General features: G+C 39.0%; 1 protein-coding gene across 1 annotated transcript; it reads right to left on the reverse strand.

Moving 5' to 3' along the window:
* Nucleotides 1-24,804: 24,804 nt before the first annotated feature.
* On the reverse strand, nt 24,805-41,972 carry LBR (lamin B receptor). The gene is made up of 14 exons (XM_082757935.1): nt 41,825-41,972; nt 37,565-37,739; nt 36,280-36,468; nt 35,125-35,208; nt 34,575-34,752; nt 33,768-33,964; nt 32,923-32,977; nt 31,827-32,021; nt 30,390-30,493; nt 29,887-30,012; nt 29,615-29,783; nt 28,589-28,669; nt 28,362-28,484; nt 24,805-27,217 (listed from the first exon to the last, which is right to left on the reverse strand). The coding sequence occupies exons 2-14, from the start codon at nt 37,727-37,729 to the stop codon at nt 27,057-27,059; spliced, it is 1,827 nt and encodes a 608-aa protein (XP_082614061.1). The 5' UTR covers nt 37,730-37,739; nt 41,825-41,972; the 3' UTR covers nt 24,805-27,056.
* Between the last annotated feature and the right edge of the window lie 30,117 nt (nt 41,973-72,089).

A 72,089-nucleotide genomic window follows, 5' to 3' on the forward strand; every position in this document is an offset into this window, starting at 1 on the left:
ACTTGCAATCATGAAAAATAAATTATACATCTACATATAAATATTTTCTTCTTTTCACAGAGACCTTTGTTGCTAAAAGATAGCGGGGAATATATATATGGTCTTCAAAGAAACAAGAACAATCTTAAAGTTCCCTACAACCCATATGATTTACAGGCTGTCTCTACAAATACAGCTATGCACAGTGAAGAATATTGGACTATTACAGCTTCATTTGTGTCTAAGGTAGTATACTGTACAAAACACAGACAACATGAACTTGGAGATTTCCATAGAAAGAACAATTTGCTCTTCACTTATTATCATGTCCCATTCCCATTGCAGTTATGTTACCTTCTTCACTAAAGAGTTTACCGGTCCCTTCTAAAGATGAGTCCTCTGCTGGCTTTGACCATAACAACTCAGCCTTTTGCTCAGGCATTTGTTTGGATCTTGAACCGTAGTGTACTATGTGTATCAGAAGACTTAAAGCTTATCTTTAAGTTTAACTTAAAGTTTAGCATCTTTGTAATCCACTAAATATCTGCATTTCCAGGCTTAACAATGCATATCAGGGAACAAACACACAGCCTGTATTTCACAGAAGGGCAGAACAAACACACAGCCTGTACTTCACAGAAGGGCATACTCTCTGCTGATGGTTGTATATGGAAATCTCTAATGTTCATGCCTTATCTTTGATTTTTGTGCTCTTTTATTCTTTGTGTTGCAAATAGGTAAGATATCAGCGACTTACTGGTTATCCTTTCTTCCATCTTACCAATATTTCCTTTTAAAAAAAAATAATCCTAAAAACAACAAACAAGCAATCAAAAAGCAAACCTGGAACTTTGTTCTCTACCTTGGAATGAGCATTCATGGTTGGTTTAAACCTGTGTAAGGCTGCTGAGAGCCTGTCTCTAAGCCACCCTCTACATTGTTGGTTTCATGGTCAGTATGTTGATCATTTCACTCAGCTGAAAATGAAGTAAAATACTTTATATGTGTATTTATTTTATTGCCAGATTAATTTCCAGTCATATTGGAGAGCTAATTATATCACCAGTAGCACATACTACTGATATACCTAATAGAAGTACTAAAAACAATACCTTTTAGGAATATGAGCACCACATTGCATTATCATCAGTTCATCAGTTCTTTAATGTTTTTGCAAAGACTGGATTTTTTCCTCAATTTTTGAATTCCTTGTTCTCCTCAGTATCAGTAAAGTTTAGCACTAGTATGACTTTTGCATGGAAGAAGTGATAATTGCAAAATTTGCATAATGTACATAATTGAATTGTTGCTGGATGCTAAACTTTTTGTTGATACATGATTTGAATGTCAGACAGTTATAGGTATAGCTTAGAAACTGGTGTAATTACTTAGGTTAAAATGGAGGAGATGTGTTTGCTACCAGTGGAGGTACTAAGCTTTTATAAAACCAGTTAGGAAGAAGAGTATAAATGTTGGAACCTAACTGGGAAAAATGGCTGCAACCTTGTTCCTTTGCCTTCAAGATGCCTGAACTAGTACATAAATTTGAAATATGTTCTTGATTTAAATCCAAATTGACTTGTTCCAAAAAGTCTATAATAAAAGATCTATTGCTTGCTTTGTATAAACCACAGAATAATTCATTCAAAAAAAATTGTTAGCGCTTAGCAGCTAATTTCTATCTCTTATACTCCTATAATGAAGTTATGTGCTCTGTAATGAAGATAATAAGGATTCATATTTAACTGGCATCTGTCCATTGCCAGTTTGCTGTATTCTTGACAGTCAGATTCTAATTGACATTTTGAAAATAAATTATGCTAATTTTCAATTTGGAATGTTTATATCCTTCCACACAGGAAAGATCATTCTCTTTGAACAATTAGAATCTATTTGCTTAAGATGTTATTAATTTGGGTATAAGATGTGGCTATTTGCTTAACATGTTATTAATTTGAATATAAGGTGTGGCTTTCCTACCTGAAAGATATGGCAGAGGTTAAAGTAAAGGTATTTTGGAATTTGTTGCCAAAAAGTGGTATGATGAGCACCCACCAGGTGGACGTGGCTTTCCACAGTGTATTGGAAATCTTTCCACAAGGCTAATTCTATTTTACTCTTATTCAGTAATGAGTATTTTACCACCACTGAGGTATCAGTATGTACATTTTTCGTCTTTGATAGTAAGGATTCAGAAGACATCTGAAGGATTCAGAAAACATCTGAAGGATTCAGAAAACATTGAATTCTTTTAACAGAGAGTTGTAAAATGTATCTGTTTTTTTTTTTGTTTGTTTGTTTGTTTTGTTTGTTTTTTTTTTTTTTTTTTTTTTTTCCCCTAGTTTCCTGCAAATCAGAAATTAGGAGAAATGGAAGCAACATCAGTACCACAATGGCTGCGTGAAAGACATCTGTATTACAGGTTACTTGACTTGAATTTGTTTTCCAATTTCAGGTAAGGGAATAAGAAAAAAATAACTGAAGTCTACCAATTACAGTAATAATTTTCCCTGTCTTTGTATGATAAAATGCCACCTTAATATTGTGTTAATTCCTGCATTAGTATTTTCAAGAATTACAATATTTGAAGATTACTCAAAATCTTTTTGTTTTCCTATCTAAATCATTAAGAGAATCAGAAGTCTTCTCTTCTCTTCTCTTCTCTTCTCTTCTCTTCTCTTCTCTTCTCTTCTCTTCTCTTCTCTTCTCTTCTCTTCTCTTCTCTTCTCTTCTCTTCTCTTCTCTTCTCTTCTCTTCTCTTCTCTTCTCTTCTCTTCTCTTCTCTTCTCTTCTCTTCTCTTCTCTTCTCTTCTCTTCTCTTCTCTTCTCTTCTCTTCTCTTCTCTTCTCTCCCTCCTTCTTTGTTTGCTTCTTCTTGATTATTTAACCTTAGAAAAAAGTATGAATATCTCTAGTAACATCTTCATACGCACTGTATTTTAAGAGGTGAACTAATTCTGTCACTCTTCTCTCTCACATTATATAGAATGTATGAAAAACCAAGTACTGTTCACCTCATATAGAATGCATTAAAGCAAATTATATAGTGTGAAGTAGAATAAAATATTTAGTGGTAAAGTAGTCAAATTCTTCTGGTTGGCTGTTATGGAAACTTATAAAAAAAATGGCAACTTAAGTTTAACTTCTTGCAAAACTAATATTAAATATCCACTTCTTACATGTTTGTCTCAATATTTTACCTTTATTTTATTTATATGGGATATATTGTTTCTGATTTAATTTTGGCTTTCATCTAGACAATTCAGTGATTCAGTTTTGTTTGTTTTGTTTGACTCCGCATCTTATATAGGATTTGTGTGAAGTTTTTTTGTGTATGCAACAATCACTGCAATGACAGCATCACAAATTTCACACCTGTTTTGAAACTGCCTTTTATGTTTGTGTCACATTTGACATTTAAAAATTAATGAAAGTAGTCATGGCAGTCATCGTTTCGTTACATATGTATCAACTGGCAAATTAAGGATTGCTACAATAGGAATATTTAGAAGACTGATAAGAAGATTTAAAACCTGTCCACCAAGGGAAGCTGAAACTATAGTGAATATGTCCTGCCTCTTCGCCTACCATAAGCCAAATGGGGATCCTGCCCATTTACTAAATGTTCTGTGTGTCTGGACACTTGCCCTCTCCTTCTGGGCTAGGTGCTGCAAGATTTTAATGTGTGCTTTCCCCACTAAAATCCCACAGGCTGCAGCAGGTTCATTGTCCTGTAGCTTGTCTCCCAACAACATAAGTACTGTTAACGAGCTGTAGTGACAGCAGGTGTGACAGTCAATTTCACATACATAAATAATTATTTTTCTTGCTTCTAGAATGAAGAAATTCTTTCTGCTCTGGAAAATCAATGCTAGAAGAAGTAAGACAAAAAAGAGCAAGTCAGTTTGAATGTGAAAATAATTAAAGAATCTTCTGGTGTGCACTTGTGGAGAATAGTCAGACTTAGTGTCACTGATAAACACCACCCTTGTGCAAAGGGGGGAGCTGAGCAGCTTGATTTCACTTCTCTTGTACAAACTTTGTGGATGGAGGTCCACAAGCTGTGTGTGAGAGGTTGCCAAAGAAGGGAGTCATTTAGTGTTAGCATTAGTTAGACAAAGTGACAGAAAAGTTAGGAAAAGAAGAGTGAAGAGAGAAAAAAGAAATTGGAAAGCTAGAAGAGGCGTTTGATGGGCTGTGCTCTTTCTCCTCCACCAAGACAGGGATGCCTTCATGATAAAATTCACCTACACTTTTTGGTGAGGAATACCCAGAATAGGCTTTTGCTAGCACTATTATCATTTATTAACTCCCTTTAACGTAACAACACTTCATCAATATATCTTATTTTCCTTAAATATTTTATGAGGCAACAAAGAATATTATAAAATGCTAGATTACCTGTTAACAGCATCACAGACTTACTCTAATAAATTTTTAATGCGACTTTTATCTTGCTGTGAAGGAGCCTAGGATTTTAATATGGAAAAACCTGAGCTTCAATGTAATATTTGTACAAGTACAGTAGGGTCCTCATCCATGATAGGGATTTTCAACTATAGATAGGATTAAAATAATTATTTTTTTTCTATTGTGAAATGAGAGTTGCTACACTGAATCCAGGCTGAATATGGAGTGAATAATGGAATTCAGTCTGTATATTAAAGTGAATGAACAAAATCCTGTCACATTTCACCTTTTCCCATTAAAGCGTTCCTTACTGAAAAACTGCTTTACTGTGAGGGTGACAGAGCACTGGAACAGGTTACCCAGAAAGTCTATGGAGTTTCCTTCTCTGGAGATATTCAAAACCTGCCTGGATGTGATCCTGTGCAACATGCTCTAGGTGACCCTACATAAATGATCTCCAGAGGTCCCTTCCAAAATCAACTATTCTGTGATTTTTCTAATTTGGTGATACTGTGACACTGGTGTGTAAATAATATTTGTATTATATAGGTTAGATGATGAAAAAGACCTTATTAACTTTTCACAATAAATTTGTTTTCCCGTTTTTATGAAAATGTATCCTATATTCAGGATTATTCCTGCAGATCTTTAATTAGCCCTTGTGTTAGAAAGAGACTTCTAAGTGATTAGCATTGTGCTAAGAGAATATGGATTAGGACCTGTGAAAAGATTATGTCCATTCTATTCCGTTTGAGCAGACAAACAGAAAAGGTATAGATTGTCAAGTAATTCTGTGTCAAATTTTAAAGTTACTGAAACAAGAAAGGTATTAGAGTAAATACGGGGGCTAAAAGCATAAAATCTGAAAGCTGTCATTTATGAAATTAATCATTAAAACAATATATGATGAGTCAACTTCTGAAAAAGAAAAATCATTTATGCTTTGCATTAGTCAGAGATAAGTTTGTTAATTCATACATTAATGCTGGCATGTAGCACTTTCCCTAAAAGAAGAATTTTTGTAGGTGGCAAGTTCATCAACATTCAGTTGGTGCACTTTAAATGATCTAACAATGGAATATTCTTAGATTTTTTTTTTTCAAAATCAGATTTGTACAATTCAAATGAGATGTCTTTAGAAACGTTTTTATATCCTGAAATCATACATCCTTAAGCAGTAACCTGTTTATTACCTAGAAAGTGGCCAACACTCTCCAAACTTAAGCATTTGAGTGAATTTGTGAGTGAGCTAGTCCTATAAACAAAGATTTGATGTGTTGAGTTTTTGATTTTGTTTTGTTCCTCTGTATATTGCTGCTTACATAAAGGTATTGGTCCTTCATATAGGTAGCCTAGAGGAGGCGACTTTTGCAAAAGGAAATCAGAAAAGGACTTCTAAAACTATGTTGGCTATTCAGCCTGTTTATGTAATGGGTTGTTCCTGTTCAAGGTTTCTGTTGATTTAGATCCTTACATGTTAAGAAAGGCAATTTAGAAGGGTTTGTTCTAATCCTTTATATTTCTTCAATGCAATGTTGAAGCAAAGCTCTTTGAAGATTATTCATGCAATAAATAACTTTGGTTATGCTGTTCAGTAAGGTAAAGCTCCAAATGTAGATAGTTAAACAAAAAGACAGAATCATTAAGGTTGGAAGAGACCTTCAAGATCATCTGGTCCAACCATCACCCATATCACCCACTAAACCTTCCTTTCAGGCAGTTGTAGAGAGCAATGAGCCTTGAGCCTCTTTTTCTCCAGACCAAACAACCCCAGCTCCCTCAGCTGCTCCTCACAGGACTTGTGTTCCAGGCCCTTCACCAGCTTCGTAGCCCTTCTCTGGACATAAGTTGCGTATTGGCTGTCCTTTCTGTTTTCTGCACAAAAGTGCTCACATTGCTTCATGCAGCTCAAACAACAAAACAAACCAAAAACAAAACAACAAAAAACACCAAAGAGTGGATATGTTTTGATGTAGAAACCATTAGGTTTCAGTACATGCATAATCATTTTGATTTAATATTTTTTCTTATAGTCGGTTTTAAGAAAAGAATGTGACAGTAGGTTCATAGTACGTTTATAATAAACTATTAGGGACTTCTGGAAAAGCAGACATTATTCATTTATTTTGTTTGTGTCAATATATATTTAAATGCATACATTTTCTTTAGAATTTTTAGTAATTCTTCTTCAGGTCAGATTAAACCATTTTCACAATATTGTCATCGATCAATCTTTACTCACCCTGCAGTTATCTCATAGTGACGTTTTCTGGAAGAGACAATGAAGAAGGGTGAAAACATTACTTAAAATCATGATCTGTTTGGGTAATACTTCTTGTACTAGACCTATGATACCAAAACGATATATGAATCACAAGACTAAGAAATGTGACTTAAGTGGCAACTGTAGAAGAATAATTTCAGAAAGTCTATATTTAAGCCTCAGAAGTGTGTGCACTGTTATATGAAACAAAGCAATGTCTGTCTGGAAAAGTTACCAGTATAATAACAAAACATTGGGGGGCACCATTGAGAGTTAAGTAATACTGAATATTTTTAGGCAGGATTTGAGATAGTTTAAAATGATTGTTCAGCATAACAAGTTGAATGTATGTAAGAAAATACGATTTTGTGCTCTTTGCAGTGGTATGTCTTTTTTCACAGCTGCAGTAATTTAGAGTGTTTAAGTAATTGCTTGAAATTGGCCTGCTTATTCCCTCTTATCTTACATATGACTGTGCCTGCTTTGAGAACACTGCAATTCCAAGTATGTTAAAGTAATTCTTTCCTCACCAAAATCCTAACGATTCTCAGTAAACAAGTGGTGTCAGTTAAGAGTTAGGCACTTTTATTGTACAGAATAAAACTCACAGTTTTTGTTCTTCCAATGTTAAATCTGCATGTGTTGAGTCCTCTGTTTCTTAGTAGCTCAATGTCATAAATATAATCCTACAGCACACAATTTATATCATTAATTTTAACATGGTTGCTAATGGTAAAATTGCAAATATCAAAATCAACAATACAAAAGGAAACATCTTCAGAAGATTTCAAGACCATTCTAGATAGGTATGGAAATGAAAAGGAAGAAGTTGTAGGAACAGTTACGGAGAAATACACCATATGAAAAAAAAAAAAAAGTCAAATGCTTTAACTACAAGGAAGACTGCTTTCTTTCTTTTTTTTTTTTTTTTAAGAGTCAGTTAATTTGACACATTTGTCTATGAATAATAAAATTGAAGAAGTTAATGCACATATCTTTGAATTGAGTAGGCTTATAGCTGGTAAGACCTAAACACTGATGGAGATAAATAAGAATATCTTTCATGATCATAGAATCATAGAATATCCTGAGTTGGAAGGGATCCACAAGGATCATTGAGTCCAACTCCTGGCTCCACACAGGACCATCTGAAAAACAAACCACATTTCTGAGAGTGCTATCCAAGTGCTTCTTGAACTCCAGCAGGCTTAGTGCTTCCCTCAGTCTCCCCTTATTCTCTTCTTCTCTAGGCTAAACAAGCCAAGTGAATTTAGCCATTCCTCGTACGTCTTGCATTCTAGACCCTTCTCCGTCTTTGTAGCCCACCTTTGGATGCTCTAATAGTTTTGTGTCCTTTTTATATAGTTTGTGAAACCCCAAACTGTACAGAGTACTCAATGTGAGGCCACACAAAGCATGACAATTGTGTCCCTTGACAGGCTATCAATGCTGTGCCTGATGCACCCCCAGATACTGTAGGACTTTCTGTCTGCCAGGGCACACTGTTGACTCGTATTCAACTTGCTGTCAACCAGAGTCCTTTCTGTGGGTCTCCTCCCCAGCCCCTTGTTCCCCAGTCTGTAAATGTATCCAGGGATGTCTCCTCCCCATTGCTCTTGTAAAACTTCTTGTGGGTAGTGATTGCCTGGCCCTCTAATTTGTCAAGATCACTCTCTGCTGAAACTGATTGTATTACATATTTAAAATTCAGTGGTACTTTGAAATCAAGATCTTCTTCTTGACAATGATGTCACTAGATGTTTAAAATCAAATGCCTGTTTGGCATTCTGAGCTGCATTTTATATAAATCAGTTGTGTCTTGAAGGGATATGTGCCATAGCCTGTATGCACGTTCATGAAGTGGTTATGCATGTGTCTTTTCTGTCAAGACCTTTTATCAGGATACTCTGTGGTGGGCACACTGATGTTTCACTTCCCTTTTTCCTGAATACAAACTTTTTTAGTTCTCAAGTAGTGACAGACCATTTCATGTCTACATTCTTCTAATGATTCAGCCATCGTGGTTCCACCCATGTCTTCTTTAAATATTACCTCATTTATGAGCTGTCCAGCACAGATACAGTACTCAACAAAGTGGTCCCAACATAATTTCTGTGAAAGATTTCAGAATCATCTGCCTTGTAGAACTGTTTAGGGGCTTATTTTTGGAATCATCCATCATCCACTTTTGCTTAAAGATAATATGCCCAGTAACTTTAATGTTTGAAGTCCATAGTCTACATTTCCTGCTCTTCTTCAAAGGTCCCTTTGAATGGCATCCATTCCTTCTTTGGTATCAACTGCACCACTCAGCTTGGTGTCATCTGCAAACTTGCTGAGGGTGCAGTCAACCCCATTATCGATGTCTTTGATGAAGATATTGAAAAGCAGTGGTCCCAAGGCAGACTCCAGAGGGACACCATTCATTACCAAACTCTACCTGGACAAGAACCAGTAACCGCTACTCTCTGGGTGTGGACATCAGGCCAATTCCTTATCCACCAGATGGTCCACTCATCATATCCATCTCTCTCCAATTTGGAGATCAGGATGTCATGTGGGACTGTGTCAAAGGCCTTACAGAAGTCCAGATGACATCTGTAAATCTTCCCTTGTCAACTGTTGCAGTCACTCCATCGCAGAAGGCCATTGGATTGGTCAGGCACGATTTGCTCTTGGGGAAGTCATGCTGGCTGTCCTGGATCACCTCCTTGTCGTGCATGTGCCTTAGCATAAATCATTAAGTGATTTTACTGAGTGCTCTTATGAAATTATTTTCCTGCCTTTAGGACTTGAGCAGGCTTGAAGCATGTGTGGTATCCAATGACTTCAGCTACACTGAAATACAAATCTCTGTAGGCTCAAAATCTTATACAATATAAAGAAAACAATCAGACAACTGAGTAGTAAATTAGCTGTTATGCTTCTCATTGCAAACCTCAAATTTACAATAAATTGCTTCAAGGGAATAATATAATAGCCTTACTGCATTTTAGAAAGAACTGTTTTTTCAAAAATATTAATGCTCCTTTTCAAATATAATCTTCTGTTTGAAATGGCTGTGTTTTTTATGAAGACTTTTTATGAAATGTGAGTAAAACACAATGTGCAACTTGACAGTTTTAGGTATTTTTGAAATATTCTTATGGTATTAACCACGTACATTTTGTTTACATACAGGACAGCAAGCAGAGTGATTATTGCTGCCGGTAATTGGACAACTCATGTAGAGAAGTTTAGATAGTTTCACAATCAAATTTTGTGTCCATATCAGATCAATAACTCATTATATTCTTAGCTGAGATTCCTTGAAAGTACATGCTTGGGTTAATGAACAGCTATTGACAATTTCAAATTTTAGTAGCTTTTCAGTAGAATTTAATGCATGTTAACAACAAAATTGGGTTTAACTTTGCTTTATTCATTTGCATAAAAACTGCTTGCTTCTGGTGTCATGTTCTCCTTAAATTTCTGCCAATGTTTTATGAAAGCCAATTAAAGGAGCGGGCAGCTGTATTTTTGGGCACTAGAGACACCTTTTTGAGCTATTACTATAATCTACAATCCTTTTTCAGGCATATTAGAAACCTTACACACAAAGAATACTTTTGAGACACTGAGATTTTTTCAAAATTATAGGTAGATATGCTTCTACCTGTAGAATGGACTCCAAGAGTTCTTGAACTCTTGGTAGAACTTGCCTGTTCTACCTTTTACAGGTTTTGAGAATGGTTACTTCCTTTCTGTCAGTGAAGACAGTGTTAAAACTGCTCATTTTGAAATCTCAGATATACTTGATTTAGTATCTTTATTATAGTGGACAGCTCCACTTTTGTCCTTTTTTCAGCTTCATTGAGATGCTGTGCCCAAAGTTAAGAAAATATGTCATAAAATATGTTATCAAACTTATATTTTTACTACTAGTAAAAATAATAAGTTTAGAAGAAAGTGTCTATTTTATATATTTTGTCTGAATCCAGTAAGAAGCTTTTATAGACAAGAGGAAGAAAGTTGCTGGAAAAGCAACTGAATTTAAAACTTGGGTTCTCTTGCCAAGTAGGAAATCCGGCAGAAGGGTATGATTTTTAATTTTTAATTTTTAAAGCTTTTTCTGACAGTTATATTTTTTAAAATTAAAAATCCTTAAACTGTTATAATGCAGGCTTTTGCTTTTATTGGAGACAAATACAGCATCTGTATTTTATGGTGTATTTCTCAGGACATGACATTCAGTTAAAAATAGTTTTAGAAAAACATGTTTTTCTGTGCAAGAAGCATTACAAAGGCATGTTTTTCTTTACAAGCAGTATTATAAAAGGATGTTTTTTGTACCTATTTTGAGCTATCAAATAGGTGATTGGTGTAACAGAAATTTTTAGTAACAGGGAATGATGTATCATACTTGCAATACCCAAAAGAATGCTGCCACACAGATTCTGCACTAAGCAATACAGTCATTCAAGGACATCTTTCTATGTTGCAGGTCCTGTCCAGCTTTTTTTTTTACTGTGTTATGATGCTGCAATTTGACTTTTTTTCTCTCTATAAAGAACAATCTACTGTGCCCTAAGGAACAACTAGAAGGTGTAGAAAAGAGGTAGCATGATTAAAGCTAGGTCTCTGCCAATCTCTTCTTCCAATTATTCATTGAAAATGAGGAGTAAATATTCATGCAGTGGCTTTAAGTAACTAGTGCCTAAGTGGTTACTTGTGTTTGTTCAGTGTCCTTTTGGAATCTTTAACACAAAGCATTTACTCCAAAAAATGCAGCCTTTTCTGTGTGTCAGAACGATGTTGTAAAGAACCTGCAGAAACCTGGAGTTGCTGGACAGAGTAAAGCACAGACTAAATAACAAATTCCTTCCAACTAAGGTGATCAGGAGTTGCCTTGCATTTTTAAGACTGGGCTACCATGACATTATATTTTAGGGAAGTTCCTGCTGTTGCAGTGTACTCTTATCACTGAAGGATGAATATAAGCCATGTGTTAATTAACATTAAATTAGTGGCATTAAAATAAGTGAAGCTTAGTTACTTCATTTGAATTTCTTAATGATATGTTCCATGGTGTATATGGTCTCAGCACTCTTCAGTGTAACTCTAGCCTGTCATTTTTTTACACTGTTTTATGAAGTCCTTTTCCTGTCTTTTGAGAGTACCTTCTGTTTTTCTACCATTTTGTTCCAAACTTCTTTAAATACAAAAAAGTTACATAACTGTTTTTTATAAAGTATCTGACCTCCAGTATTTGATTAATAGTGGAGTAAAAACTGTACTTTTAAAAATAGTTTTATCTATGGTATCTGGTAATTTCAGTTGTGTCAGTTTAGTTTTCATTCAAGACTCACCTTCTTGATACTCTCAGTTTTCAAGGACTGCAAAGCGTGCTGGAAGATTGCAAAGGTGAAGACCAGAAGTAGCTGAATGATATTCTGTAGACACTATATCCCCATACATCTTAATTCCAGGCATATACCAGGCACTCTAGAACTCCTGGAGCTCTGGTTGTATTTTCCCATGAATTACAAGGTCATAGAAGTTTCAAGATTGGATGTTTCATCTGGGAAAGTAATCCTTTTTAAGCTGAACACTACTTTAATATTGTAACCCATGGGATGTATGTATCATACATACAGAACAAATACTTTCAAGATGAAGGCAAAGTAATTGACCAGAAATTTGTTCAAGATGGCGACATCTTTGCACATTCTACCTTCTGTCCCACACAGCCTATTTTCAATCTGATTTTCAATGAGAGTTGATAAAACCTGGGATTCTGAGGTTAGGAAAAAAAAAAAAAAAAACAGCAACAACAACAAAAAACAAACACACACACACAAAACAAAACAAAACAAAACACCACAGATGTTACCACTGGGACCAACACCAAAAGGCAACCAACAAGAAAACAACAAAAACAACAACCTCAAACTGGTGAAGACCATGTAAAAAGCTGTAATGTATATCAGTTCATGGCAGGCAAATATTTGAAAATGATAATAAACTGTTGAAATTATTGATTTTTCTCTGTTTCATTCATTTCAGGGGAAAAAAAAAAGAATTTCTGGAAAAGCATTCTGACAAGTTGCAGTCACTATTAGGAAAACTTTGTGTATTTGCATTTACTAGGGCACCTAGAGGTGTTTTGAGAGGAGAGGATGATTATAAAGAAGATTCACTGATCAGCATAAAGAGGCTATGTGAGAGTGGTAAAAATAATCTGAATAACATTTAGTTTCAAAAGTCTTGTGCAAGACTCATTTGAAGGAGCACCACCCCTTTGTAATCCTTATATATGAAATATATGTCATGTCATTCATTAATATTATCATGTTTCTGCTATATCATTTCGTTTTTCAATACTGAAATGTAATTAATATGCACGACTGTTTTTGAAAGCCTTCTATTAGAATATGACATTGTATATTTAAGAAGAAAATCCAATGAGTAATTCTCTATTTTCAAATTTAGTGACAGATCATCTTCTAGAAGCCACGACTGTCATTATGAGGATTAGATGCAGTCATATTCACATTAATAGTAAGACTGAGAAAGGGTAGAGCATCAGGATAGATCAGCCATGGTTGCTACTTTGGATGATATTTATAGCGACTTGATGAACGTCCTTCATAAAGCAGAATATTAAATTCTAGAGCATTTAGTGACTTTAACATGTAGTCATTCTTACCTCCCCTTCTTTGGATCAGTTTGCTGGGGCATTTTTAACCATGCATAAAGAGACTGTGCAATCAGGATATAAACAAGTTATGGGTAGAAAGCAGTAATTTGTTGGTTGGCACGCACACATAAAATGTTCAGGGTTTTAATGAGATACAGACCTCTCTGTCTACATGGAGATCAGATCAAACATCAGGATCTGTTTTCTCCTTCTGGCATAGACAGCTCCAGGGCTTAGTACAGAGCTGCCACAATCCTGCTAGAAACATACTACTGTAATAAGGAAACTGTCAAGAAGAGCTTATTGTATGGAAGTGGCTAAGTGTTTTTTACAACCAGGTTGTGTTACTGTTTCATGGCATCAACCCCAAACTCTCTTGGAAGTGGAAGCATCTCCTACCACATCTCTATTAGGTTATTCAAAGTTCATTTTGCTGATTTTTTACTCTTATATCTCCAGACTGGAGACTTTTCTGTTTCTCTCATGGTAGATTTCTGACGAGTGTCTGAGGAGTCTTTTCTAATTCAGTCCACCAATGGCACTTCAATCTCATGGCAAATCCTATTTACTTCTTAGTAGGAAAGCTGCTTAAACCCCTGGCAAAATTTTCCCATCTTCATTTGTTTTTCTGATATCAATTATACTTGCCAGAGAAGGAAAAAATCAAAGCTCTGATAGCTGATTTTCTTTACACTGTTGTTTATTTTTAAGGATGAAGTAACTCTCAGGACACTTTCAAGCATCTTACATGTCTTTATTCTAAGTAAGTCAAAAAACTTATTTGCCTGTGATTTCTTCCAAACCCATATTAATCTGGTGCAGGAGCTTTCTCTCATATGCTGAGTATTAGTTGTGTTTTATCTTTTTATACCAACAGAACAAAATCCTTTAATGGCTTTCCTTATCTTTTAGTGTCAGATGCTTAGAAGTCCTAGGATTTACATATTTCCTTAAAGAGAATTTCTCCATAAAGAGAATTTCTCCTTAAAGAGAATTTTGCATAAATGACTCGTACAAATATGTTATGAGATTGTTGAAATGAAATCCTCTGCACCAGTTAGGGCTCATTCAGTAAGAGCTCAGGCCAAAAAAAAATGGGGTTTTACACGGAGCATGCTTCCAGTTGAAAACTGTGAATCAGATGTTTGAAACTCCACTTAAAATCTTAAAATGCACTTTTTGACAATCTGAACCCAAGCCCACAGGAAACAGGACTGCAGTTTTATCCACTGCTTTGGAGCCTGCCTCACTGCCTCTGGATGTTGGGTTATTCAGCTACTCTGGCTGAAATACTATTTAACACAAGGAAAAAATCCCAGAAATATGGTGAAATTAACCTTGAGTTTTTATGTGCTGCTCAGGAAGGTTCTGTCCCTTTTTAAGAGCTCTCCTAGCAACAGTATCAAATTTGGGGATGCTGTTCTTCAGTCCTCCTAAGGTACATTTCACAGACATTTCTGATTATCACCTGCCTAAAAGCAAAATGTGATACTTTCCTGTTTGCCCACAGTAAGATTTCCTGAGGCTTGCTACACACACTAGCTAAGGACTTGATACAACAGAAATTTGCATTCACATCTTTCAGCCCATATGGGGAAATTTTTCACTTCTTTTTTTTTTTTTTTTTTTTTTGTTTTTCACTTGTTAGTGTCCTTCCTTAACATTGCCTCTTCCAAAGCAGTAAGAAGTCAAGGCTGCTGTAGCTGATCTTCACTTTTGGGATAAGATTATTCCTAGGACACATCCTACATTTCTCCGTGAAGTGGACCTTGAATTTTGCCAAAATTATTTTGCTGTCAGTCTTTTCTGGAACTTGTAGCATGACAGCTGCAGCAACATTTAGTTTTTTGGACGCCAGACATGCCCATTTATTCTGCTTATGAAGTAAGAAGCCTTTCAGCAGAACACCTTGTTGCTTTGTTGACACAGAAGAGATGTTTGGACACATGTCTATGTGAACAACGTATCTCCGTGGGCTTCCAAATACTGATGATAGTAATTGTTCTAGTTTTTATGTCCATTTCCTGTTAAAAACAAACAGACAAATGAAAAAGTAATTTCTGTCATCCACTGTGTCTTTTTGTCTCCAAAATACTTTTTTGTCATCCATTGTTTCTTTTAGATTACAAAATCTTCTTGGCTTTGATACATTCGTTATATGCATATTCTCCCAGCATGATGACACCTCTGATTATCACAGCAATGCAAACTTAGTGGTAAATACAGGTAGCTGGACTGATTCAATTTAGTTTTAGTTTAGTTTAGTTAATTCAATTTATTTTTCATGAGCATAAATCACATTCCTGGCCTATGACGATATTTGCCTGTAGTGGGAGAAACCCTGAAGAGCACTTCCTGACAGAGCAGTTCAGAATAAGCCAGTTGAACAAATTAGGTGTGAAGGAGAAAACATTTAGGAAGAGAGACAGATTGGGAGAACCCAGCAGATATAATACTTCAGCATCTATTTCACATGTTCTCTGACAGTTGCTATTTTAAACAATTATTACTTAAAAGCTGTTTTGTTGATGAGATTTTTATTCTAATTTATTATTTTCTCACTGAACAGTTCACTTAGAAGAAGCTGTGAAAATTATGTATTTTGGTAATAGCGCACACAGGCACAACAGGACTAATTTGATAAAAGGAATTTTAGGAAACAATTATGGAGCAACTTGTGTATCACTAATCTTATATTCTTTAACATCTCAAAATAGAGGTGTATGATGGAGAGACCTGGTGAAGTCTTGAACATACATGTAGAATTGAAAATGTTGCATTACTGTAATTCAGTCAGGCAGAATAGCTGTACTACCATTACTATTCCAATGGTGACTGATCATGAATAAATACTTTTATTTCTTTTAGTTCCATTTTATAAATGGCATAAAATAGTACCAGGTAGACTTGATAAAACAATGATTATAATGGAACAGACTGCATTTTTATATTGTTTTTTTTTTTTTTTTTTTTTACAACTACATCTCTGCTTAAAGATATGTGGTGTGGTATTGAGGTAAAGGCTGAAGTAACTGGGAGTGATGCCCAACTAGCCATGATAAGTCCGGTTGCGTTTAGGGTACTGAACAATCACAAATAGGCATTCACAAACTGTGTAATACACCTTTGTAGTGGGTTTACATGGCAAAGTTTTGGTAGCAGAGGGCCATAAGGGCGGCTTCTGTGAGAAGAATCTAGAACCTGCCCCGTGGTAGGTATGGGCTGTCCCCCTGCAGCCCATGGGTCCCACATGGAGCAAATCTCTACACTGCAGCCCCCCAGTGGGTGGAGGAGCCCCCGGTGGAGCAGGTGGATGTGGCCTGGAAGAGGCTGCAGCCCACGGAGAGCCCCCGCAGGAGCAGGCCCCGGGCCGGAGCTGCAGCCCGTGGAGAGGAGCCCACGCAGGAGCAGGGGGTCTGGGGGGAGCTGCCCCCACCTGTGGGGGACCCGTGCTGGAGCAGTTTGCTCCTGGGGGATGGACCGCCATGGTACGGAGCCATGTGGGAGCAGCACTTGAAGAGCTGCTGCCTGTGGGCAGCTCATGCCAGATCAGTTCAGGAAGGACGGCATCCCATAGTAGGGACCCCACATGAGCAGGGGCAGAGAGTGACCAAGAAGGAGTGGCGGAGACAAAGTGCCATAGACTGACCACAACCCCATTCCCCCGTTCCCCTGAGCCCCTCAGGGGGAAGAGGTGGAAGAGGATGGGTGGGGAGAAGGCGTTTTTGGTTTCTTTCCTTTGTTTCTCACTTCTCTAGCTCGTTAGTAATAGGCAATAAATCTTGCTATCTCCCTATGCTGAGTCTGTTTTGCCTGTTACAGTAATTGTTGAGCAATCTCCCTGCCCTTTTCTCAAACCTTGAGCCCTTTGTGTTGAATTTTCTCCCCCTTTCTCTTTGAGGAGGGGGAGTGAGAGAGCAGCCGTGGTGGAACTCTGCTGCCCACCTGAGTAAAACCACTACAACTCTCAATCTAGTTGAGCTCCATGAACTACCATGGCCACACTTAAACAGTTTGGTTGCGTTCAGTGAGAACTACCATGGCTAGATTTAATGAGAAGTGCAATTTATTAAAGCAACAGGTACACAGGTTCTTCGGAGTGCCAGTGATACTGTCTGCAAAGCACATACAAATACCAAAATTATGAGTAATGCAGCCTGGCTATAAATGCATTACAAGGTATAAAGTGACCCTACGGAGATTACTAAGTTTCCTGCAGAGGCATTTGTTATATATATTTATATATTACATATATATATGTGTATATATATGATGTTCAAATCATACCCAAAGGCATCCCAAGTTGGGGTAGAGGCTCAGTGCACTGACTGATCCCAGAAGTCAGAAGGTATTTTTTGCAATGGCATCTTACCTTTCATCCTTTCTCTTGTAAGCCAATTTATATTATTTTCTATCTTTTAGGTGGAGCTTGAGTGACTAGTTGTGCATATCTTGGTTACGATTGGTTCAAAAGTGTCTTGTTTTTGTTTAAAGGTATAGATTCAGAGAAATTCAGAGCGCATGTTCAGCGAGGGGTGATCACATCTTGGAAGCAGGTAGCCTTTGGGATCATTATATCATTATATAATGATTATATGTATATTATATATATTATAATGATTATATAATTATAATCATAATATATAATATATAACTATATATTATGTTATAACTATTTATTATTGATTTATTTTCATTTATTATTATAATTATATAATTATATATCACAATATGCAATATATAATATATATATTGTAGTTATAGTAATAAATGAGATAATGGCTCATTGTATGGACAAGCTGATGTAAATTGTATGGGGCATATTATCAGCTGGGGGAACACTACAGCCAAAACTTGTAGGCCTTTATAAGGTACAGCTGGTGCAGCTCAAATGATAGGCTCTTACTTCAAAAGTTCCTGAAGCTTGTAGCAAACTACAGTTTAGACTTATGATAAAAATTAAGCAATTAATTTTTTAATTAAGCATTTTCTTTCATTTTGCTAGTATTTTATAAAAATATAAACTGTATTAAAGGAACAGAACCCCAGATCTTCACAGACATTAAAGAAGCCACATGTCCTCCAGGTGAAACCTGTTACCACTCATCACACTGCAAAAGAAAGCATCAGCTGAAGAAATCAACCAAAAAAAAAAGACTGAAGTAAAAGTTTCCATAGAAAGCAATCTCCATCCCTGTGTCAGTCCTGCCACAAAGGTGCCAGGGATTCCAGCTGGCTTAGGCTAAAGCTCAGACTGTGGACATTATTTGAGTGTTTATGGCATGCTTTTGTACTGTGCCCTAGTGTGGTATTGACTTTTCCAAGCTGCCACAAAAGCCTGACATATTGGAGCCCTCTGCTGCTCATTTTTAGCAAATGGGAAATACTAGCACAATGTAACCGCTTACACAGGCGAGCACAGGAATTCTTGCTACATAAGATGAATAAAGAAAATGTATGAATTTTTCTGATGCTCTTACAGATTCTGTCCTAACACAATTCATGCATCTATGCAACATTTCTTTTCTGATTTAAAAGTTTTGATCTAATGCTGCCTTCAAGAGCATTGCCCTCTCTTTGATTTGATTATGCCCAAACATCAGGAAGCAGTTCTTCACTGCACAGCTGACTTGAGCACTGACACCTGAGATTGCCCAGAGGTTTTGGGATCTCCCTCCTTGGACATCTTCAAAAGCTGCGGGGGGGGGGGGGGGGGGGGGGGGGGGGGAGGAGGGAACTCTTTTCAACCACTCGTGCAGCATCCCCTCCATGGGTTGCCGTCCTTCCTGTGTGGGCTTCCCACATACAACAGTTCAAGAATAGGTACATACCACAGCGCGCATCCTTCTAGAAGCTGCCCTACAGGCAGCAGCTCCAGCCTGGGGCCTGCTCCTGCGGGGGCTCTCCATGGGCCGCAGCCTCCTCCAGGCCACATCCACCTGCTCCACCGGGGGCTCCTCCACCCACTGGGGGGCTGCAGCGTGGAGATCTGCTCCGTGTGTGGTGGTTTTACCGTGCTGGGCAGCTAAACCCCACAACCGCTCTCTCACTCCCCCTCCTTTAGATGAGGAGGGGGAGAAGTAAAGCAAAGAACAACTCACGGGTTGAGATAAGGATAATTTAATTAAAGGGAAACAATTATAATAATTAAATAAAGACTACCATGAACTAAACAATTTAACTAAGGGGAAATAAAAAGGAAAGGGGAAAAAGGGAGGGGAAAAAGGGAAAAATAAAAAGAAGGGAGGCAAACAAACAAACAAAATAAATGAAAGCTATATGGAAGTGCAGAGGAAAGAAATTACTCTCTACTTCCCACAAATGAGCGATGATTGACCACGTCCTTGAAGCAAGGCCTCAACGCACGCAGCCAGTGTTCGAGAGGAGGACCGACGTCTTCTCAACGAGAGCCCACCCCTCCCCTCTTCTTCCTGTTTCCACCTTTTATTGCTGAGTGTGACACCACATGGTATGGAATATCCCTTTGATTGGTTTAGGTCAGCTGCCCTAGTGATGTTTCTCTCCTCACTTTTTGCCCACCCCCTAGGAGGGTTAGAGAAAGGCCCAATGCTGTGCCACTGCTGCTCAGCAGTAGACACAACACTGGTGTGATAACACTGCTGTTCCAGCTACAAGTACAGAGTATGGCACTGTATGGGCTGCTGCCGGGAAAGTTAACATTCCAGCCAGACCCAGTAAAATGTGGGACCCATGGGCTGCAGGGGCACAGACCTTACCTACCAGGGGCCCCTCCCTGCACAGGCTGCAGGGGAACTGCTGCTGCCTGCCTGGAGCACCTCCTGCCCTCCTGCTGCACTCACCTGGGGGGGCTGCAGGGCTGGTGCTCACTCCTCTCTTTCTCCCTGTGAAGCAGCCTTTTTTTGTTGTTATTTTTGTCCCCCTTTCTTAAATATACTCTCACAGAGGCACAAACGACATAGTTTCTTGGCTTGGCTCTGGCCAGCAGTGGAGCCCTTATATAACATGGGGCAGCTTCTAGATTTTTCTCACAGAAGCCACCCCTATGGCCCCCTGCTACCAACACCTTGCCATGTAAACCCACCAGAGCAACTCTTTCCGTGAAGAAATTTTTCATAATAACCAACCTAAGCCTCCCCTGGTACAGCTTGAGGGTTTTTGTTCTTGTCTTGTGACTTGGGGCTTGGGAGAAGAGAGCGATCCCCACCTCTCTGGAGCCTCCTTTAAGCTTACTGTAGAGCACAGGAAGGTCTCCCCCGAGCCTCCTTTTCTCCAGGCTGAACAGCCCCAGCTCCCTCAGCCGCTCCTCACAAGACTTGTTCTCTAAACCCTTAACAAGCTTCAGAGCCCTTCTCCGGACACGCTCCAGCACCTCGAGGTCTTCGCTGAACACAGTGCTCGAGGTGCGGCCTCACCAGAGCCGAGCACAGAGGGACAACGGCTTCCCTAGTCCGGATGGCCACTCTATTTCTGATACAAGCCAGCTGTATATATATGTATAGACATATATATACACAGCACTAGTACATGTTCCTTGGAAAACCGGTCAAAGTCTCTTCAAACCGCGTAAATTGATGGTTTCCTCTAACTGGCACTGATGCTTCAGCTGGATCCTCTAAATCCCATTTTACTGCTTCTGCTTCCTAAGCAGGTGACAGAAACTCCTAACCGGAGAGCAGAGGAGCTGTAGTTCTGTATACAGGAAATATTTGGAAGTTTTGAAGATGCTTCCCTTGCTCAGCTGCCATCCCTATGTTAATCAATCACCCCATCTTTTGCCTTCCAGCAAGTCTTGATGCAGTTCTTAAGGCAAGTTATTTCTGAAAATCCTCAGCCACCTCTGTGCACGCCAAACCTTTCATGGCCCTGTGCAATGCGCGGATGGCAGCGATAAATCAGCTTGTGGAATGAATGGCAACGTGTGGGGAAGGAATTTGCAGGTGGCTTCGTGCTGTTTCGCAGGTCCCTGAATTAGAGGTAATGAGGAAACAAGCGGTAGAAACCAAAACTTGAGCTAGGCTGAGATCAAGAATTGGCTACAGTGTTGAAGAGGACCTTTGCGCAAGGGGCGATTGCTGGCTGGCTCCAGGTGCGTGCCTGAGGGTCTCTGACCAACTGTATGATGGATTTGGGCGCGTGGACAGCACGTGGGGCTACGGGGAGAGTACATGTAGTAGTGAAAAAGGGCAATAAACGCCTCCTGTTCAAGAGCCATCAGGAGTCTGTGTCTTGCATCCCTTCAGCAACACAAATATTTGGCTCCAGATCCAAAATGTCATGTATTTGGCAATTTTATTTATGGTAGCACTCCCCACCCCTCCCATCCCCTCTTTTCCCTTCCCTCCACCCCCCTCCCCTACGCTCCCTGTCCCTACACTCTGCTACACTCCCCTCCCCTATCCTACCCTACACTGCCCTAAACTCCACTCCCCTACACCATCCTATACTCTCCTATGCTACGCTACGCTACCCTACCCTATCCTATCCTCCCTTACACTATCTTCCTCTGCCCTCCCCTGCCCTGCCTGTCCCTCCCTGTCCCTCCCTTCCCCTCTTTTCCCTTCCCTCCCCTCCCCTACGCTCCCTGTCCCTACACTCTGCTACACTCCCCTCCCCTATCCTACCCTACACACCCCTATACTCCCTCCCCTATACTACCCTACACTCCCCTTTACTACACTACCCAACATTACCCTATGCTCCCCTCCCCTACGCTCCCCTACACTCCCCTCCCCTATCCTACCCTACACTCCCCTACACTCCCCTTTGCTACACTCCCCTACGCTACACTACGCTACGCTACCCTATCCTATCCTCCCTTACACTATCTTCCCCTGCCCTCCCCAGCCCTCCCTGTCCCTCCCAGCCCCTCCCCTCCCCTCCCGTCCAATCCCCTCCCCTCCCCTCCCCTCCCCTCCCGTCCAATCCCCTCCCCTCCCCTCCCCTCCCCTCCCGTCCAATCCCCTCCCCTCCCCTCCCTCCCCTTCCGTACAATCCCTCCCCTCCCCTCCCCTCCCCTCCCCTCCCCTCCCTTCCCTTCCCTCCCCTCCCCTCCCCTCCCCTCCCTTCCCCTCTTTTCTTCTTCTCTCTTCTTTCTTTCAGGTAACTTCAGATCGCTTCAGTCGTTCTCATAGCTCCTATCCCTGGCTGATTCACAGGAGCCCATCAGCAGCAACCATAAGTGCTCCAGCTGCTGTGTCACTAGTCGAGCAACGGTCTCCAACTGGGAATCACTGACTTCGTTGTGTGGCTCAGACAGGTGCCTTTCAGTTCCACCCTGGCCTGGACATGTCCTCTTGCTGTGTCCCCACCGACATCGCAGTTCTGCTTAGAAGCAGCAGCACGGTTTGGAAGTAGTCCCACTACTTGCATTTTCAATGGTTTAGCTTGGCTAGCCGGGTGGTGTCTGTCAATAGAAGACAACAAAGAGATTTTGGTTAGAAACAGCTGAGTAGTTCCTTTCCACAAGGGCAATGAAACAAAGCTTACAAATTCACAAAACTTACGGGTGGTAGTTGGAAATATCGGTCTGCAGTCTCTATTTCCTTCTTCATCTCAATTCTCTTTTGGCCTGTGAAGCTTTTTGGATCAGAGGAGAAGATCCGCTGTCATACGGAGTTTTGGATACTGCAAGGGAAATGAAGAATTATACTGAGAACTCTTTTCAAACTCACCTGCAATCATCACAGAAAAGAATACCGAAAGAACACCGCTTTATCACGGGAAGCATAAATTTGAGCATAGGTGTCCTACAGCTGAAGCGAGGTGAAGCAGGTTCCACACAAGGTGAAGGAGCACACCCATAAGCATTTCCATAAAGCTGTGCTTTCAAACAAAGGGTTAAGATTTAGATTTTCTTACAAGTGAAGAATGAAGAAATAAAAGAAAAAGAAAATTACCAGGACATACAGTTTTCCTCTAGCTTGCTTTGCTTCTTTCAGAATCTGAGTCTGGAGTGACAATCAGGGAGCAGCATTGTGCAGAAATGCCAAAGCCTCCCCAGCTTGTTGTACCTTCGTCAACAAGGGCGTTGATACTGCTGCCTCCTCAGCAACATCAGCAGTTTCCTAGGAAAGCTGGTGTCCACCAGGTCAAATAGGAACGGGAAACCCCTCTTGCCACAACTTCACACTCACACCAGAGTCGGCAGGACAGGCCGATGGACAGAGAAGTGTCTGTAAGAGTGTTAGAAAACAGACTTTAGAACAGATTTCCGTCAACCCAGGAAAAATTACTTGCTCATCCCTTCAGACTGAACTCTAAGTAGAAGTAGGCGATCCCAAGCTGCCTTCCTGACATCTATGCTGCAAAGTCATCAAATGTGACATGTTACTGTACCAGCCTGTTATGAAGATAAACAGGAGTTTGAGGTTATGCTGTTTGATTAGAATTAAGCTCAAAGAGTTAGTCCTTTGGTATGTTTTTGTCTGCAAGTGTTTTCACTGTTTCCCAGACAATGTCTCCAGCAAGCTAGCTGCTTGTTTCATTTGTTCTGTTCCATTCTGTTTTTTGTTTTGTTTTCTCAGGAAGGATTCTTAGAGAAATGAGATTAAAGTGATCATATTGTATGTCCATCCATCCCTCCCTCCCCTTCGCTTGTCCAGAGCTTTTACCTCGTCCACCAGGCTGAATGAACTCGGTCATAGGCGCAGTTGTGTCAAAGCCATTCTGTTGCTAGACGTGTTGTGAGGACAGCTCAGTAGTGGGGAGAGAACGTGCTGCTGTCTGCAGTGTGACCTCAGCGCTTACCAAACAGTACGGAATACACAAAGAAGGGCGTTACAAGAACTTCAAGCACCAGGTATGTTTTATGTGGAAACCATATCTCCCAAGATAACACTGGACACAACTCCATAATCAAAATGGAGTCATTTTTTGGTTCATCCAACTCCTAGGTTTTACTTTTAAAAAGTTTCTGTCTTGGCTTAAAGCACTCTTCCAACCTCTCTTTCCAGTTACTAGGATTCCCTGAAATAGCTAATCCCATTTTTTCCTTTTACAATCTCACAGTCTCTTCTTTTTTACCTCTCCCCAAGAAACTTAGCACTGCTCTCTTCATACTTGACAACTAGATATGGAGCTGTATCAGCCAGAAGGAAGTTTCCTTCACACTTTCTGCTTCTTACGGTATCTGAGCTCTTACCTTTACACTTACTCGCCCTTCCTACATTAGGACAAAGAAAGCTGTTTTGGAGATCTGATGTCTTGTTTTCAAGAAACTACCCTGAATCACCTTTACGAGAGCTGTCCCATGCTGTGAGCGTAAGTCTTGCAGTCTGGCCAGATATTTGCCTTCTAAGTCAATAACCAAATCTGTTACAAAAAGAAACTGACATCTTTTAAATGGATCGATCTCCTCTTCTTGAAATTTCCAGAGAAAAACCACCAGTGAGAAAGGACCTTTGATTCATGTTACTAGGTAAAGACGCACGTTTGCCATTGTGAGTTTTTAATCAGACACCACCATAAACTGGCAAAAAAGATGTACTACAAAATTTTAAGCAAGAGCTTTATTTTAGCTTATAGGCTTGTTTGTATTAAAAACAATTACTTCAAAATCAAATTCACATAAAACTCAGCATGTAAATGAACAAACTCAAGTTATTATCAATCAAGATCTGTTTCTGAAATAAAAGGAGTCTGAATTACATTTTAATAATCTTGTAATGGCAACAGATAAAATTGGGATGGCAGTAGCATCTCAGAGTTCACAGGGCGAGTTAAAACGTCCCCAGCTTCAGTATAGTTTTAAAACACCAGCTGCAGTTAAAACACCAGCTCGTGCAGATAAATGATTGCTACGTTTCCCATTAACCCACTGAGCAATCATAAAAAAAATAATCCCAGTTTCATCTGCTACTTCACAGGAGTGAATGCTCTTCAGTGTTGTTACAGGCACTGCTCTTTTTCCAGCACGCAATGTACTTGTCCTAAAACATTTTCCTTACAACATCAAAATACAGATTTTCTGAAGACACTCGAAAAATCAAGCTCAGCAAGCTACATTATATACACTTTAAATGTACAATTACCATTAAAAACGTCTGTGTACAAAAAGAGGATTTTTAATTAAAAAAAAGAAACTCCACATGCTAAATTTCAATTACATCAACATTTCAAGAGAACTGACCATAATTAAAAATAGCAACATTCTGATTTGTTAATAACCTTCCCACAAGCAACTGCAAATGTACCTGCAATTCCTTCTCTACTACACATTTAAGATTCTAATAAGCTTTGAGAGAATTTGTGCTATAAACCTCACTTATGAAGTATGTGAAAAGTTATCAGTTGTGAAGACAGAATAGTAGTTCTAGTTAATCAATACAAGATTATTTCAGTAAAATATAAAATTATTCTACTTAAGTAAATACTGAAATGGCATCTGATTTACAGCCAGTTAGACAAAGAACACAGCTAATGACTAGAACACATACATCAGTTAAAAAGTCAAATATATACAAAAATATATTAGGAAGTGGTCAAGTTAAACCACAGGCTCATGTAAAAAATGTTTTAAATAGCAGTAGCAAAAAATAGCTATTTTCTCTATCTGCAACAGTACAAAAGGCAAAACCTACATATGAGGTAGCAATGCCAAATTCAAAAAAAAAACTTTGGAATGAGGAGCACTTCCTACATTTTCATAGCATATCTGTCATGAACACTTCAATTGTTTTGAGAATTAATACATTAATTTACAAAAATCTTTATTAAATGAACTTTTTTTTAATGGCTGGAAATTGATTTAGTTAAAAAATGTCTCCTGCTCCTAAAAAGGTTATCACATTTTCAAATCCAAACACTGTACAGCAAAAACATGGAAGCTTTATTATACACACTCAGTAAATGCTATGGTACATTAAGACATATTTTACAAAGATTGGAATAAGCCAACTATGGTCATTTTACTCTTTTCAGTCATGCATCATTGCAACTTTTGCTACCCCTGTGTTTGTTTCTAGATGCAGGATTAGGATTAGCTACTCACTTCTTCAGCTCCATTTGCAGCTGAAGTGAGCGCTTGTATCATCTACCTTCAGGAATCTGAGCCAGAAGTGTGGCGTCCCTCTAGAGGGGGCCAGGGGCAGCACAGAGTCCCTCTTGGCCCCTGTTGAAGTTGCTTCAAGAATAGTGAGGAAGTATTTGTGCCCTCCTCCTCATTCTGTCCATTCATCCCTTCTACAGACGCTGGTCAGAAGGGGGCACCTGAACCTTCCTGACCAAAAATCCCACTAACAAAAAAGCTAGAAGGGGGAGGAATCTTGCAGGGGCTGAATTTTCCACCTGTAGCTTCACTGACCAAAAAGCACTGCCTGCTCCTCCAATTCAGGCAAATAAGTCAGACATCTGAAGTTAGATGGTACAAGTAACACCAAAAAATTATCTGGGTGGAACTTCCATGTTTATTGTATTAAGAAAATAATATACTTTACATCACAGTGCTTAATTAACGTAATAAAAAAATGTGTAAACTCAGGATTCTAAATAAAATTTAACTTGAAAAATTAGGGCTCCAAGACTTTTTAAAATTCACAATTTTTTTTTAAATTGAGGTCACAGACAGTCAGTTCACATAACTCACGGATTTAGGATTACTTGCAAATACTCGTTGATGCACTCCACTGTTTGGTCACTTTTTTTTTTTTAAAGCCTAAATAAATTGACCAAGTGCAAAGGTAAGAGGTATATTTTTATTTGCAAAGAAACTTTAGAAGTAATTTGCAAAACAGGTATCTGGAGCGCTCTAGTAAATGTAAGGAAATATGCGGTATGGTACACGCTGACAATACCTTTCCCATGCCAAGCCATACTTTTTCTTACAATGATGTTCATCACGAGCTTCCCGATGAACAAGCAAGCAGATGAAATAAATCACATAGAAATATGGCAAAATGTGATTAAAACCTGCAGAAAAAAAATGTGAGGAACATCATTTTTAATACATTAAAAATACCAAAAATTTTAGTTATTAACACGTGTTGACGTAAACTCATTACAAACTGAAGCACCTTTTACTCATTGTAGAGTATCAAACATTCATCAGGATGGTACAACTATTGTGACATATTTGCACATAAATGCGCTCCCCCCCCGCCCCTCCCCAAGTAATAATCCTTAAAATTCATAGTCTTAAAATCCACCAACTTCTCCCTCAATGTCTGTAAAGCTGTCCAATATCTAAGTTCTTTAGCTATCAAACACACAAATAGTTAAGCTTCTGCAGCACAGGGCTGCCACATACGAGCCCCCCAAGGTTTTCTCTGTTTTGTAGGTAAATAGTAAACTCTACCTTTGCTCAGAGCACACTAAACTTCCCTCCCACTTCCCCCAAGCAGTTACTGGCAGAGAACTCAAGTCCATCATTTTCATGTAGGAACCCTCTTCCAAGATACAGTCTGCAAGTGTATATGCTAATCAGTATTGCCTAATTTCAATTAAAGTCCAAAATGTCTGGAGGTACACTTCAACTCCAGCAGCCTGTCCTTGCTGATGCTCCTGGTCAAGGCCCTAACCACTTGGTCAAAGACCCACTCTTTTGTAACTGTGTATGTCTCACAGCCTGCAAAAATCCAATTGTGCCACGAGGTGGAGTAGGTCTGCCTCAGAAGACCTGCCACGCTCTTTTTTGTGTTTTGATTTATGTGTTTTATACACGTGTTTGTATTTATTTATTTATTATTGCCTTCAGTCAAGTGAGGAGCCCAAAGCCATTTTTCTAACTTGAAAGAACTTTGCAACTTTCTAGAAACTCTCTATGGAAACGCTATAGCACAGCTAGTAGCCTTAAAATGAAAAAAGTAAGAATTTATTAGCAAACAAACCCCAGCATTATTGAATGACCAAGTGTCAGAACTAAGTGTCAAATCTATATTAAGATATAAAGGAGAAGATTTAAGAGAAAATAGGTGTCATATCAACCTTGCAACATGTAAAGCTGCCATTCATTTAATTCCAGCTTTTATCATCTCATAATTATCACTTTGCATTTCAAAACCAGTCAGATGCCAAAACAATTTAAATAAAATCCACTTTCATTTTAGGAACTTACCACAGGGTAGGGACCATGCTAATGCCATGATGATGTCACCGAGATAATTAGGGTGACGGACAAAACCCCACCAACCTGTAACAAGAAGCCCTTTTCCAGTTGCAGTGGGTATGAATTTCAGATCTGTGAAGAGAGTATTGTAGTCAATACAACAATGAAATGTGCACACCAATATTCCAAAAGAGACACTGTAAAGCAAGTTGAAGAAATCAAAAAAAATCACTTACAGGCCAATTTGGGATCTGCTGGATTCCTTCGGAAACTATTTTTCTGAGAATTTGCACTACGGAATATGTAATACCCAATACCTGAAAAAAAAATATTTATTTTGCGTATTCTGTGTTTTCTGTTTCCTGACCTTCAAAAGCATTCATATGCCTTCTGTCAGTCTTATTACGTTGAAATCAGTTATGTCTCTGAGGAAAAGACATTCTCCAGATCTCAGAGCTCTAGCAAGGCAGAAATGCTACTGGAAAACTGTGTTCTGTGTGCTTTCACAAGTTAATGATCAACTTCTAAGATCTAGTAGGAGCTGTATTTTTGCATCGAGCTTTAGATTTGTATCTGAAGAGGATCACACACATTAAATGTATGCCTTCGCTTTCTAAGTGTTTCAGTTTTGTCAAGCTCACAATTAACTTTTTATTTCAAGTTCACTACTTAGATAAAAGGAACAAACTAGAAGGCCACATTGGTGCAAATCTAAGGTCCCCTGAAGACATGAGATCCATTCTCAAGTTCTCAGCTGGAAGATTATTTCCACTGAGATGTGTGGAAACAGTGCCTATATATATATTGGGCATTGGGGAAGGAGATAAAAATTAACAAAAACAAACAGCAAAACCTCTTTTCCCCTAGCTTCAATACACTGTAGCCAACAGGGTTTTTTTTGTTGTTTTTAGAAGAAACACTCAAAGTAGGAAGCAATACTTTTCCAGATGTGATGTTAAAACGCAACTGCAACACTCTATTCTATGCATTTTAAGTTGTAACTCTGTCTAGATTGTATCCATCTAAAAATGTTTCTCAACCGAACAAGATAGGTGTCCAGATTCTCCTTTATCCTTCCTTTAATAATATCATATCACATTCTTTGTTTTAAACAATAGCCAAACACATGCGTCCTCCAACTGTGCTTAACAGAGAAAATATGATTACTGCATCCCAGTGGAAGCTCCCCCACCTTACAACTCAAATTAACAGTTAGTACTACATTGTCACTATCAGTAACATTAACATCTACTATAACTTACCATTCAGAATAATAATTGCAGCAGCAGCAGGCCAAGAAATTGCAGTAGGATGTCCAACTAAATAGAAGGCCTGCAGACTGTAGACAAATGGAACCCATACCAAATCTCCAAATGCGAGCATGAATCCAAATCCATCATGGGTAATATCCATTGTAGTCAGAACAGCTTCCTAGAAACATGGAAGATGCAATTTAGAATTCACAAAGCCTCATTATGTAAACACTGCAATTAGAAACGGTTTCAGTTTAATACAGGGTTGAAGGTTTATTTACCTCATTCCAAAGAGCATCTACCACATAAAGAAGCTGAAAGCTGTTCACGAGTATCATTGGCAGAGATGGCATACTCTGATTATGTATCTTCATCTCAGCCAAGAGCATCACCAAGTTTATAACAACCTAGTTAAAAAAAATATTTTATTACAAGTTTTCCTTGTAAAAGCAAGTGTTTTTTTCTATCATACTATAGTACATTTTAATATAGATGGTTTGACTGGTACTTAAATTAAAAAAAAAAAAAATCTGTTCAGAGACAACAGTTTGTAACTAACCACTTTTCTGAAGCAGTAGCCTCAGCATGAGTACTTTAAAAAGAAGTTTTCATTTTTCACAAACCAAAGAAATGTAGGATTTGTAGTTGTCCTGAAGTAAATAAAAATAGTCATTACAAATTTATCAACATAAAACTGTGTATTTTTCCTGTTTTTAAGTAAATATTGTATTCTTAGCATCTATCATGGAAAAAAGTCACGAAGTAGCTCAGATTACTGACTCACCCAGCCAATTAATCCTGGACGCAACTCACAGAAGTATTTAAGGTCAAAACTGCCAATACGAGGGTTCAATTCATGTCCAGTAAAGAAGTCGTAAACAAGATACCCTGCAGATGAGACACACTCCTTGTTAGAAATATCAGTCCTTTTATCCATCACTATGTTCCCTATAAGGCACTTGCTACTCTATACTGAAAGTACTGTCATTATAAATAAAAAAGCAACATTTTGGCAAAAAATATTTGAGAGTATATGCAAAGTATGAAGCAATGGTTTGTATTTTAAGAGATGCAGGTATCTTATTTATTAGAAGGGCTAAACACTTCAGAAGTTACTGTAGTCTTATCTCTCTTTGACTTTATTCCTTGTTTTCAGCCTTATCCTGAAGATCATCCATGATGATCTTAATACCAAGTTATTCCACTTTTCTTCCTATTTCTTTACTCTTCTCTGTGAATAATTCCTTTAGCCATGACAACAACCCGCATATCAAGAGAAGGACAAGGAAAATACTACCTGAACTTCTAGACACCCTGCATTGAGTTAACAGCTAACAACCACTGTTACTTCTAGTTCTGTACCTGACTTCCCACTGCCAGAATGTCTTAATGTCTTAACTGAAATGTCTTTTCAGTTTTTCCTTCCAGTTGTTTCTGGAAAAGTCCCACCAACTGGGGTACTATGAAGATAACTACATAAGCCTCTTCACAAATACAGAAAAATTAAAAAACAAAAATCAAAACTCTTTTCTCGTAAGTACAGGACTAGACCAGCCAAGACATTTTTAAGTGTACCAGTTTGGGTCGATATAGTGTGCCAGTTTTGGCTGGGGTATAATTAATTTTCTTTAAAGTAACTTCTATGGTGCCAAGTTTTGGATTTGTGACCAAAACAATGTTGATAACACATTTTAGCTATTGTTGAATAATGCTAATATAGCATCTAGGTTTCCTTTATTTTTTCACTCTGCCCCTCCCAGCACATAGGTTGGGTGCAGAGAAGAGGCTGGGAGAGAACAAAGCTGGGGACAGGTGACCCAAACTGACCAAAGCAATATTCCATATAATGCAACATCGTGCTCAGAAAAATAAAATGGGAAAAAGGGGGGTAGGAGGAGTATGGGGGACTTGCCAGAGGTTGCCATTACTCGCCATTACTCAGGGACTGGCTCAGCATCAGTTGGCTGGTGGCAAGCAATTGCTTTTTGCCTTTTTTTTTTCTCCCCCCCCTTTTTTTTTTTCTCCCTCTTTTACTTGTCTTTATCTCAGGCCCATGAGTTTTTTCCACTTTTGCCCTTCTGATTCTCTCCCCCACATTTCTCTGCATTTGGAAAAAGCAAGAGTCAGTACTACAATAACCTGCCTTAAATCTAACCTTTAATTCATAAATACAAAACAGTAGCAAATAACTGTAGGGAAATTATCCAAAATATTAACTCACCAGAATTTCCACCTGGTGCTAGGTCTTCCTCAGGTGCTTTCAGGGACCGGATATACAGATAAATGCTCAATCCCATAGAAAAAACTGCAGCTGATACTGCAAACTGCAGGAAGTGTTCGTACAAATAATGAAGTTCGAATTGAAAATATAATAATATTCCAATAATTGCAGCAGTCAAAACAAAAGCATAAAACCCTAGGGGATGTAGAAGAAAACCATATTAGTAAAAATTAAAAAAGAAAAAAGTGAAGTCATTCTTAGAATCTACCCAGTCCTGCCTGTCTGCATATTTACTTCCAAGATTTAAGTGTTTACCAGTATTGTAGCCCTATTCCATCTTAAAGTGAGATTTAAAAATGGTGCATCTTACAAGACTATGACAAAACACCACTGAACTTATTAATGTAATATTTTAATTCCTTTACCAACAGGCAGTGTCTTTGAACTGACTATGAATCAAATAGGTGGTCTGGAACACCTGGTGAGGCATCAAACTACACTCTCCTCTTTAAGCCAGGAAAAGCAGGACTGCTCAAGGGTGTTGAACCGTACTCTAAACTTACATGTAGGTGAGAAACTTGCCTGATAAATAGGAAATGAAATCATAGCTGAACAAAGACTCAGAACTGTTCTTTGACAGGCAAGAACATCCTAGATCAACTACAACACACTTTTTACTAGTCTGTAAATCAGAGACATCCAAAAAGATGACCTAAGAAACATGGGATAACATTTCTTCAGATCATTCCTGAACATCTCCTTTCAAGTAACAGTCATTGTTACACAAGCATTCTTAACAATCCAATAGGTAACTGCCTATTTAGCAATTATGTAATGAATATGACAAGCGTCACCAAGCACAGCTGGATGGTAAAACAGATGCCCTGCATAATCTAATGCCTTGCTCTTGTGGCAGTTAGTTCCTTCATTACTAACCATCCTGCTCCAAAAAGAGCCTCATGTTTCATGATAAATTTACAACAGATATCTAGGTTAACTATAGAGTGCATTTTTCTTCATTTGTTATCATTAATTTGTGGTACTGAGCACTACAAATCAGGTAGGGGGTTCAAATTTCAGAACAAGCACATCTTACCATTTATCCTGTACTGCAGTTTTGTTCCATTTGAAAGAGGTAGGCCTTCCACAACCTAGGAAGGACAAAACAATAATGTTTCAACAAAATAGTTTGAGAGCACTGGAAAGGGAAGGACGATCACGGACATCTCCATCATCACCACCACAAATCAAGTTAACTAGCTGGATGTATTCAAATCTGAAGACCATGCACTGTTTTTAAAAGCACACTTTGGATATCAAAAGAAAAAGGGTATCAGTTTCAAATAAAAAAAATAAAATCTTATTCCTAGCATCAAGAAAACAGAGCAGCAGCTCCACTCATTTTTAACAGGTGTACCAACAGAACAATTTGACAGACTGATCTATTTATTCTAGTATTCTTTCAGAACCTGGCAATATCCCTTAAGTCACAAGAAGACTGTAATAGACCATTTGCCTGATTAATATGGCTTGAATAGTTAATATGATCTTCCATGCTTTAGAAAGTAATCTTAATTTCTGGGAAGTTTTTTTCTACTGAATATCAGTAACTGAAACTGGGTAAACAGTCTTCGGGTTTAAAAGTCAGATACCTGGAATTCTTCTAGAATTCTGCTACGTAAATTTTATCCATGCTTTGAATTGCTATGTTATGCTTTCTGCCTCTTCCACTATAGAACTTATGAAATGCATAGCCATTAATTTCCTAACAAACTGTGTTCTCTTAAGCTTAGAGAAATCAGCAGTAGCTATCTGTCAGCTTAATATGAAAAAGAAATTAATTTGCTTTCAAAAATCACTGCATTATGAACATACCTCATCTTTCAGCCTAACTCACAAATCAACTATCCATAAAGATGCAATTGCTACTGAACAGCTTACCTTTCCAATCGGCAGTAAGTAGAACAGAGCTTGAAGGAAAAACCACAGAAGAAAAACACCGAACACCCTAGCTTCCCAGAGACTTTCAAGTGCTGGCATAGGAGGAGGGAAGTTCATAAGGCTGGGGTCGTCTTGTTCACACATCAACAGCAAGTAGAATACAGTAGCAGGTAGGAAAAATATCAGCACAAAGGTCCCTGTAAACAGACATAATGCAGTATTAGAAGATAAGCATGAGAGCATGAGAAAAATTAAAAAAAAAAACTACTTTTGATCCCACTAATAAAGCTTGATACTAACATTAGTAGCACAGAAATCATCGTCTATCCCTGCAACAAGACAGCAGCAATCCTTAATCACATAATAGGATACAGAGACATTCCTCTCACTCCCACAGGGGGTCACATAACCAACCCAAAGGATTGCATCCATTACACCCCTTTAAAACTGTCAAAACAACAACAACAACAAAAAAGTATAAAGAATCACGAATCAAACTACCAGGTTTGAAGCACTTAGCTTTAAAAATGTAAAAAACTTTGCTAGTTACTTCCGATAAGATTTATAAAATACTCAAATCTCACTGTGCAGGATCAAGATCGCCACAACATTTCACTAGAGAACCATATGTTATAGCATTTCTTTGACTTTTACCAAAATCACTCTAGACTATCACTGAAGTACTGTCATATGATTCTGGAGTCTGCAACTAAGGCCCAGAAACAGGAAAAACAGTCCTTCATAGGACAGTATGGTCAATAACTAAAAAATGTGAAGTTCTACTATTACTAAAATTTGCACACATACCAAATCTTCCACCAAACTCCAGCTCTTTTGTTTTTGATGATACTTTCTCAGTAGTTTTTACCATCTCAAAAACCTTTTTCTCTGAATATATCTCTTCTTTTTTCTTTTCTTCTTCTCTTGGACGCAAGCTGTACTGATCAAGCACACGCTCTATTTCCAGGTCTGGTTTCAATTTTTGCTGATAATGCATGAATGAAAAGATTTTACTAAAAAAAAAACTAGTTACTTTACCTTATTTTACTCAGGACATTATTCATTGTAACACAACAATATACAATATATTCTACTTCTACACAGTACTTAAACATACATTTTAAATCAAGAACCCGCTAAACCCACTATCACTGCAATCATGTAAGTCAAAATTAAATACTCAGCAGCTGTTCCAGTATGGGTTATCCGTTCCCACCCTCTTCCCTTCCGGTCTAACCATCAGTTATTCTGCTCCGTGCATTAGCTAGCCATCAGGAATAAAGAACTGATTTGACTGAAAAAATCACTTTCTATGGACAAACATTAAAACATAAAACAATGTTCTCTGCGGTTATACCTCCAAGATTTTGCTGGATGTGTCATTTCTCTCTGTGCTGTCAGGTTCACCATTGTACCTTCTGGTGTTGTTCTCACTTGGTTTCTGGTTAAAAGAAATATAATTTTAGCTTTCTGAAAATTTATCTCCATTAAGTGCAAGTATAAAGTGAACAATTAAGGACACTAAGGATCTAGTTTGTTTCAACTGAAACTGCTCTGGTTTTCTCCACACAAAAACAAGCAGGTTCAACATCCTAAGCACAGACAGTTTCAGCTCACAAAGAAGGGAAGCCATTTAAAAAAAGGCAAAGGTTGCTATGCTTTTTGCTTTTTTTAATTAAGAATGGAATTAAGAGGTAACTTGGAAACTCTACTCTATTTTTAATTCATCAGTAGGAAGTGCCAAGTACAAAATACATGCATATTTAGTAATATTATTAAAACAGAGGAAATTTCAGAGTCCTGTACATGGCAGTGCTATGCACGAGTGTGAAAGTTGGGTTTTCTATTAAACAACCTTCTAAGAAATTCTCTTCCAAAAACACTCTAATCTATACAACTGGAGGAAGACAACTCATTGTTGTATTTTATTTTAACACAAGCTTTGTATAAAAGGACCAGGTCATTAGTCATAAAAACAAACAAACAAACAAACAAAAAAAAAACACAGATCAATCCAACTTCTCAATTAAAAGCCAGAAGAACAACGATATTTTAATCTTTTTGTCCAAAGTGTAACCACTGGCTACAAGCTACTTAAAACGAACACATGGTCCGTTTAATTTAAGGTGGTTTGGTTTAGTTTAAGCCCAACTAAAACTAAGGTCTATTTTCAATAGCAAATAGCAAAATAATTTCCAGTTCTAGGGACCACATCTCAGACAGGTATTCATGTGAAGACATCTTAAGACTACATGGGGTGGAAGAAACACTGTTTACAGTACTACCGAATTCATACAGAAGATTTCAATTTCTTCACAACGTGGAAAGCTAGAAAGCCTATTTGCTAAGTAATAAGGCATTTCTATGATACGTTTTTGCACCTAATTATGTTGTTCAGGAAACATGAAGTACACCTGGCTCTTACAGTAATAAACCCAGTATAAATAAAAATATGTTTTGGGGGAAAAAAGTGATGCTGCAACCAAGAACAAACAAGCAAGCAAAACAATACCAGTAGAGCTAAATTGGTTTCCTGAATAATTTTCTTTTTGTCATCTTTATGTTCTCTGCTTTGGGAAGAAGAACGGCGTCTGCCTTTTGCTGGCCGACCAGGAGATCTAGATCGAGACCTGCTAGTACTTCTTCTGGAAGGAGAACTTGAAGAAGACTGGCTCTTCCTGTGCTTGAACGATGATTGGGACTAACAGAAAAAGGGGAAGAAAGCAAAATCTTGTCTTAGACACTCCAAAGAATAGCTTTAGAAGCATTATTTTTTTGTGAAGACGACTCTGGCATTTAGTTTCACAGAACTATCTTTTCATTTTTTTTAATAGATACTGCACAACAGTGTTAAGAAAAAGTAATTATAGCACACTCATTTTGCTGGTAATACCTAAATAATCCTGTCCAAAGTCCAACTGCTGACAATTCCTGTCAAAGCTACAGAAATCAGGACAATCTATAAATGTGAGCACCAAACTCATAAGCCTACTATTCACTTAAGCCTTTGTATATGACTTCTATTAAGGCTACCATTTCATTTACTTGGCTTTATTAATACATTTGCCATGTCAAGATGCAATGATCTACATAATGCAACACAACTCAAATGTGAAAAAATTAAGTCAGCTAAAAATCATTATATTAGATATGAAAAGTGATTCCATAAGGTTTTCCCCACAAGGATACATTTTAATTTCTCAGTGGAGTCTGCAATTCTGATTTTGCCATGTAACAGTTACACAATACAACTTTCATAAGGCACAAACGCTTTACAACAAAGGAAGGTACTTTCTCAGTTAGAGTTAGCTAACCTGCAAACAAAGTAAACAAGTTAGAAACTCTTAAAGCAATGAACAACTTTTTCTAGCTCAAGCCCAAACCATTTTGTCCAAAAAGAAGCCAGTCGCTCACACACACTGCCAGTAAAAGGTAAAAGTATAGTTCACCTACATTAATATCAAGCCTCTAATTACTGGCTTTCTAAGGTACCTGAAAATAATTTTTATAAGCAATCTCTGTATTATAGAGTTCCTGAAGGACGTTTTTCACCCCAAAGGTATCACTGCTTTTACAACTTAAAGAAAATAATGACGCTTCTTTAAAAACACGGACAGTATGCTGAACTTGAGATGCCCCATAATGAAGAACTATTGTTTAGCACCAATTTCTTGGAGACAGTTAATGAAAAATATGCAAAACAACTATGCAATCATAAATTGTATTCTTATCTGCATCACAAAAATCAATATACCCTTCCATTAGCAATACTGTTATTTCTGTGAAGGCATACTCACCTTTATATCACTTTCTTTCAAAGCAAGTTCAGTCCCATCTTTGTACTTAACGGTATAAAGATGAGTAACATCATCGTAATTAGTCACTTGTACTTCATAATACAGGACACTTCCTGGCCAACGACCCATCACCACCTCGCCATCAGCAAACCTTCGGTTCGGCATTTTCCAAATCCTAGAAAATAAGTTAATAGTTATGACGTCCAAATATTAAGCTTATTTTTTCCCCTACTGTCTACACATCATTTAGGCTGGAAGAGGGAAGCTTTAAAGTAAATAACTCTTCAGCTTAAATATGCAAAAAGCTTCCTGATTAAAAAAAAAAAAAAGTGATGCATTTCCCAAATACTAGACAGAAGAAATAGGTTTAAAATAGAGCAAAGACTGTAGTTAGATGCTACGAAAAATGTTCCAAATGCATTAATAGTACATCTAGATAATTCTTCTACATAATCTCCATCAAAGACCATCAAAAGCAGGCTATATATTTGACCCAGTACATATATGTAGTTGATTCTATCTAGAGGGGGGAAAAAAAGTAAATGAGATGACATCTAAACATCCTCTAACCCTCCTTTTCTGTGGTTCTAAAAAATTACATAAGCATTCATCCCTAAATGCAAAAATAACATGTTATTATTTTAACCAGTCTATTCCATACACGTTACTTGCCCAGGTTGCCCAGAGAGGTTGTAGATGCCCCATCCCTGGAAGTTTTCAAGGCTGGTTCAATGAGGCTTTGGACAATCTGGTCCAGTGGAAGGTGCCCCTACCCACAGCAGGGGGGTTGGAATTAGAGGATCTTTATGGGGACCTTCCGACCCAAACCATTTTATGATTCTGTGATTAGCCACATTACTTATGCCTTTCAATTTGTTACGCCAAACATTCAAAAGCTAGGGAACACCAGAATTCTGGCTCCTATAGGGATTGAATATTTTCTTTTTTCCACCTATTTCATCCCTGTCTGCACCATAAGGTTTTTACTTGATTTTAGCAGAATATGGCTTAACTGACTACTGCCCTTGGTCCCCTATGCTGGCGTACTGAAAAAACTGTAACTTGAAATCATGCCTTTAAATATAAAGCCCTGTGAAATACTTTGAAAAGTTCCTGATATTAAGCTATTGCCATCTAAAAATAAGTAACTATACTAGAAGGTATTCTTATTACCTGAAATTCTGACTCAGGTCTCAACATAGAGTGAGGGTATCTTACAAATCTAGGGTAAAATACACAGAAACTTACATGCTATCACCATGTGTATAATGAACTTTGGAACTTGAAATAGAAAAAAAAAATCAGCAAAAGTTTCTGTTTCAAAGCATTTTTTAAATCTTGTTTGCTATGTGAAGCCCCACAAAACGACTGGAAAACAAATATTGAACTAGATACTCATTCATTACACATTAACTAACCTGCAGCAAAAAATCAGGTTCTTTGGCAAACCATCATAACGCACTGGGGGCAGAGCTAAAGAAGGCTGTTCAGTCAGCTTTACTTTTGGCACTGCCTGATGTTCCTGCTGTTGGTACATTTTATACCTGTGTAGGTCTCCACATCAGAAAGAAAACAAGAACTCAGCAAAATTGCCTCATTTCCTGTTAATATCGTGATTTGCTTCAGAACAGAAATAGCTGACCATCCTCTTCGCTGTACAATATTTCAGGAAGTTAAGACAGTAAGTTTTATCAGTTAATTTCACTGCTGCTTGCCAACCAGTAAAACTGGCACCTCCACAAACTTAAGAGGTCTAGTCCATGTTTGTACTGTAGGCACAGGCTCTTCCAGCTCATCTGTTTTCTACCAACAGTTTCTTGCCACAACCTCTTGTTACTTTCTTACTCTTTCTGAATTTCAATCCATTCAATCCTGTCTCTTTCCAGAGAGTTTAACCCCCTTAAACTGCATACGCTTGTTCCTTACGACTCTATGAAATACAATTTCTCTACTTTCATCTGAAATTCTTTTCATTCTCTCCTTGGTCCTACTTAATTCCCTGGGGGTTACTGCCTTTTCTGCCCTTGTTCACTGAATGAGTTGCACTTCCTCATCACCACATTTGGGCTCAAGATTTGATCTCAATGTCACATCTGTTTCTGTGTCCAGTTCTCTTAGCTACAAGCCAGCTCTCTCTAAGAGGTTTGTGTCTACTACAGCTCTTCCCCCAATCTCTTTCAGTTACAGCTTCCTCCTCCTCTTCCAAATGTAATCTAAGTTCTAGTCCTCTATACCAAGTCCAGGCACGAATTTCACCAGATGTCCTAACCCGATCTATGCCTTAAAATTGGTTCTTAAGATTTATAACAACCACTTAAAAATTAGATACATTTTTATAGGGATAATAAAATGCAACTCTCTGCCAAACTTCAAAGCTCAGCGTTTTAGTAGACAGACTGAAGATAAGGAAACCTTATTTAATTCTTTTTAAAAGGCAGCAAGACCTTTTCCTCCTCCAATCTTGCACTTAAATGGAGCTGGAGTTGGCTTTGAGAATTTAGAAAATGTGGTTGAAGCAGAAGAATCTAAAAAAAGTGTTAAGTTATTCAGCCTGAGATAGATCGCAGTGATACAAAATTCCAGACTAGTAAATTAATCTAAGCAAGTGAAAAGATTCTTTTCTGATTTGAAAGTGATAAAGAGTATTAATAATGGAAAGTTTGTTTCTTCCATTTTTCTCTAAATATTAAAGCTTCATAATGATGCCAAACCTTAAACACTAAAAAAAGTATTACTTGTTACCCTGTCAGAAATTACCACCTCCTGCACCAGTGTACCCTCTGCAAGGGAGTTTTGCAATCCTCATTCCACATATCCCACTTCAAAAACCTACATCATTTAAAGGCAACTTTCATCTCTTCAGATAACAAAAATCATTACTGGCATCAAAAAAAAATAAAAGAATAGAGATAGGATGCCTTAAAAACAAAACAACAAAAAATCTTGCATTTTAGAAATTAATTTTGAATTTAGCACTCTTTCAAGCTCAAACACACGTTTCTGATAATTTTCAGTGTATCAGAAGGCATCAGCTTACTGTTCACTGTGGTCCTATGCAAACCTTTTATTTAACTCAAAGGGCTTCAAAATATATATATATATATGTCAAAATTATCTCCAAAGACAAATTATTTCATACAGCAAATGCTGCACTGGATAGGTACCTGAATGCAAGTAGCCTCAATGACTCCTAAGATGAAATTTGTGGGTTTGTTTTTTTTTTTTTTTTTTGGAATTATGAACTTCCTTAAGGAACTCGGCATCTAAGTAAATGGCTCAAAAGGATTTTGCATCCTCTGCCAAGTGAATTAATGCAAAAATGTCTGGAAGCTAAATTTGGTCAAGAAGAAAATAACTACTGACTGAACCATAAACTGTTTGGTTCATGGTTCTAACTGTTTAGTTACAGAAACATATTGCCCCATGGATCTATTTCTGGTCTTTCTTAATGACCCTCCCCCTAGATACGCAGAAAGGTATTTCAGTCAAAAAAACATGAATAAGAAGATGACTAGAGCTTGTAGTCCCTAGAAAATCACACCACACCAAGTGCTGCGTTTTGAGAAATTAAAAAAGAAAATAATAGCGGGGTTTCTTTCCTTTTGGAAAAGCTGTGGAGAGTTCATATATAGCCAGTGATTCTAGGTATTAATTGCGACACCTCAATGCTGGTGGATAACGCTGTGTATGTCAGAAGAGGGAAAGTCGCTGCTGAACTCAACAAAGCGACCGAACGGCTAAAAACCAGCCAACCGCGGCCTCGGAGCCGTGCTTTTCACCGCTGACAGCGGAGAGGGAAAGCGCCTGAACCCCGAGCACCCAGGGGCGGCCGCGAGCCCCGGCGGCGCGCTGTTGACAGGAAGGCGCCCACACGCCGCAGGCGGCGGAGGCCCGGCCTCCAGGCCCCGCTGGGCGGCCCCGCCCGCACCGCCAGCCCGGGCCTGGCGCGGGGCCTCCGTCGCGGGGGAAGGGAGGGGAGGGGCCGCGCCGCGCCAGGCCGCCCCTCGGCGCCCCCCCACGCGGGAGGGGAGGCCCCCGGGGCCGAGCGGCGCTGCGGCGGCGCGGCCCAAGCGCGGGGAGCCCTCCAGCAGCCTCCAAGCGGCGGAGCGCAGCGCAGCGCAGCGGGGCCCGCCAGGCCTCCCCGCGGCCCTGACGCCGGCGCAGAGAGGCGGCGGCGGCGATTGGCCGGAGCGCTGCCCCCGGGCAGGCGGCGGAGGCGGGGGTGTGTCCGCGCCCCTCCCGGCGCCGCCGAGCCCTTACCTGGCGGCCGGCCGCAGCGGGCCGGGCGGGACGTGGCCTCCGCCGAGCAGCGCGACCGGGCCCCGAGCGCCGCGCTCCTCCTCAGCCGCGGCAGGCGACGGTTAGGGCCGCGCAACGGTCCGGCCTCCGGCCACGCCCCCCTGCCCGGCGCCAAGCGCGCCGATTGGCCGGGCCGCGCGGTTTGAATCGCGGGGGGCGCCTCGCCATTGGCTGCCGCGCGATGGCGCGGTGCGGGGAGGGGAGGGGAGCGCGGCCTCCTCACGGCGGGCTCAGGCGGGGGGGTGGGCGGAGCGGGCTCGCCTCAGGCCGCCTGCGCCGCACGGCCCCGCCGCCTCCCCGCCAGCACAAAGGCGGCCGCAGCGTGCCCGGGGCCGAGCCGTAGTGAAACAGAGAGGCACTCTTCAAAAAACAAAAAATAAAAAATAAATAAAAAATAAAATAAATAAAGTGCGGAGGGGAGGAGGGGGCGGCGCGCGTTTACGCTGTCGTTTTTGAGGCAATCTTTCTAGAAAGGTCACCGAAGCGGCTGGCGTGTTGTGAAATCAGGAAGCCTCAGCCGTGGTTTTGGGCACAAAGAGGTGGTGGAGGAGTTAACGAGTGCAACGGGTTTTAAAAGGATTGCTCCCAAGTGTTGGGGTCTTGGGACAACACCAAGTCCTTTAATAGCACAATACAAACACGTTTGTACCGAGTTTATGGACCTCCTAAATTGTTTAAATTCTAGTGCAGGTTGACAAGTCATAGTCTAGGTTGAAAAATACCAGGCACAGGCAGATCCCAAGAGGACAAGAGCACTGCTTTGCAATATAGGAGACTAGCAACGCTACACAAAAACAAAATTATCAGATTAAAGAACAACAACTGAAACAAAACCTAAAAAGCTACACACCCATAACCATAAATAGGGCCCTTTGTAACCATAAACTAGTTTTAAACTGAGATTTCTCACTTGCTTTTATTTGTGAGTTAACTGCACTTAAAAAAAAAAAAAAAAAGGAAAAAAAGTTCACTTTAAAAAAGAAAAAAAAAAAAAGGTTGTAGCTTCCCAGCCTCTGGGAAGGTTGTAGGCTCCCCAGCCTCGTGTTCCCTAGTCTGTGTGTACAGCCAGGGTTGTCTAGTCCCAGGTGCAGAATCTAGCGTGTGCCCTTGTTAAACTTCATATTGATGGTGATTGCCTAGTTCTCTAATTTGTCAAGATCTCTCTGCAAGGCTTCTCTACCCTTAAGGGAGTCAACACCTTCTCCCAGTTTAGTGTTGTCCACAAACTTATTTAGTATAACTTGAAGTCCTACATCCAAGTTGTTTAACCTATAGAGCCAAAACCATCAGCTGTTTGTTCACCCATTGTATTACCTGTTTATCTAGCTGTATGGTGGACATTTTGTCCAGAAAGCTACTGTGGAGAAACAGTATCAAAAGCTTTACTGAAATCCAAAAAGATCACAAGTGGCTTCCCTTGGTCAACCAGGTGGGTGACCTTGTCATAAAAGGAGATTAAGTTCATTAAATAGGACTTTCCCTTAGTGACCCCATGCTGGCTGTGACCAATGACCCCATTGTCTTTCAGGTGTTTTTCAGTAACTTCCAGAATAATGTTCTCCATAATTTTACCAGGCACTGAAGAGAGACTGTCAGGCTTATCATTACCAGGATCTTCTTTCCTAGTCTTCTTGGAAATTGGAACATTTTCCAGCTTCCAGTCAACTGGGACCTCTCCAGATTCCCAAGACCACTGAAAAATAATTGAGAGAGGTCTTGTGATGACATCAGCCAGTTTTCTGAGTACCCTGGGATGAAGCCCAGCAGGTCCCATCAACTCATATGCGTCCAGCTGGAGCAGCCAATCCCACACAAGTCCAGGGTTGGTAGGGAATTTCTCATTACCACAGTCTCAGTCCTGCAACTCAGGGCTCCAGGGGTCCCAGAGTCCATCACCAATGTCAAAGACAGAGACGAAGAAAGCATTAAACATCACTGCTTTGTCTACATCTCTATTTGTGATCTTATTTTCCCAGGAACTATGTATTTATTTTGTATCCCTCCTTTTTAAAACAAACAAACAAACAAACAAACAAAGGTTGTATTTTCATAGGCATTCATGTCATTTTTCATTATATAATGAAATAAAAGACATTTAAGTGAGATTAATGGTTTGATAAAAACAGAGTAACGTTTAAGCATCGATTTAAATAAGTGCTGTCAGAATAAATTTATTCTTTAGCTGCATGAAAGCAATCAGCTTTTATCTGAAAGACATTTAACAATTTACTATGTGAAAGAATGCAATCGAAGCTTCATTTCTGGCTTCAAATAATAAATGGTTTTAGTTCCAGCTAACTTTATGTTTGTTTATTTTTTTTTTATTATTTTTTTTTTTTACTACTGCACAGTTTACAATTATAACATTAAGAGCTGTTTACAGTAGACATCTAATTACAGCAACTAATGCTTGGAATGAGTCTGCTTCATTCTGTTGGCAACAGAGGCCTGCAATTAATATACTTAAATATGAAGATTTTCAGTTGTAATCTCATTTAGAGAATAAATATACTTTCAGAGTAATGGTTTTCTTTTGGATTTGTTTATTGAACCTGGATTAGGGAGCTGTAGTGCCATTTAGAGCTGTTTATTATCAAAAGGTTTACTGGCAGGCTTGTAATGGTATACATTTGAAGGATTGTTTTAGATATATTGATTGGACCATCTCAGATCAGCTATTAAATGGGACAAATGTGAAACCAATCAGACCTTCGTCTCCAAGATATTACGTGTGCACTACTGCTGGTTAGGTTGTCTGTGTCTCTATTATAAAGAACTCAGAAACAGAGAAATTTGCAATCAACACACAAAGCATCTTGATCCCACAACATAAACCTGAGAAAAGAATTCCCCAGCTTTTAATTTTAGCAATAAATATTAAGCACTACAATATCACATCTACCTGAAAAAGCAAGACACCCTTGTTCCCTTAAGATTTTGGTACTTCACACTTTAAGACTAGAGGCACTGAATTTAGTGTCTTATCTGTATTATCTTATCTTAACTTTAGCGTCTTATCTGTATTATCTTTAATTTAATGATTTAATCTATCAAAAGATATTTTTAAAAGCTTGGGAACTTTAATTGATGTTAATATTCCAAGACTTACAACTCAGAATTGGTGACAGTTTGAGTCCCCTGAATTGTTATTAACCAAGTTACTGCTGCCTGCAGTATTACAAATAACTGGTAATATTGTGTGTACCAACTATTTAGCTAATACATCTGGAGGCTCATAAAAGCATCCTTTTTAAATGCCATATGAAAACTCAGGTCCCACAAAAGGGGCCACAGCTAAAGTCAAGTCTATGGAACTTAACTGAGGTAATATCCAACCTGTTTTCTTTAATTAATGATCTGTAAACACTTCCTGAAATGTGAAGTTCTACTATAAATCCTTTAACCTTTATTTTTCATTGTTACATAATAATTTTTACAGTGTATATTTTTTCTCTTTCTGTTTTTCGTTTTACAGAAAAATCTGATACTAATATCAGTTTATCTTTCACAGGGTTAAAAATATTTTAAATTCATCAAACCACTTCAGCAGCATTAAGGGTACAAAGATTTGCAATATTTGGGAAATACAGCTGTAGCACACTGCAGCAGTTGGTGCTGATCATGAACTCTCCTCAGTTTGTTTAGCTCTAAAAACCCCTCCAACATTTCTGTTCAAAGCTGATGTTTTTCAGTCACACATCTAATAGCCTAACTGCCCAGTGAATGTGCATCCGAACCATACCTAGCCATCTCTATACTTAAGACAAGTATTGCTGATACTTTATGGGGTATTTTGTTTGCTTGTTTGTTTTGTTTTTAACCACTATTTTTATAGGTAGTCTAGAAAGGCTTCAAAATACAGCCCTCCTATAAAGTTGCCAATCCAAGCAAGTTGAGAAGCGTGATGATAAATGGCTTTAACGGAGGCTTCAGAGGTGGGTGGGGTAATTAGCTTCTATTTCCTCTCTTGATTAGCTCTTTGCCTCTGTGGAAGAAAACACCCATATGGCTCACAGACTTAAAAACTCCACCTTACATAAACACAAGCATTTATATACGTATGTGTCCTATATATATGTGCCTATTCTATACAGACTATAGAATGTATGTGTGTGTGTACATATATATATATGTGTGTGTATATATATACACACACACACTACACTTTCTCTCCTTCTCTAGTATTATATATGATCAAATTTTCCTAGCCTGTCTAGTGAAAAGATCTCCACTATTTGCATTAGAGGAAGAAATCTCCCAGATGGCAGCTGCCTTCCCAACACACACAGCTGCTGCAGATGAGCATACACTGATGAACACATGCACCATGCATTTTGAATCATAAGATATAACATAAAAGAAAAGGCAGGCTCGATTTTGCTCATTGACAAAAAAATAATCACCTCTGTTTCTGAAAATGCTGTTGGAAAAACTAAGGACAATACATTTAAAAAAAAAAAAAAACCACGATTGTGAAGATTAAAGAATGTGAATGTGATCAGGCAATTTAGGGATAGTTTAGATTAGTGCATATAATTTTATTTATTTATTTTTCTGTGATAGAATGGTTCTTTAAAAAGGAGCGGGAGTTTGGGGATTAACCTCTGAATTTTGTTGAACAGAATCTGTAGAGGCTGTGTTTGCACAGGCCTCAGTAAGGCTGGGGTTTCACCCTTAATCATGGAAGAAGCTTCCCATTATATCTTAATTTATAGCACATAAAATTTGAACTTAAAACCATATGAAGAAACTGCACACTAACAGACAGTGTGGCTCTGGGTAAATTAAGATGAGCGCTTGTATTCTGGGGAGTTTTGCAAAACGTTTATCTTCAGAAACAGCTTTAAAAAAAATGTCCAAGGCTATCAACAAGTGCTGCGCTCAGCAATAAGGAGAGGGATACAGACACATGCAAACCAACGTCAGTTCTCTAAACAGGGGTAGGAAAAAAAACATTGAAACTTTGATCTCCACAGTAGTCCAAACTTCCTTTTTGTATTGTATATGAATTTATAAATAAGGCTCAGTATTGACTAAGGGAAGTAGATTCTTTGATTCTCTAAGCAATGAGTATTGAAATAAGAGTTTTAGCTACTGTATCGTTGGCTGGGCTGCTTACCTTCCTATTTTTGCAGCACGATTGTTAAATTACTCCAGCAGGAAGCCCTTGAAGCAGTCAATTTTCAAAAAATTACAGTAAACACATACTGCAGTATTTCTTAGTATTTTCAAGACATGTCAGAGCTACATGCATTGTAAATATTTAAACAGGAAGTGGTTTTAATTATAGAATAATGAAGAAAACTTAATTACTTTAAAATATTTTTAAAAGACACTGCTGGGTTTCAAACATCTCTTGACTCACAAACAGATTCACAGTAGGCTTCTAGTTCTTGAATCCATTACCTTTAGTCTTCAATAAGGCATTGCAGAGCAGAGAGCAACCTCAGCTGATGTGCTGCAGCCATCTGGAATCTCAGCAGGACAGGAGGGACAGAAGATACCTTCCCCTGCTTCTTGTGTGACAAACTGTGCTGGATGTAGGGAAAAAATTGGCCTCAACCCCCAGCTATAGCACATTAACCATATTGCACCCCTAAATCGTTAAAGTTCTCTGGTGTCTGGAAAAAAAAATAAATAAATTTCACTTCAAAATCTTTATATACACACATACACAGCTCTGCCCACAAAAATGTTGGCTGTCCAGCTTTATTTTTTTAACCGCTTTATGATTCTTCTGCCTGTCACTGACAGTAGGCACAACTTCTTTCAATAGCTGAAAGTAATATTTAATGGGCTTTGTACCAAAAATGAAGAGTTCAGCACACTGCTAGTACCAAGTTCGCGAATGGCATGGCAGCCTGCAAAAGCTGTTCGTGTTGATCCACACAGGGATGGACAGTGGGGCTGCAGACTGCTGGAAAATAATTTGATGATAAACAGAGATGTAAGCTCAATGCACCAAAAAAAAAAAAAAAAAAAGGTGAACTCACATACCTTGGCTTTATGAGCTGCTATTGCTGCATATCTACTCTCAATTAAATTGACTTATTTCATAAAACCTGTTCAACTGGTTTTTTATTATTATTTTTTACATACAGTAATTTAAATCTTTTAAACTTTGAACTTCAACGTCTATGTTTCTACCAGCATGTTGAAATATATCCATGAATGTAGGTTTTCCAATCTATTTTTTCAAGATGGAGCATTTAAACAGAAGTGTTGGCAAGAAACAAAAGGAAGATTCGTTCAAATGCGGTCACCAAAACTGAAAACCCTGCACTTGGCATTTGGACTTGGTTCACTTTTTTTCCTGCCAGTGCCTGCCACTTTAAAATTGTTATAAATTTTTAAAATTGTTATAAGAATATCTGCAGAAAGTTAGCTTCACCAGGAACAATTCCAGTAAATGAATCAGAACCCCTCAGGGCTTGCCTTACACCATCCTCATTTTCATAAATCTTTCTTACCTTCCTTCCCTACCTGCAAAGACTATACATCTACCCTACCACCAACACGTGATATGGGGACCATTTAGAACACACAAATTGATCTTCAAATTTTGGCTGAGCACTGAGCAGCTAACACCCAGAACAGGAGTGATGACAGACAATACTAATATGAGAAGTTTCAGTGAGCCAATACTTTGGAACAGATAAAAGGCAAAGACACTTGCAGACTTCAGTCTTCTCTTTTCTCGTCTTTCTCTTAAATTCTCCCCATTTATCCCTGGCTGTTAATGCAACAGCCATCTGTACCCGCCATGGGTGTATATGTAATTTTCACGATTTCAGTGGCAATCTCAGGCATTCCCAAGGCAACAAATCATTGAAACAAGTGATTCAGACATTAAATAAATACATAAATTCTGTTACTACCAATTCCCACACAATGTTTATTTGTTCTGCACTACTTAACCACATACACACAAAAGGAAACTACACTTTGTTCTCAAAGAAAGCATTACTGCAGACATCAGTGCCTTAGTTCGGTGTCCTGGTAGGGTGGTTCAGCCAGCTAACAAACACTTTTCCCAGCTCTGCATGGAGCTGCACAGTCCCAGAGAGCTTTGACAAGTATTTTAGGGCCAGAAATAGACTGCTGCGCATACAGCGTATTTGGAAATCACGTGGGCAGTAGGTTACAGGGTTCTGCTTTAAGATACATATGTTTTAAAATCCAATATCAAATAATAAATAACTAAAAATACACAAGATGCAAGCACATGGCATCGAGTTGCATGAAATTACAGCCTCCTCCTAGCAGGCTGCTGGGCAGGATAACCTCAATGATTTGAATACAGGTGGGAGGGAGCCAGCGTTTTGTTGGCTACAAACGAACCTCAGTGAAAACCTGACCTGAAAGCACCCTCCCATGCACAAACACAAAGATGTTTCCTGGTCATACGTGCTTTGCATTTATGCCAACAGGCAATACGGCTCGCTCTATTTGCTTCAGAAGTGTGCTTTCCCTTCAAAATTACTGCAGCTAACCTAACCTGGATAGATCCTTCCTACTGCAACACACTTGCTGTGCTAAGCCCTTGCTCTGGGGGACCCACAAACCCTAGCATTGCATCAGACTGGGTTTTTCCCTTTTTCTCACTCTATTTCTTTAAGGTGAAGCTGCTGTTGTGTGGCCCAGGGGTTATTACAACAAAGATCTGGAGTTACTCATCTGCCACACACACACTTTTGATGATGAAAAGAAAGGCAGGAAACCTTTCCCATACAAAGGCTGTTGGGGAACCAAGTATGAAAACCACACAGCAACCTGAAAAATAGCCAATTCACTTTATTTTCTGTTCCTCTTCCATTAGCTTTACATAAAAATACTATCTGGAGCACATCTCCCTGATGTATGACCTTTGCCAACATTGCACCAGCTTTTTGGTGAAGCTGTGGCGTCCTGCGCCAGACGGCTGCAAAATGATTCCTTGGACTATCCAAGTTCCCAGGTAGAATAGCAAAACAACTGCCAATGGCAAAAACAAAACAAACCAAACAAACAACAAAAAAAAAAAGTCAGGGCTGCTTCTGCAGATAGCTTTCAGGCAAGGCTAAACAGAAATGAAGAGATTATTACGGCACCCACTAGCCTTGTTTCAAAGCTGGGATTTTAAAGCATTTTCTAGTTTGAAGCACTCATCCTTTCTCTGTGCAGACAAAAAGGGAGGGGGATAAAGCAGCATCACCCAGAACCCTGACATGAAAAAATCTCTTTATATAGTCATGAGAGCTTCACAAAGGCTTGGGGTAAGGGGATAGAGTGGAGTTGCAGAAGTTTTCCTGTTCAGCGTATCTGGAAACACCTTACAACGTTCAGGACACAAAGGACAGTTTCTGAAATGCTCTCACTTGCAGTACCACCTTCCCCCTGCAGTCCTGCATGTTGGCTGGCAGCTGCAGCCCTCATCCTAAAAACATCTACTTCATGAATACACAAAGTGCAGGGAGGCTTCTTGTATTACTTCAAAAGAAAATCTCTGGGAAAGATCTTCCTCCAAATGTTTTCTTACCTATGTATTGACACTTAAATAAACATGGGTTAGGCATGGGTTGCCTAAACTGCGAATTTAGCCACTCCCATTGCTGACACAGTTCTCACTTGAAATTGAGTTTTGCTTTCAAGTTCAAGATGAGATGATTTTCTCTTCCTGCCTACAGCTACCAGCAGTTGGTGACCCTTCTCAAGTCTCCTTTGCTCTGGAAGATGAGTTTCCTCTTTTCAAACTACTGCAAATCTCCCAGTGCTCCAGTCTGGGATAATTTATCCTCCAAACTGGGGGATAACCCAGTTTCTCTACACAAACTTTCCCAAAATAAGACAAAAAAAAAAAAAAAAAAAAAAAAAAAAAAAAAAATTTTTGGCATCATCATATATATTAAGCTCTGTTCATTAAGCTTAAGTTTTCAAACCTTCCTTTCCTTCCTCATTTTGGTTTCCTGTATCAAGGAGACACAAAGAGCCTAGGCTTTTGCTAGCATTTAGCTATAAAGGGGAGTCCTGCTTCTAGTTTGCTTTCCTCATTAGGCCATGGTTCTGAAATAGCAATAAGCACCAGTGATATCCACTGACTGTCCTTTGCAAAATTAGAGCCCTCCTAGTCTTTAGACTATGCATGCTTATCCTATTTCTTTTAACTGTTTTTTATTAGCGTATTAGAGCCAGCACATGTAAATTTGAAAACAAAAAGCAGTAGCAAGGTGTGATACTGCTTTTCATGTGCATGAAAACAGGCAAAATACCACAGCTCCCAAGGGTCCAGAGAGGAAATGAGTCATACACTATAGAACAGCCTAAGTTGACTCAATAGTTGGCAAATGATACTAAGCAAATTAGAGATTTTTTAAGTGTGTGTGTGTTTCTTTTTTTTTAAATAAACACAGATTCTCATATTTATGAACATGAGGATATGGCATATATAAACACATAAGAAATTTATAAATGTTTACATAACTATATATGCTACATATCACACATAATTTTAATATATATTTTGTACAAATTAATAATTGCACAAAATTGTGCACAATTACAATTATAAATTTAATTTATAATTTGTGTATTTACAATACATAATACATTTGTTAGATATATAATGCAAAGAAACACTTCAGAAATTTTATATAGAAAAGTTTTACATGGTAAAACTGGCTGAGCTTTCTCAGGAATTTTGGAAAGTCATTTTCACTTGCAGTCTACACAGTGCAATTAAAACCTAGTTTATAAGTTTCAGCACATTCAACACACAAAAAAATTTGCCTACAAGCATGCAAACAAGCAGCATATCTGTGCCTTATTGTTTTGCTCCTCAGACAGGAAAACTGTTGTAACATTTGCATCCTCAGCAGCTGCCCTAGCCAGTGGCACACTTTCTTCAGGAATCCTGCTTGTTACAACAATCTCCCTTAAGCTACTGCAACTAGAACTAAATTTCATCCTCCAGGTGTAAGTAATTGGCTGCACCATGGAGTAAGGGAAACCAGGAGGGAAAAAAAGCAGCACTGTGCCATGCCAGCAGCTATGCCAGTTAGAACAGCACCACCACAAACTAACAAACCAAAATGTGTTTCCAGTTACCACTAAATTATTGAGTGACTTTGTGAGAACAATCCCAAATCAGAGGCCTGCTACAAAGTATATGGGGTCATACTTGGAAAGCAAGAAGGAAGAAAGGCTAGAAGACATGCAAGTTAGAAGCAGAAATTTTATTTTTTAGTGCAACCTGTTACCTTGCAATAAAAACGTGATTATCAGAGGTGGTCTCAAAGCAGCCACTAACACCAATATTGTGGTGAGCTGCTTCTGTTTTTTTTTTTTGTTATCTCAAGTAATGGCTTGCTGCATAAATATACAACATGGAAAAAAAATGGGAAAAGGCAGAGGGGAGAAATCTTACAGAGAACTATATATTTTTTGCATTAAATTCAGCTAGTTTAGTCACAGATGTAGAACCTTTACAGTCCACTCCATACAGTCTAATCTAGGATACATTTGCTCTCTGGTATATATGACACAGAACAGAATAATAACAGTATTAGGGTTAAAACTAACAAATACACAGTATATTAAGGAAGAATCTTGTTGTGGAAACTAGAGCAAGAGCTTCACCCAAACTGATGGAAGCCGGAGACATGTCTATTACAACCAAAAACAAACAAACAAACAAACAAACAAAACAAAACAAAACAAAAAACAGCAATATTAGCTGTATCTGATAGGACACCAAGGCTGTGGATTATTCTGTGACTCACTGGAAAGTATTACCATATTTCATGTTCCTTTAGAGTACATGTTTCAACCGCTCTAATTTATGCACAATTATTACCAAGCTAGGAACCAATAGCCCCCTCACCTATTTTATGTGCATACGTTTAAGTCCTGCCTTGTTGACCAGCTAGCTCCCTGTAGATATTAAGTGCAACAGGCTGAATGTTTATTTTAGGAATAAACAGTCAATACAATGTTCAAGAAAAAAATAATCCTTGTTTCTTCCTTTTCCTTCATTCTAAGTCTCTCCTCTCAGTTGTCCCTTTACACGTATATCCTTCTGTACTGAAGCCCTCCGGGAGGTGATAGGTGACAAAGAGCATTTACCCCCTTGGCTGTCCCAGCAGTACAAGCACGTCTCAACACCTGCAGCAAGCAATGAGCGCCGAATCACCTTGACGGTTTTCAGCTGGACATCCTCAGAGCAGAAAACTAAACTCAAGGACTCTAGTCTCCACAATCAGGTAATTAGGGGGCAGACCAAGCATAGTGGTTTGTGAGCCCAAATGGATGGCTGAACTGGTGGGGAGCAGAGGCTGTCTGAACGTAGCTGGATAGGCATGTTCCCACTGCTGCAGTCAGCTGTTGTTGTGTGCTTGCTGATGCCCCTTAGCAGTCTTCTAGGGTGCCTTTTAAGTTATTTTTGTCCAGTACTTACACAAAGCTTCATTTAAATTTTCATTGTCTGTTGAAGTTTTTGCAACAAATTCAGTCTGTTACAGCTCCTGTGGCCTCTCTGTCTGAAGAGCTGTTGTTACTAGTGTTCCAGGGAAGCATCTAGGACTGGTTAAAAATAAACAGCTCAGTGGCTGCAGAAGTTACCTGTTAGCTGAACAAGAATTAGATGACTGCATGATGCAATTGCTTCTTGAACCCTGCATCCACCACCCTCTCAAATACACATATTGCTTTTTTTCTGTTCTCTGAGGAAGCTGTTCAAAAGTGACCTCAGGCAGAACTTAGTTTTTGCATAGGGACAGACAAACAGGGAATGATATTTGGTAAAATGATTCTTCCATGTTCTACATGGAAATTAGGATTTGTCACACACATCTGAGATGATGCCTACAGCACTGGCTTGAGTTAAAAGGGTTGCCCTGTGCCACTGTTACTATTATATTATACCCTAAAGGGTATTTCTCCACGTCAAAGCAGCCACACAGTTTGCTTCTATAAAATGTGTATCTGGGGGCAACTAGAGGCATGTGCTCCGAGGGTTGTGGTATTTAACCCAAATGCTTCAAAATAAATAACCTTCAGGTCACACAAAACAACTTGGCAGAGGGACATGCAAGTTAGCTCCCTTCATTCTTGGGCTCACTTCCCTCAAAAAACAAAACCACAAGCACAGCTAAAACAGCATTTCACATCTGTCAGGGCTGTGAGAATGTTTTCACTCCAACAGCAGCCCTCTCTGATGGACTGCCACAGAGTAGTGTGGGAGTTCAAGGCAAATGATGCTTTTCTCATCAAAAGCTGAAAGCACTGTGCTTCCAGAGCAATTTTGGAAGCTAAACCAAAGATGACAACATTCTCAAGACATGAGGGACTATTTACAGGTGCTTCTTGTGCAAGCTAAAGCGTTCACTGTGTATGTGTGGTATTGCTTCTGGTTTGAGGTGCTGCAATTAGACCAGAGGAAAGCAAAGCAATCAGTGCTAGGCTCTGACCTCTGACTGTCAGACACGTTGCAATTAGCTTTCCAATTATCAGTGAGAAAAATGGCACGCAAAGACTTCATCCCTGTAGGGAAAAAAAAATACACTAGTTTCCATTAACTTGCTAGACTCAACCCATACTTCACAGTAGCATCATTTTGCAGCCAGTTGAACTGTGAGGCCCAGGATGGACTCCAAATACTCCACAAACTTTCTGGGGACCAGGCTCCACACAGACCCAGAGCTCATCTCAAGCCAGAAGCCCATGAGGACCCCATTCTCCAACACCTGCTTGGGGGTGATGGCTGCTGCAATGCTGCTACAGTGACACTGCCTGCAACGGAGACACGTGAGGTTCTCCATGTGCACTTCAGTGGCAAAACTAATTAACCAAGATGTAACTAAGTACATCATTCTCCATCCTTACATCTCTTTTCTCCATTATGTGATCATGCTCTGTTCGTTTTGTGTGGCATTCATTTTGTGGATTTAATCCTGGTTTCTTGGCACGTTTTCCAAGAGCAAAGTGCAGTCACTACTTTGGGAGCAAGAAAAACATTGTGGGATTTTGGGGCTGTATGGAGAACTGGGACAAATATGCTTATCACAATCCCATTGAAGGAACAGATCTCATCAGAATCTGCATAAGATGCACAAATCAAAAGCTACATTACAAATGGGCAACAAGATGCTTTCTGTGGAAGCACAGTAAACTCAAAGGTCCCTCATGGAGTAAACTATTGTGAACTTGATGCCAAAATAACCAGCCACAGTTAGTGCATCCAAGGAGCAATTCTGAGAATGCTCTGACCTACATTGTTCTCACCATACATGCATTAACTTTAATTATGCTCTGCAGAAGTTAACACTCTGCTCTCAGCTCTCACAGTAGCAGCAATTGATGCAGCATCATTAGCAGTTCTGGCTGCCCACAGAGAAATAATTACGCACATAATGAAACAGCAACGTAAATGACAGGCTCAGCACACAGCCACATAATCAAGTGAATGTATAGATAAGAACAATACTAGCATACAGTAACTTGGAGGAAAATAAACATATGTCTGAAAGGAGTAGAAAGATCAGCTGGGACAGGAGGGAATCAAATGCGTTGCTTTTTATTCGAGCTCATCATCAACTATAATCTGTATGTTTGTGGTTGGTCCAATCTGACCAACAAATGGACCTCCCACACACATCCCCACACACTTCATTTATAGAACTGAACTACTTCAGTTCAGACATCAGCTTCCGTAGAAATACTTTAAAGCACAAAATTCCATGAAGTTCAGAGAGTGTTCAAATGTGAATCTTTCTCTAGACCATTTTTGCATTTCTAAGTAAAAGAATCATTCTGGTTAGGCCTAAGCCTTAAGGGGCAGAATAATTTAAATCTTGATCCCTCCCCAGACCCCCAATTGTCATGAGTTTCTGATACTTTATAAATTATGGCACACTGAAATTTATGTTTATAAGACATTTTTTAAGTGTTGGTGGTCTTTGGAAAAAGAAAGTTTTAAATATATCAGAAATTCTATATGAACAAAACAGTGTCATCTCTGTGGCCTCATCAGCTGTGCTTGGTAGCAAGATGTGCACATTTTGATTTCAGGGTGGGACGGTGTTTAATGCTAGATCCTGAAGCCTATCAGTTTTAGTTGCATCCCATTTACAGAAGACACTTCTAGACAAACATGCAGCAAAACAGCATCAAAACTTCCAACATTTGCCTTAGGAAAAAATAAAAATAAAAAAATAGCAGTGTAGCTGCAGACTTTCTGGATGCAGGTACACCTGCAGTTTTCTGTAGATAGGTGGTCATTTACTGTTGTCTTTCGTACTCCCCTAACCACACCCCCACACTCCACCCCAAGAAGCAGCATGTACTTCTTATCATGAATTTGATTTCCCGAAAATCTAACAATTCCTAAAAAAAAATCTAATTTGTTTTTACTAAACAAATTCTCCAATCAGTTTTGGAGACTTTTGGCCAGAATTCTTTAGATTCTTGATTAAACCTCAGTTGCCACACAAGATTTCAGGAGAAGCATTACAGACAAGACAATTCCTATTCCCAGAGGCAAATTGAACCAAGATTCAAGTTCAGTAAGTTGGGTGAAATTCAGATCTTCTACTCCCAGCATGTCTGGAAGTAGTAAGTGAAATGCAAGATGTTTGATACATAATGGATGTGCAGCTAACCTGTGTCTGTGCACCAGCTACGTATTCAGGACTGGCCAACTTCTACATGTGGGTTGCTGGGCTTCATGAAATCAGACCCTCTTCCACAGTAGTCTGGCTAACAAGAAGTACTTGTCTACTGCAGAAAACAGTGGAGGTGGTAAATATGTGCACTACAATTCAGGTTCAGTGAAAGTTCATGTAAAACACCCATTTACAATTTTCTTGTGGAGCCAGATGATCCGTGGTCAAGTGCTTCATAAGGAAATGAATTTATTCAGGTTCCTGAAGCTGCAGGGGCGATTCCAACTTCATTGAGTTCTTGCTTGTCATCAGGGCAAGCTAGTGCCATCTGAAAGATGGGGAGGAAATGGCAGGGTGGTGCTTTTTTTTTTTTTTTAACCGCTACAGCAAATGAAAGCCTTCAGCGGTGCATATAAATAGCTGTCCCAGCAGTGTGGTTTCTGTGCTTCAGGTTGTTTCCTGCTAGCTGTCTCAGTAATATCATAGAGAAGTTAATGAGCTGAAGTGCTCACAATGAAGAGAGGATTTGGACAAACATAAATAAAGTTTCAGTAAGCGTTCAGGAATCAAATAACCAGACAGTATAGCAAGAGTTATATATGCTGGATCATTTAGATCAACTTCAAGCATTTTGTTGTTCTGTTCTAAAACAGATGCCATTCTTGTATCCCCACTGCACCAGAGCATCAGTCTTATTGATTTTCCCCAAAAAAACTTCAAACAGAGGATCCAATTATTCTCTATTAAAATAGTAGTAACAGTTGTGAGCTTATGTTGTTGCAGCCCTAAAACATAACACAGTCCTTCAGAAAATGTTTTCATTTATATAGCACCAAAACTAAGCACAAGAGCTTTTGCAAAGATTAGTCAGATTTTTGCTGTACATTATTTATCTATTGTTTCCTACTGTAGAGAAGGAACAAATAAGTTACACATATGCTTGGCTCTTGTGAATCTGCAGAAGAGTTAAATGGTATTTTTTATGTGCCTCTGATCTATACACGAACGTGTACTTGCCAAGTTATCATGTAGTAGAGCAGTAGGCCCATGTAGCTAATTTAGTCTCTCCCCACTATAATTATCAAATATATGTATGTTTTCTATACTAATTTGAAATGCTGTGCCCAAAGAGCATCTGTAGAGGTCAGGTATGATAAGTTAACACCTTCCCATTGGAAAAAAGATATTTTAAATTATTCACTTTTTAAAAAATACATATAATTCCATTTTAGATGCAATCTTTAGCTTGAAACCTATCATAAAATTTAGGTCTTCAAAAGACTTGTGTACCAGGCAGTGCCACTATGACAAAATGAGCCACAAGGACTCCTAAGTTGCTAATACAACTGGTTCTCATTTACTACTGACATTGTATATAAAAAGATGTTTCAAACTGAACATACAATTTTGCAGTACCTTCAGAAGATTGAATCCCTTCTGTGTTTAAAAAGCATATGTCATGTTCTTTTACGTGTGTCAAATTTAGACCATCCTTTATCTTTTCTAGTGGGAAGCCCTGGGAAGGAGAAATGAGGGTTTTGCCTGGCTAGTTTAAATCATTGAATGACTATCTAACAAGTAACTTATTTAGCATTTGAAATAAGCAGTCCCAAGTAGAAAGGCCTGGGAGCACTGCAGCTGAACTGAAAGTTCATTTTCACATGAAATAGGATTCCCCAAACTTGCATGGTATTTGGCAGATCCTCACAACAACATTAATTCAAGAGTAATTTGCATTACATCTTCTACGCATCTGTATCAATGACTTAAATGAACCTACAACAAGGCTGCACACATTGCATTTATAAACCCCAGGGAAATGCTTACAGACACAGCCAGAGATATGCTGTATCCTCCTCAATAGGTTTCAGGTTCTTTTAGTCCTTCTCTCCACTTCCTGAGGCTCTTCCTTTTGCCTGCATTTCTCCTTTTTGAGGACATACTACTTTCTTTGATAGTGTCACTAAGAAAGATACCAAAATTACCTGGCTAGGAAAGCAGATTCACAGGGTTCAGCCATTTTTCCTCTGTGTTGCACTTCAAAGAGAGATGGCTTCAGCAAGCCTAAGATTTTCTAGCACTGACATCAATTTGGGGAAAGCAAATCCCTAAAATAAGTAAATAAAAAGTTAGTGAGCATATTCTATTCCATGATATCTAAAACAAAGGCTTGAACTTGTAAATGGATTACAGGGTCGTTCTGTCTGGAACAAAACTGAGGAGCCCAGCCCAAACTCTATCTCAAGTCACTGCGAGCAATGAGGTCTGTTCACTTGGAGCTTTAGGTGTCCTTGATACAGCTCTGCTTCCTTGATACGGCATTTTAAATAGCGTAAGAAAACATTCCTGAATGGCAACACTAATACACAGATACCTGTTAGCACTGAAAACGTTGCAGTTGTAAGCCTTACCAGCAGATGCCACTACAGTTGTTATGGAATACACAGCCGAGTTGTGATGAAGACCTTTTGTTAATTAGTACATCTTAGACATCTATCTTAGACATACTACCTACCCAGAAACTTAATGGATTTACTTAAATAAACAACTGGTCATAAAATTCCCCAAATCCTGCAACACTACCATCCCTCTCAGAGGACAGTTTTCTTAGGTTTAGCATAGAAACAAGACCACAACATCGCAAAGTGTGAAGATACCACTTGATGCAAGCAGAAACACTGTAAGCAGCAGGCGTTGGACACTTCATTTAATCCACCCGGGAGGATGCTGAAGCGCTCAATACAGGGCACTACCTGAATCATGGAGAGCCTGCTAGTGCTCAGGTGGCCTTATGCATCTGAGCATCTTCCATGTAGAAGGGACTAGAATATGGTCTTTAAAAAGAAAAGTTTCACCATAAACTGTTGCCTCTTGATAGCAACAACAACAAAAACTAACTATCTGGGCACAGGCATCAAAAGTCAGCAATCAGCAGGCATCAGCAGCCACCTCTATTCCTTAGATCAGGCTTCACCTCAGCTGGAGGATTTTCTTGGTTATGTCTCTGGCTCAGTCTCTGAAAATCCTTACACTTTTCAGAATTAGAAGGAAAAAGCAGCACTGTTTCTAGTAAAACCAGCCAGATGATACATGCCTTTCCTTGAAGAGGCTGCGGGGAAGTAGTGGAAGAACCGAGCTGTATTTCTTGGCTTACGCCAGAGATGGTTACTCAGTGATATAGGAAGCCCAGCTACAGAAACACTTCTGTCTGCTGCCAGCTTAGCTGCCTGAGAAGTCTGATAAGCCTCAAAACACTGAGATGAGGCTTGGCAGCTGTGGCCTATGACTTATCCAAGGAGCAGCTCACCATGGCAGCAACACAGGCAACACCACACCCCAGTCTCCTGCAGTTGCACTTCTGAAGACAATTGTGGTGGGCACAAGAAGACAAGGAAACATGGCTTCACTTAAAAAGGGGAATAGGGACAAGACATTTAAACAAAAAACACAGTGTCCACACGTTTCTTGGACATCATATGAACTGAAGGGAGCCTACCAGCTTCTGAAAGGGACGTAGGGACACAGGAAAAACAGTCTTCTCCCAGAATGAGCCAGGAAAGTCTCCCCTCATCTTTTGCATTTCTCAGAAGGGAATTTATCCACTCATGATGCCCTTGGAGAAAGAAGGTGCATACAGAAGTCAGCTCTGTGTCTTCGTAATCTCACTGACCTCAAGTTGGATGATTGATAGAAACCTACTTCAGGCAGCACCCAAATCACCAGCTGTGCAGCAGTCAGAGAACCAGAACAAATTCCTTGGGAGAAAAGGAGCCAAAAGGAAGAGCTCTTCAAGCAACCATGGCCCCATATTGTCAAGCCACAGCCAGAGAGTTAAAGCTTTCATACTCTGGTGATGCCAGTTTCTCTCCATTCTCTTTCATCTCCATCACCTAGGCTGAGTAGTTTAGACTTGAAGACCTACATGTAGGTGTGGAAAGTGAGACAGTGCTATCACTCCTGAAGCTGTAGGTTTCCTTTATGGCCATCAGCTCCCTTGGGAATTAACATTTCTGACTTTTTCCAGTTCCTGAGAGGTAGGGATTTCTTCCAGTCAAGCTTAGGAAATAAGGATGTCTCAGCACTGCTCCCAAACTGCTTCCCTATCTCTTCACAGACAGAGACACACTTAGGGAGACTGCAGACAGCATCTGTTCTGCAGCAAGGTGGTGAGGATGCAAGAGGTCCCCAGCATTCAGCTGAACAAATAGTATTGCTAGGCTCCTATAAGTGACAACTCTAGTTTTATTAACTCCCTAAAGCATTTTGTTTCTCCAGCATTCAGCTTGACTTGAGATGAGATGATAACACTCAAATGTCTTAATTCTAAACACACTGATGGGATTAAGCAACCCCACTCAATGAAGTTTTCTGTGGACATAGATTAACTGTAGGTTTACAGTAAATGAACGTGTTACCTAATGTCAGGAAATAACTCGAACCACAGAGCTGATTTCCTCTTCTCTCATTCTTTCTTTTTTTTTTTTTTTTTTTCTTTCTCTTACAGTTTTATCAGGCCAGCTTGTAAAAATAAGGGTCAGACTTTAGTTAGAAGGTAAAATGTATTTTTTAACAGGTTATCTCATCTCATTTCTTTCTTTTAGTACAAGATGCTGCTACTGCAAGCAAAGTCTGAATTCTTATGTTTTCTCACCTATTTATACCTATATAGCAAATGATGCTGATGAGGAACCCCCCTCCCCCTAAAACAAACAAACAAACAAACTAAACAAACAAACAAAAAAAAAAAAAAAAAAACAAGCAAACAAAAAAAAACACTAGACTAACACCAAGCACCCCCAGAAGGATGGTTATTTTTGCCTTTCAGAAAATTGTACCAGCACATAATGAAAGGCTGAGATCAAGGAAAGAGCCATTCAGTCACCAGAGAAAAAGGAAAGAAATTCAGGAATTCTTTAATAAAAATGCTTAGAATAAAGAAAGAATGCATCATATCAGTAACTTGTACCAATTGCACATTTGAGAAAAGCAAATGGAAGCAAGAGCTGTAGACCCCTCCTCCTTTCCCCAATGACTAGTGGTATTTGACAGTACTCTACCATCTTCACTTGACATTTTAACTGCTCCTTTTGTAACTCAGCTAAGTATTTGTGTATGCTCAGTATAAATTTGGGGCCACATGCAAAGTAGATTAAATGCACAGAAATATGATTTCCACTCGCATGCCTATTTGTCTGTCTCTTTTCCACCCTTGCAAAAAGTGGAAATCTTTGCAACTCTTACTTAACATATGCCTGCAATTGAGCTTTATGGCTGAAAAGCCCATCAAAATTATATGGCTTTGTCAGACTAATAAAATAGCAGATGTTGATTTAATGAGAAATGACTGCAAGTTTTTTGTGATATCACTTATGTTGTTTGCTAGTATTACTTATAAAAAGTATGAAAAACTCCTTTTAAAACATCTAAACTTGCATTCTCATACAGGCAAAGCTTCAGATTTGAATAAGAACTGAAGGATTAGATTCTCTAATCAAAAGCTCTTCATTGTCAAAGGCTACTTTGTGTTCTTGCATGGAATTTCTATAAACAAAATCTCCATAAATGCAACAGAAATGTGGATATGGATTGGACCTCCAAGCATCATCCAAACTCCTGCAATGAGGTACGATCATGCAAGTCTCAACCAGCACTGAGATCTTTTTATAAAACTCCCCAATGAAGAACACAAGAATTTTGTAAACTATTTCAGTCTCTCACCCCATGAAATCATTGTCTTAATTGCATTTATTCTGCAGTTTATCTACATTTAATGTCATATTTAGATTTTGGGCCATCTCTTCAATTTCTGGGTTTTATTGTGAACTCTCATTTATTTAAAATTACTTTGAGAAGTGAACCTAGGACAGATGTTCGTCTTGATTCCACTTGACAGTGCATCTTCACCTTCCCCCTCTCCATTTCGGCAGAGAAACACATACTCCTTGCAAGTATACATTTTTTCTCCTTCCCCTAAACCAGTTTGAGATATTACTAAAACAGTAACAAGCTCCAGACTATACTTTCTACTCCCTTATGTGACCTTGTGGGATACTGTCAGTGCATCATTAAAGTTAAGATACAATTTTCATGTCTTTATCCTTATGAACTAAGCAGATGACCTCATTCAATGAAATGGTTTGGATAGATCTGCTCTCTTCAAATCCATGATAGCATTTCATTTTGTTTTAAACCAAATTACCTTTTGAATACTTACAAACACATTTTAATCATTTCAGCATCTTTTGAGGATGCACAGATGTGTCCATGATTCCTCCCATCCTCCTTTTTCAAGCTTCTTCTCATTGATGATGTAGATTGTGTTATGAAAATCCACTGGTACAGATGGATCTCCAAAAAATCACCTATTTTCAAATATGAAACCGTGTATTTGAAGTCCCAAAATCTCAGTAAGAGTGAAATACTGAACTCTGGACCAAAATATGTCCTAAATAAATAAATTAATTAAAATAATAATAATAATAATAATAAAAAAGATTCTGAAGTTCATATATACATGTATTATCTATCTGTAGCATTGAAGTGTCTCTAAACTCTGAGTTGAAAACACTTTCTTTGTACAAACCTGTATGAATCCCTTTATCCCCCAAAACATGAAATTTAAACACAAATCACACAAAGGAAATACCATGCTATGGAAGAAGGGCAATTGAGGCATCAGCAAAAAAGAATAAAACTCCATATGCAGTATTAAGGCACTTAATATCATTGGGAAGTAGGCACCTAAACACCTATGCAAATCTGGGGCTAAGTTAATTGACATTCTATATATTTACTTTAAATCTCATTAAGCATTTTCATCACATGTGAAACACAAGCAGATGCTAAACCATGAGGAAGTGGGAAGAAAGCGGTTGATTTGCAAAGTGTGGTAGCTACTGCAACTCTGAAAGCTGTGTAGAAGAAAGGATCTGGGGGTGCTGATTGATGCTTGCCTGAACATGAGCCAGCAGTGTGCCCAGGTGGCCCAGAAGGCCAACGGCATCCTGGCTGTGTCAGGAATGGTGCAGCCAGCAGGAGCAGGGAGGTGATCGTCCCCCTGTACTCTACTCTGGTGAGGCCGCACCTCGAGTGCTGTGTTCAGCTTTGGGCCCCTCACTACAAGAAGGACATCGAGGCTCTGGAGCGTGTCCAGAGACAAAGTTTTTCAAAATTTTTTGAAATTATCTGTCTTCAAGCTGATCACTTGAACTTGGTCAACTTGTACTTTCTTTTGGCTCTGTTATATTACACTTTAAGGGTTGGTTATATTTTATTTAGCATTTAAATCATTCTCTTTGAAACTATAAAAACACTACTGACATCTAATAAGAAGCAAAAACAGTACTCTCTTGAATCTTCTTTCTCTCTCACTCCCCACACAAACAGATGTATATGGTTTTGTCTTTTGTTTCTTTAGAAGACCAAAAATCAAACAGTAAATTCTACAATGAAAAAACTTAAAAACGTGACAGTGGTGAGTAAAATTTATATTTCAAATTGTTCACTTAGTTTTGAATATATGATTCTTACCGTCATTTAGGGCAGCAAGTACAGAAACCTACTACAGTTGCAATGATACAGGTTGATGAGAGCAAAGTTGCTGCATGTAACGCAGTGGATGCCCAGCATACTCACCCAGACAGACAGAAGTCAGGGAACACTAACCTGTTAGTAGGAAAAGCTCAACAAGGGCTTGCCATTTCATTTTTTACCTTTGAAAAGCAACTGCCCAAATGGAACAGGAACTGAGAGACATTAAATTCACATTGCTGTACTAGACTTGAGAACTGCCTATGTACATTTGTACACAAATATAGATTAATTTAAATTGCCATAAAATAGTGTCCTTGTGATTGAAAAAATGTGCTTAACCAATAACTGATTTTGGTAGTGGGGCACAAAGTAGAATCTCGGAGTTTTCCCTTGGATTTATTTGGAGCTGGTCAGTATTTTCATTAATAGCTTAGAAGATTTACCTTTGTCCTCTTAAGACACAATCTTAAGATTTGAGGATGATTTCAAGTTATATCTGGAAGAGTTTTTAAAATCATTGTTATTAGAGAATTTTGTGAGGGTGTTAAGCCAGTTATACTGCAAGAGCTTCTGATCAACAGCTTCTCGATAGCCACAACACCACTAGGATAAACAGTGTCTACTGGATGGGTGGGATGATATCTTTTATTAGTTCATCTTACAAACCGGCTCTGAAGAATACAAACCCTTCTCTGGGTCAATGTGCTTCATCTGACTTTAGCAAAGAGATAAAATATTGAACTACCCTCTGTGATACTTCTATATTTAGTGTTTCAGTTTGGATGATCTGCTTTTGGAGCCAGTCTTGCTGTTGTCTGTGTGCTTTGCAACACACAGCAGCCTCAGAGCCCACAGACTGGAGTCCTTCTGGATAAAATTGAACTAAGAGGTTCCAGAAGCATTTCAGTCACTGACAGGCACTCAAGTCTGTGATACCAGACTAGAATTGGGCCAACATGAAACCTCTGAAAAACTCAGTTCAGACACCGGGGTTTCAGCTTGCACTGTTTCCCTAACCCAACGCATTCTTAACATGCTGTGCTGCTCTCTGGTGTTGGCTTAGCTGTAACATCTTTCCATATTTTCCACAAATCTATTCTACTTATATTCTTAATGCTCCCAGTTTTATCCTTGATAAAATGCTTTCTGATTCTATTTGTATTTAAACTTCTGATTGATAGTACTTTCTCTACATATTTTTTTTCATATCAAAGTGCAATGAATTTTATTCATAATTCACAAAGGCACCTGATTCTTTCATAATCTTAAGGAACTGTGACATTCTCTATGTGTTGGGTTTACATGGCAAGATTTTGATAGCAGGGAGCTGCATTTGTGGCCTCTGTGAGAAGAGTCAAGAAGCTGCCCCATGTTAGATAAGAGCTGGTTTCAGCTGGGTCCAAAAGAGACCTGCTGCTGGCCAGAGCTGAGACAATGAGCGATGTTGTTTGTGTCTCTCTGAGAGCAGATTTAAGTAAAGGATAAAAAATAAAAATAAAGAAAAAAATAACCAGTCTGAAAGCCTTCTATAATAGTATGACTAGCTGGGTAGATGAGGGGAGAGTGGTGGATGTGGTCTACCTTGACTTCAGCAAACTTTTTGATATGGTCTCCCATAATGTCTTCATAGACAAGCTCAGGAAATGTGGCCTAGATAAGTAGACAGTGAGGTGGATTGAGACTTGGTATCACCTGCATCACCTTGGGGGAGGACATAGAAAAGGGTGGATGGGGAGAAGGTGTTTTTAGTTTGTTTTTAGTTTCTCACTGCTCTAGTTTGTTAGTAATAGGTAATTAATTACATTAATTTCCCTATGCTGAGTCTGTTTTGCCCATGATGATAACTGTTGAGTAATCTCCCTGTCCTTATCTCAACCCTTGAGCCATTTTCATCTTATCATCTCCCCCTTTCCCTTTGAGCAGGGAGAGTGAGAGAGTGGTTGTGGTGGAGCTCAGCTGCCCAGCTGAGTAAAACCACCACACTTAAAAAAGACCAGGAAGTTCAGGGAAAATGCAGTAATCTCCTAGCATAAAGCCAGGTAAAATAATTCCATTGTTTGCACCAGTCCAGGCTTGTTTCTGTCATGTCCACATTGGCAACAATACATAGCACACATCAATAAAGTGAATTGTTCAATGGCAAGTGTTAATGCCTAAGAAGCTGCAAAAATGCATTGTTTTCAGTCCAGATAAACTAGGGGAAGTTTAACTAAAACAATACTTTACAATGAGACACACTAATGCAGAAGGGAGCATCTCTGAAGTCAGAAACTCATAAACAAGTCCATGATCAGTTCAATCACTTATAATCACATTGCTATGAACAGAGAGTTGCACATAGCAAAACATCAGGAAGCAGTAATATACTTAAATAATATTCCTCGAGTATACAATATTTGATACTTGATACTACAATATTTAGGAGTATTTCTACCAGTATCTTAAAATTGTAAGCTTTAACATCAAACTTCTCTCAGCATTCAACACTGGGATGAAAGCTGGAGTTAGTCCTCAGCTAGAATATCATATTTCCTGGACCATCTCTGACAAGTCACTTGGCAGACATTAATCCATGCAGATTGATGATCTCTTCCCAAATGTTTGCACAGAGCAAGTCAAAGGCAGCACTGAGAGGATCTAGTGGCTACAGCTTTTACAAATAAGGAGGGAACATGGGGATACAGAAGAAAACGATGCTTGTAGTTATGTTAGTAATACCTGATAAAAACAGAAAGTCTACTGGACATCATCCTTACGATTCATTTCAGCCTTTTTCTGATTTTGTTTCCTGAATCAGCTCACCAAGAGACAGAACTGTAGAAGGTCACACCAGATCCCAGCAAATCCCATTTTCAATCAACTTGCACTGTTGTAAAGAACACTTGTAGATGAGTATAGAGGCCCTAGTTGTAGTGGAGTGCACGCTACAGTCCCCTGGTCCTGTCAAGCTGGACAGAAATGTTCAGGTGGCCTTAAGTAACATTTCCTTCCCCTGGACTGTCTACGAAGCAATACAGAGAATCCTGTCCTCTCCATCTGTAGGTAACAACTTGGAAAGCAAACAAATTCAGTACTACACATAAATGTTACCATTTTAAATATTTCCATTTCAGAAGCACAAGCTTCATAAAAAACAATATACAAAACAAACAAACAAAAAAATCAATTGTTTCAATTAAAGTAACCCTGAAAATCTTGCCCAAAACAACTTGCAAAAGACAATGGCAATAAAATACAAATTTTTAAGGGAATCGCACTGAATTAAATCTGAACATGGTAATGAAGAAATGGACCTACTCTAAAATTCTGAGAACACATCAAGGTATACTTCAAAATTGGACTACGGAGTATTCCCAGGCAAGATACATTGGCAGTAATGACCTGGAAAGACCATGAGGAAACCACAGTGGATGAATTGGCTGAACAACTCTGGCAGTATGAAGAAAGTTTGTCCTCTTCCCTACAGGCCTGCGTCTGGGCTGTGGAGAAACTGTCTAAAGAGGTCCGCCAACTTAAAGAGAACTGATCTTCCTCCCCACCTGTACAAACCAGCGTCTTGGCTATCAGGGGTAAGCATCCTTCTGTGCAAGGAAGACAACAGAGCAGGAACACAGCCCGTGCCACCCTGTGGCTTTACCTACGTGACCATGGAGAAAACATGAGAAAAAGGGATGGAAAATCAGGACACTAGAGGCACGGGTATGTGAGTTACAAGGAAAAGCAATCGGGAAAGGCGGGTTCTCTGAGAAACTTGGTGTTCCAACTTCCAGTGGGCAGTGCTTGGTCTCCAGATCTGGTCTTTCGTGTGACTCTCTATGATTAAAAAGGATTTCTATTCAATAACAGTGGTTGAAAAAATTCTAGATTAAGGCAGCGTGATTTAACATATAACACTAGGAATATTTTGAAGGAACTTTGAAAGTCAGGTCGCTACAGAGGACATAATTCCTAAGCAAGGCATTTTATGGGGACCAAGTTCTGTGGTGCACAGCGTATCCTAAGCCACAGTTGGGATCTCAAGCTGTCATCTCAGCTTGACTGGCTCCTGAAGTTGGAAGTATGCAGAAAAATGTTAAACAATGCATTCCACACTTTTTAGCCCTAATGTCTAATCTGTGGTGGTTTGCAAAGGGGTCTTTGCCCTGGCAGGAATACGTTAAAGTAGTTTTGTGGCAATGCAGTGTATTTTTGGAAGTTGTCTTGCCCTCTTATACATCTGCAACCTCCTCCCTTCATTGAGAGGAGACATTATGAAATCTGAAGCTACGAATCTCTTATGCAGAATATGAGCCCTCCAAAGTACAGGTAGCTGTTCATCTTGGAGGGGGTATGTCTGAATGCAAAACTCATCTTTAGGACCGAAGCAAGACATTAAGCTCTTTCTTTTAATAGGAACATGAGTTTTGCCGCCTGGAACATGATTCGACAGAGCAGTCAACCATTTCTTTAGCTTTGAAGATGCTGAAATGGACCCTGGGTTAAAAAGAACCAGTTCCCAGCCTGTCTCTAAAAACAGTTGCTTAGGGCTAAAATCTGAATTTCCTTTCTGTTACATGAAGGTCCAAGGAGACTCCTCCTCCCTTCTCAGTTGAGGTCTGTGCTGCCTAGTCTTAAGATTTTCAGTACTCAGTAGTGTGTGTACCTCAGACTCTCATATTTTGAGGGGGATTGCACTCCCCTTAAATAATATGGGAATCCCATTTTTCTGTGGATACTGGCAGTTACTGGTGGCATTATCATTACTTTCACTAGGTGGAAATTGTGAGAATGCTCATAAAAGAAATGCTGTTTTCACAATATGCAAGTCAAAAGCCTTTAACTTACTAGAAGTTAGAGTTTCAAGGAGATAACTTAAAAAAAAAATAAATTATTATTGGACTTCCCCCTCTGAGCCCTCCATAGATTGGCTCCCTGAAGAAAAAGCGTGAAAGGTGTAATCATTAATAGTTTCTGAAGTAGGGTCAGGGGAAGATGGTTTTTCCCACTTGTTCACTCTCCCTTTCTTCTCCTCCAGTTATGATAGCTGCAATGACCATCACAATTACTTTCTATTGCCACAAACACAGAAATTCAATTTCAAGGGCAGTATTTCAGCTGTTATGTTCTTCTTTTGGTTATATTTGAGTTGTTCCCTAGGTATTATGGAACACACAGCTTATTTCAAGAAAGCATAACTTACATGATAAATACACATGAGAAAGGAAGTAAGAGTTCACAGACAAAGGAAAGCAGTTTTTAGATTTGCCATTTAATTGTCTGGAGGCTTTGGTAGGTAGACTAAGGTTTTCTTCCAGGTAGTTTTTTGTGTAAATCCAGGCCTGAACACAACGCAGTTGAAGGTTATTCCCAGCTACTGGCAGCCTGGGCACAACTCCCATAGCACTGATCAAACACCAGACCAGCTAGCAAAAGGAGTAGGTAAAAAGAAAAAAAACAAACAACATGCTAGAGAAACTGAAATGCTTTGTTCTTCCCTCAAAACACAGATCAGTCACTGCCTCTCGGTGAAGTACATAAGCGAAAAACCCTAGTTCTTGCCTTTTTAACTTAATCAACCAGAGCTCCACAGCTATGCCTTTCTGCAGTAGCAGAATACAACCTCGGGACAAGCGAATAAACGTGAGACTGCTGAGTGAGGTTTAGGAAATCCGGAGGATGAACACAAATGTGTAAGTACCTCTCGCTGTCTCACCCTGGCTGGGGAGACGTGGGACATCAGAGTAGGAGTCTCTTTGCAGATTCAGAAATGCAACAGAGTGCCTCGCTTACAATCTGCTGCTGTCAGCAAGCTGAGGTTGAAATAGTAGCAGGAGATGCCAGTAGTGCCCAGAGCATCTGCCATCCCCATCACTCTGGTTTGAGCTGCTGGTTACAGAAACCAGTGTCCTGCCGCAAAGGCTCACAGTGCACCGTCAGTATTACTGCAGGATGAAAACACTGCTCCCAGGGCAGCAATAGAAGAGTCTCTTCACAGGAAGAAGCGCAGAGATGCCATACCTGCGTGTCTGCATTTAAAGCCATATTTAAGCCTGAAAAACACTATGGCTGAACAGTCATCCACTGCCTGCTCTGAAGCTATTTTAACACTGAAAATATCTGAAATTGTTCTTCTCCAGGGAATGGTTCAATTAACAGTTCAGTGATACCTCAACCACCCTGTAGAATATCCCTTATCTCAAGCTAGGATGACTGTAAAGTCTATTTTGTTTTACCTCACTGATCTACATTCTGAGCATCTAAAACCTTTCTGTGAAAGGAAACCATCACAACAGGAGAGACTTTTCCGGTGGCTGCCCTGTTAATCACTTGAGCTACCTTTCCACAACACACACACACACACACAAAATCAGTACCCAACTGCAAGAAAAAAGCTACACATCTTACATTCATCTCAAATAATCAGTGTTTATTTAAAAAATTGATATTGAACTGTATCAAAATAGAACCTCTAATAAGTGGGAAAGCATGGATATGAAGAGGAAGAGTTGATCAGTTGTCACTGAGAAACATGTAATATAAGCTTCTCTCTCTCCCTCCAATCTAACATTTTCAAGAGGAGAAACTGTAATTAATGGGAACATGAAATCTACATGCAGCTCATAAAATATACAAGGACCTTTTTTTAAGTCACTGTCTTGCATACAGAGTCACAGCACAGCTCTGATACATCTTTGCAGCACTGCACCTAAGTTTTCCTCTGCAAGCAGTGGTTTTGGCAATAACATCTGATCTGAAAAAAAAAAAACACTGACGTAACTCCATATTTGGAGCATTTTATTTTATTTTATTTATTTATTTTTTTTAATTTTAAAGCAGACATTAAAACACCTCTGAATGTGAGGAACTTCTTCATAAAAAGCCCCGTTTTCCTTACCTCTAGAAAATTAAACTCAGTAGCGGAGTTCAAAAACTCCTAGAAGACTTGCAATCACTGCATCATCCTGTAATACCTGCTCCAAATTGTACCAGTTATAAATGCTATTAATCTCCTTACTCAGAAAGGATACATTACTTGCAAGGAATTGCTGTTTATTTGTTGTATCTGTATTTGAGTTAATTATCAAATCAATTTTACCTTAGAAATATTGTCAAATATCCTTTATTGTTTTCTCACAGCATACTACAGTTGCTATATTGTAGTCATATTAATAGCATTTGAGATCACTAGAATATTCATAACATGCAACACTGTACGCAAGAGGCATGCAAGTCCATAGCATATAGATTTTAAGTTATCAATTAAAAATAGCGTGAGCCATTCTATTGCACCCCTCTGGGTATCAGGAGCAGGATTCCCAACCTCCAAAAAAAAAAAAAAAAAGCAATTTCCTGCAATTCAAGTCATATTTTATTGCTTACATTTTTATTTTTTGTAGATGCATAAAAAAAGATGGACAGTATTTACTAGTCTGTGTAAATACAAGACCACTAATATTCAAAAACAGAATTACAGCTGATGTCTGGAAACATTTCAGACTGAAAAACAAAACAAAACAAAAAAAAAATCAAACTGTAACACAACTCACATTGACTTTGGAGAAGCTGAGAAGACTCAGGGGCTTGAATATGTGCAACATTTTTTATTATAACTGCCAGCATAGGTAGAAATGTTCACTATTTGTGTCCAGTTAAAGCATGAAATTATTGCCTTTATGACAACACAGAAGATAAACATACGATGACTCCTTTGCTTTAGAAGTTGCAGACTGAAGTGATCTTAATTGTGGTTTTTTTTTTTTTTTTTTTTTTTCCCAGAAAACAAATGACTTCATGGCAAATGAAGGTGACCTTTAGCTGATAATATCAAATGTAATTAACAACTTATTACACACTAAAAAATCCAAAACTTTACTGCTAGAGCAGTCCCTAATCGTGGTCAAGTCTTCACAGGTGGACTGTTTTGGGTCTGTTTGCCCGAAGTTCAGGTCTTAAACTGTAACACTGAAAGGCTCTACACTTCAGCAACTTTCAGAACTAAACTCCTTTCCCTTTGTATTAGTCAAACATATGAAAGTCATGAATTAAGTTACGTATTTCACCTTGTATTTCTATGTCGT

Source organism: Aythya marila, assembly GCF_965140915.1.
Source record: "Aythya marila genome assembly, chromosome: 3".
Taxonomy (NCBI): domain Eukaryota; kingdom Metazoa; phylum Chordata; class Aves; order Anseriformes; family Anatidae; genus Aythya; species Aythya marila.

What these genes read in the sequence shown, in the direction of transcription:
- LBR (XM_082757935.1), bottom strand. Translation starts at nt 37,729, where the DNA reads ATGCCGAACCGAAGGTTTGCTGATGGCGAGGTGGTGATGGGTCGTTGG. An exon ending in CATCCAGCAAAATCTTGGAG is followed by an intron (nt 34,753 to 35,124) that starts GTATAACCGCAG and finishes ATGCATTATCAG; the next exon opens with CAAAAATTGAAACCAGACCT. An exon ending in ACTGCAGTACAGGATAAATG is followed by an intron (nt 32,022 to 32,922) that starts GTAAGATGTGCT and finishes TACATCCCCTAG; the next exon opens with GGTTTTATGCTTTTGTTTTG.